A 62,881-nucleotide genomic window follows, 5' to 3' on the forward strand; every position below is an offset into this window, starting at 1 on the left:
GCAGTTTGGTGTCAATTGCAAGCTTATGGAATCATGAGAACACTTGGCCAAGTACCATTTCATATGAAACTAAAGGGGAGTGTTGTCCCTAAGAGCAATAATACTTAGCCAGACACAAGAATATAGAGAAAATCCAGAGAGTGACAGAGGTAAAGAGGATCAGATGTGCTATAAACCATAGAGCACATCAGGTATTGCTCAAGTCTCTATGAACTGCAGTAACATAGATCTGAAATAGCTGAAGCTAACTGTTTATACAACCAAATATTTAGGAAAAAAATATTTTCATCTATAAGAATCCCGAAAATCACTCCATTTCCTAAAAGGCCAAAGATAATTGGCAGGTGTATAAAGAAAGGGATAATTAGGAGAGAGGACCTGACATTTAGTCTATTTAGATAGGTGACATCAATACGTATTGTCAAGCTGGCCAATGGATATGACACAGTAAATCACTGTTACAACACAATTTCAGAAGTACTATCTAAAAATAATGTCCCAGAAGAGAGAAAAATTCTTAGCTCCAACACTTGTTGATTCTGTTTTCTTGGGCAAGTTACTTCCTGAGCTTCAGTGTTCCCATTAGTAAAATACGGATAATAATAGCACCTACCTCATAGGGTGTTTGAGATGATTAATGATAAAATGCAGCTGAAACATTTAGCACCATGCTTAGAACAGAGTAAGTGCCCAATAGATGTTAAAATATAGTATAGGTAGAGATGTATGCACATGCATATATATGAGGGTGTCAAAAATTATCCACTCTCTGGCTGTAGAATTTACAGAAGTTTTAATATAACCGGACTGCGGATAATTTTTCACTCACCCTCATATATAATTATAAATATCTGGCAAAAGAAGAGACAGATCTGACAGATATACCTCGAATTTTTACTTGCTATTCATGCTAGGAACTGAATTCCTACCACTGGAATGAATACAAGGGATGTGCACTGCCACTTCCAGGCCTGGCATGTGAAATCCTTCCATGAATATCTCTATGTGTTCTCCTTTCCTTCTGCCAGCTGAATGTTAGGATTCACTTGCTAAAGGATGTGAGAGCCTGGATTTCTGACTGCAGGGACTGAGTCTCACCACCACCACCATCTCTACTCCCCTGTCACCACCACCACTATCTCCACTCCACTGTGTCCAAAAGTTTTAAGTGCATGAAAAATATTCTGATGCGTTAAGGTCACTGAAAATTGGGATTCCACCTATTGTAGTAACTAGCATTTCTTTGACTAGTTTACCACACTAATACATCAGAACCTCAGTTTCAGATTTTTGTTATATGTGTGAATAGCAGGAACAGCTGTCAGTCAGAATTTTGTTTGGTTCCAAGTAGTAAAAAGCCTATTTTCAGCAGCATTACCACCTAGGGGGTTATTTTTCTTACAAGAATAGAGATCCAGAAGTAGCAGTTACTGCCTTATTTTGGCAGCCAGTATATTTGGGAATCTCTTGCTTTTCCTCCTGATTGCAATATTACTGCTACAGCTCCCACCATCATGTCTTTGTTTAGGGCAGGAAGAACATAGAAAAGCTCACCGCATCTGTCTCCTTTTATCAAGAAAGTCAAAGCATATAAACTTCTCAGCAGACATCAGCTTAAACTGGCAGAATTGTGGCATCTAGTCACAATCAGCCACAGGAAGGATGGAAAGTCAGTATTTACTGGGTACCTTGTTGCCCCAGACATAACTATGGCTTTGTTATCAGGGAAGAATTGAGGAATGAATATTGGTTAGGTAAGTGACAGTGTCTGTAACTTTAAAGGGCTAATAGTGATCTTTGGCTCGAGGTATTTATCTATACAGGGGATACAAAAAACTCAGAAAAAGTCAGGAGTGACTCTATTTTTACCAAATGCTGAAAGTTAACCAAAATAATCAAACCTCTGAAAATATCATATATTGTCACCTATTTATAACTTCTGCTTCCACCTGGGAAACCACTTGCCACCTGAAAACCCAGCTATGTTCGTGTACTTGGTTCTGGTTCATCAGTGAGAAAGATTTTTTTAAAAACATATGATGGGGACTTCCCTGGTGGCTGCAGTGGTTAAGAATCCACCTGCCAATGCAGGGGACACAGGTTTAATCCCTGGTCTGCGAAGATCCCACATGCTGCCGCAGAGCAAGTAAGCCCATGAGCCACAACTACTGAGCCCGTGTGCCACAACTACTGAAGCCCACATGCCTAGAGCTGGTGCTCCGCAACTAGAGAAGCCACCACAGTGAGAAGCCCCAGCACCACAATGAAGAGTAGCTTCTGCTTGCCACAACTAGAGGAAGCCCATGCGCAGCAATGAACGCCCAATGCAGCCAAAAAATAAAATAAAATAAATAAATAAATAAATAAATAAATAAATAAATTTATTTAAAAAACCACATGATGTGTGTAAATACTTTTAAAATGATAGGGGAAAGAAAAGAGAAAGTACATATAAAAGTTTTCTGGATTAAAGCCTCAAAGTCTCCCATATACTGATTTATTTAATCAATTTTTACATTTCAATTTAACTTAATTTTAATTTTTAATCAATCAGCTAATAATCTCCTCTTGGAGTTTGAGTGTTAATGACAATGAAAAACACATTGGCTTCTTGTTTGATTTATTTTACTAGGAGCTTTTAATTAAGCAACTCTCTTGTAAGACTCAAAAATAAAACATATTTCCACCCAGTCAAAAAAAATCTAGAGGGACTTCCCTGGTGGTCCAGGGGTTAATACTCTGTGCTTCCACTGTGGTCTGGGAACTAAGATCTTGCATGCCGCAAGGAACGGCCAAAAAAAAAAAAACCTGGAAGCTACTTTTATATGATATATTTATGACAGATATCACTTGCTATCACGACTCATGAATGACAGTTATTATCATTTATCTGAAGGTTGACATTTTCTTTCTTCTTTTGGTGTGGGGGTAGTTTAAGCTGAGACATTCAGCAACTAATAAGAATTTTGTTGTACTATGTGTGAATGCCTAATATTTATATATTCTATTTATTTTCCTTAAAAATGTTTCTTTCAACATAAAAAGTAATTTTGTGAATATATTTATTTAATACATGTTAAATAATTCCATGTTAATATATAGTCAATTATAATTATTTAAATGAATTTCCAAATAAATGTGTTTGTTGCTTAGGGAATTTTATTGAAAGCCTTGAATTTTTTGTCTGTAAATAGTCCAAATAAACACTCATTATTGCCAATGTTTAGGTCTGGTTAATATAAAAAAAACAAGGAGAGAAATGTGTAACATTGATGTGAAAGAATCTTGATAGGCATCAGATCATCTGCATGATATACAGGCATTACTTTTTAATATTATTACTTAAGTTTTTTTCTTTATTAGATTGTGCTTGTTAAGGGGGAAAATTCAAACATTATTTGCAGAATGGCATAGATAATTTTCATCTAAATTAGTTGATTTCTGTAATGTGTCCTGCCTGTAAAATACATGAGGCATCATTCTTTTCCATTTTTGTTAAATAATTGTTGCAAATAAGCTATAAACTCTCTTTCCTAGAAACAAATAAACACAGTCTTGACCCTACATCTGCTTAATCTATGGCACCCCTCCCATTTCTCTGTTCCTAGCTATAGCAAAGCCTATCCAAAGAGTGGTTTATACTTATCCAAATTCCTTTATTCTCTCTTTTTCTTAGAAACATTCTAATCAGGTCTTCATCCCCATCACTCTGTTGAAATCTTATTTTTAGTCACACTGACTTCCATTTTACAAAATAGATCATTTGTTAGTCTCCCGATCACTTGATCTACGAGGGTGAATCAAAAATTATCCATACTTCGGTTATATTAAAACTTCTATTGGCCACACTTTCTTATCAGCGCTTTCTGTTCAAGGTTACTGTCTCCCCAGTGACTGCTGTGCAGGTGTGAACATGTTACATCCATTCATTTGTAACTGTGATGCAAGCAAAAATGGGTGCCCCACTTGTGATTTCCATGAAAGAAGAGCAGCGTGAAGTGGTTTGTTTTTTGTGGTCTGAGGGTGTGCATGTCTACGTACTTCTGCCCACACTGTTGACACTCTGCAAAACCTTCATTTTGAGGTGTTAAAGCATCCTCCCTATAGTCCTGATCTTGCTCCATCAGACTTTCACCTGTTTGGTCCCCTGAAAGCAGCCCTATGAGGATGAAGTTTCACTTCTGGTGAAGAAGTGAAGACAGCAAGCAGTGCATTCATGGCTCTCAGCTCAGCCTAAAACATTTTTCAGTGAGGGAATATGAAAGCTTGTTGACAGATGGACAAAGTGTATTGAAAAGCAAGGAGACTGTGTAGAAAAATGATGTATTTTCTTTTCCAAAAGTTAATTCAAATAAATTCTACAGCCAGAGTGCAGATAATTTTTAAAATCTTTTTAACATAACTTTATTAAAAACATTCTTTCCTTTAAATTTTTTCAGATGATGCTACATATCATTTTAAAGGATAATGAAGACTATATCAATGCAAATTATATAAATGTAAGTTTTTTAAAATTATACCTTTGTCATTTTGAATAAAAGAGACCACTCTAAACTTGGAGATATATTCCAGAGGAGCACAGATAATTTTTGACTCACCCTCATATGAGAAAGATTTGATGCTGTGCATCATTCCCCTTCTTGAAACACTTTATTCCATTGATTTCCAGGCAATCCACTGCTCCTGGATTTCCTCTCACACAGTGGCACATCTCTCCCACTCTCTTGTGCTGTGCTGTTTCTTCTTTCTGACCTCTAAATGTTGGGTTGCCCTAGAGTTTAGTCTGGGATCCCCTCTTTTTCTTCTTTTTTTAATTTAGGATAAATGAAGGAATTTTATATTTAATTAATTAATTAATTGGCTGCATTGGGTCTTTATTGCTGCACGTGGGCTTTCTCTAGTTGCAATGAGCAGGGGCTACTTTTTGTTGTGGTGTGGGGGCTTCTCATTGCAATGGCTTCTCTTGTTGCAGAGCACAGGCTCTAGGTTTCAGTAGTTGCAGCACCTGGGCTCAATAGTTGTGGCTCACTGGCTTAGTTGGAATCTTCCTGGACCAGGAATCATCCCCTCCATTGGTAAGCAGATTCTTAACCACTGCACCACCAGGAAAGTCTCTCCCTTTTCTTCTTTATTGCAATGTCTTTCTAGGTGGCCTTATCTAATCCTATGCTTCAATACCATATCACCTGTATCTTGGTGATGCCCACATTTGCATTACTGGAGCTTCTCTCTTTTGATCTGAATATCCAAATTACCTACAAAGATATCTTCTTGTGGAATTAACATTTACAGTGAAGAACTCTTCATTTCCCTTCCAAACTTGGTTTCCCAGTGTTCCTATTGTAATATATGGTACCACCATTCACTCAGTTGCTCTGCCCATCCTTGATTCTTCTATTCTTGGAACACCCACTTTAAACTCATTAGTAAATCCTGCAGCTTCTCTCTCAAAACACATCTGGAATTTGATGATGTGGCACCTCCTTCAACCACTATCATCTTTCCCCTAAAAAATTGCAATAGTTTCCAGATCCTTCACTCTTGCCTCCTAAAGTCTATTGTCCACCCAACTGTCTAAGGAAACTTTCTGTATCCTGAGATCTTGTGAGGTCATAGCTATTCATTCTCCAATTTTCTGCTATAATTCTTAGTATAAAACCAGTCTGTATCATGCTTATTGAGGTCCTGTAGGTCCAAATGTTGTTCCTCCAGATACTCACATGGTTTGTTATTCACTCCCTTCAGCTTTTTGCTCAGACCTCTTTAAATGTCTTCAGACAGACCTCTGATAACCATATGCACAACTTCTATTACTCTATGTCCTTACCCTGCTTAGAGGTTATTGTACTTAGAACTGATGGACATTACATTATATACATACTTGTTCACTTAGTGCTTCTCTTCTCTACTAGATTATACACTACATGAGGACAGACACTTCGCTTTATCTGTTCAGGCGTACTGAGTACCTAGACCAGCACTTGGCATACCCTGTCCACTTACTGTGCTTCCACATTATATAGAGTCATTAGTAGTGCCAAAAGCATTCCTGTAGCTCACAGTAATGCTATTATTTTTCTCTCTTTGGAATTTTTTATTATGTTTGTCTACTACCCAGGATAATTAATCATCTCTTTTTTCTTTTACAAAATAAGGCATTGTTGTAAATTTTGCCGTTCACCTGTATAACTAACATGGAGAAAATGAGTCAATCTGGACAGATATTTTTTGTCCTGGAAGAGTCACAACTTTGATTATGTATTTCTAAAACAAGAGATATCCAGGAATGAAGAAAGGCTGGAACTGTGCTTCCCAAAATGTTTCACATGGCATCAGAGAAAACTATATTATTCCTGATGACCTTGAATGATTGTGTGACTGCATCAGGCATAGTTAACAAAATTAATAGTATTTTCCTCATACAAAAGTAAAAAAATTATTAGAAAATAAAATAATAAACTTCTATAAAGTTGTCTAAAATATTTTAAAATTCACAATGACAAATTTGAATTTGCTTCTGCTGACATGACTTTTTCAAATTGGGTTTTATATTTATTTCCATATGTAATGCTGATCAAGCCATTTAGACAATCTCATCAAACTCTCAGTCATTCCTGTAAATAGGACATACTAAAAATAGCTAATAAAGTCTTTGGAAAGATATTTTGTACCTTACACATTGGTAATTGCTATTTTTACCAATTTGATTGGTATAAACCAAAACCTTACCATTGGAATTATATCTAAAGAACCAAACACCCTTCTTGTTTTTCATGAACAATTATAATGTTAAAATTTCTTGTGACAAAGCAAATGGACTTCAAATCATACTATTTTCATGTGAAATACAGTATATCAAAATAACCATGGAACTCTGTTTTGCCGAATAGCACCTGCATGATGAGAATGCTCACAGCTGTAACCCTGCAGTTAGCTTGGATGCTACTAAAAACTCACAAGCTATAAGAGGCAGTATATACTTGAGGACAGAACTGTGGCTCTGGGAGACTCTATTGGTCCTACCTGGGCTGCCCACCATAGTTGGAGACCCAAGAAAGAAACTCCTCCAGCAGCTCATGGACTTCTGTCCATAAGAAGCCGCTGACTATTCAGTTGGTTACTGAAATAGATTCCGTATGGTTGAGGATCTTTATAGAGTTGAGGCAGAGCAATGACTTTCACTGTTCTTCACTGTGTAGTAATCTGCAAATGCAAAGCAGTATACCAGCAAGCCCAAGTAATCTGTGGCACCCTCCTAGAAGCCTACATGAAACAGTTTGCAGCTGGAGGTGATTGACTCAACCGGGGCTCTGCGCCAGACTCCCCTGACCACCCTGACAAAGTGAGACATACCTGTGGCATTTGCACCACATCAGTGTGCACTGGTTTATGCATGTACCTTGACACAGGGGTTTGGAATTTAGAAAGAGAACAACCCGGAAGCTTCGAAGAGCTGTTTCATTTGGACCTCACAGTGTTAACTCTAAGAGTTTTGTCTGTTTGATGTAGTTGTTGATATTGAAAAGTAAATTCATCAAAAATATGGGAATATGAATCCTGTTGCTGAGAAAGAGCCAGGCTCTGTATCCATGATTCATTAATAGCCTCACCCCTCTTTTTGTCTCCCCAGTTCCAATGTCCTGTGGAAACTGTACTTATCAACATACTTGTGGTAGGGTTAGAAAGAAAGCCAAATGTTTCTTTTCATGTCTGTTAAAATGGGTAACCTGAAGATAGAAATGGCTCCATGTTTTAAGAAAATTAGGAGCAATTATGTTTCTTGGTAAAAGTCAAAATATTCTTATGTGTTCTAAGCCAAGTCAGTATGTATTGAAAGACTAGAAATTGAATGTGAGTTGGAGGTAAAGAGGAAAAAGTTGACAGCATATTGTGTAGGCAAGGGTGTGCTCCCTTTTCTACCCCGACGTGGAGGGTAGCATGGCAATAGCTCTCATAATTAAAATGCACATATCTTTCAATCCAGCAATCCAGTTGTCAGCATTGATGTTACCATTATGGTTTTTTACATGTAAAACCACTTGTACAAAATTCTTCCCTGCAATATTTTTGTGAGGAATTCCGATGAGGAAAATGGTGCAACCCTGGCCTGAATAAGACAAAGTGCTAACCAAAGACACAAACAATGATTTTCCTGGAACAGCCTTTTAGATACCAATATCAAGGTTTTTCAGACTCTGAAATAACTGAAATTGTGTTCTCTAATGGTCTATCCAGATGGTGCAAGGCAGAATACCCCAACAGGCCTCTGAGCACCGCCAGCTAATCAGCAGCTTACCCAAGGAGAGGAAAATATAGGTCACATATACACATTGTCAGCATGTTTTTCTTCTTCCTTTTGCCTCTTTTTTTTTTCCCCTCATATAATTCTTGTTGGGCTTTTTTTTTCTTTTGTTTTTAGATGAAATCAATCTATTGATGGGTTTCCCTTGTATACAAGTAAAATAATGTTACTATTAATATAACTATATGTCTGATATTTAGCTTGACACTGTAATGCCAAAGGACTGGAAAGAAATTGTCTTTCAAAAGGGAACTGTTTAAATAAGCTATCAAATAACCATGTAATGTAATAGCATGTAACTATAAATAAGAACAGGGTAGTTCTATACCCATTAATCTGGAAAGTTTTCCAAGACATAAGCAATGTGCAGAGTAGTACATGTAGTATACTATCATTCGAAGGGGTTAAAAGAACAAATAATTATATACTTTTAATATATACAACATCTTTGGAAGGATAAACAAACAAACTAGTTATGACATTTGCTTTCTGGAAAGGAATACCAGGGGCTGAGAACAGTAAAGAGAGATTAATTTTTTACTGTATACTCTCTTGTAACTTGTTAAGTGGGTTTGGGTTAAGGGTTCATTTTCTCAAGACTGTGTAGTGTTCACGCCCCAATCCCCCATCCCAGTTCAGACGCCAATCACAAGCCCAGTTTGTCACCTGTGCTTCTGACCAATGGGCTGGAGATTGAAGGTTCCCATGACCCCCTTCTCGGATTGGTCTAGTTTGCTAGAGCTGCTCAAAGAACTCAGAAAAACATTTTACATATTAGATTACTGGTTTATTATAAAAATATATAATTAAGGAAGAGCTAGATGGAAGAGATGCATAGGGGAAGATATTGGTAAGTTATAGAGCTTCCATGCCCTCTCCAGACATGTTGTTCTCCCCAAATTTACACATGTTCACCAGCTCTGAAGCTCTCTGAACCTGTCTGTCCTTTTGAGTTTTTATAGCGGCTTCATTACATAAGCACGATTAATTAAATTATGAGCCATAGGCAATTTTTTAAGCTCTTTATTGGAATATAATTGCTTTACACTCTTGTACCAGTTTTTGAGGTACACCAAAGTGAATCAGCTGTATTTATACATATATCCTCATATTCCCTCCCTCTGGCGACTCCCTCCCACCCTTCCTGTCCTGGCCCTCTAAGGCATCACCCATCATCGAGTTGATCTCCCTTTGTTATACAGCAACTTCCCACTAGCTATCTATTTTACAGTTGGTAGTATATATTTGTCTATGCAACTTGCTCACTTTGTCCCAGCTTCCCCTTTACCCCTGCCCCAACCCCGTGTCTTCAAGTCTATTCTCTGTATCTGCATCTTTATTCTTGCCCTGTCACTGGGTTCATCAGTACCATTTTTTTAGATTCCATATATATGAGTTAGAATATGCTATTTGTTTTTCTCTTTCTGGCTTACTTCACTCTGTATGACAGTCTCTAGGTCTATCCACCTCATTACATATAGCTCCATTTCATTCCTTCTTATGGCTGAGTAATATTCCATTGTGTGTGTATATATATGTATATATATATGCCACATCTTTATCCATTCATCTGTTGATGGGCATTTAGGTTGCTTCCATGTCCTGGCTATTGTAAATAGTGCTGCAACAAACATTATGGTACACATTTCTTTTGGATTATGGTTTTCTCTGGGTATATGCCCAGTAGTGGGATTACTGGATCATATGGCAGTTCCATTTTAGTTTTTTAAGGGACCTTCAAACTGTTTTCCATAGTGGCTACACCAGCTTACATTCCCATCAACAGTGCAGGAGGGTTCCCTTTTCTCCATATCCCCTCCAACATTTATTCATTCTAGATTTTTTGGTGATGGCCATTCTGACTATCATCAGGATGAGGTGATACCTCATTGTGGTTTTGACTTGCATTTCTCTAATGATTAGTGAGTTGAGCATCTTTTCATGTGTTTGTTGGCCATCTCATGTCTTTGAAGAAATGTCTATTTAGGTCTTCTGCCCATTTGTGGATTGGGTTATTTGCTTTTTTGGTATTAAGCTGCATGAGCTGCTTATATATTTTGGAGATTAATCATTTGTCCATTGCTTCATTGGCAAGTATTTTCTCCATTCTGAGGGTTGTCTTTTTGTCTTGTTTATGGTTTCTTTCACTGTGCAAAAGCTTTTAAGTTTCATGAGGTCCCATTTGTTTATTCTTGATTTTATTTCCATTATTCTAGGAGGTGGGTCAAAAAGGATCTTGCTTTGATGGATGTCATAGAGTGTTCTGCCTATGTTTTCCTCTAGGAGTTTTATAGTGTCTGGCCTTACATTGAGGTCTTTAATCCATTTTGAGTTTATTTTTGTGTATGGTGTTAGGAAGTGTTCTAATTTCATTCTTTAACATGTAGCTGTCCAATTTTCCCAGCACCACTTATTGAAGAGGCTCTCTTTTTTCCATTGTATATTCTTGCCTCCTTTGTCAAAGATAAGGTTCCCATATGTGCTTAGGATTACCTCTGGGTTCTCTATTCTGTTCCATTGATCGTCCTTTCTATTTTTGTGCCAGTACCATACTGTCTTGATCACTGTGGCTTTGTAGTATAGTTTGAAGTCAGTACACCTAATTCTACCAACTCCATCTTTCCTTCTCAAGACTGCTTTGGCTATTCAGGGTCTTTTGCATTTCCATACAAATCGTAAGATTTTTTTTCTAGTTCTGTGAAAAATGCCATTGGTAATTTGGTAGGGATTGCATTGAATTCGTAGATTGCTTTGGGTAGTAGAGTCATTTTCACAATGTTGATTCTTCCAGTCCAAGAACATGGTATGTCTCTCTATCTGTTTGTATCATCTTTGATTTCTTTCATCAGTGTCTTATAGTTTTCTGAGTACAGGTCTTTTACCTCCTTAGGCAGGTTTATTCCTAGGTATTTTATTCTTTTGGTTGCAATGGTAAATGGGAGTGTTTCCCTAATTTCTCTTTATGCTTTTCCATTGTTAATGTATAGGAATGCAAGAGATTTCTGTGCATTAATTTTGTATCCTGCTACTTTACTAAATTCATCAATTAGTGCTGGCAGTTTTCTGGTAGCATCTTTAGGGTTTTCTATGTATAATATCATGTCATCTGCAAAGAGTGACAATTTTACTTATTTTCCAATTTGGATTCCTTTTATTTCATCTTCTTCTCTGATTGCTGTGGCTAAAATGGCTAAAACTTCTTAAACTATGTTGAATAATAATGGTGAGAATGGGAACCCTTGTCTTGTTCCTGTTCTTAGAGGGAATGCTTTCAGTTTTTCACCATTGAGAACGATGTTTGCTGTGGGTTTGTCATATATGGCTTTTATTATGTTGAGGTAATTTCCTTCTATGCCCATTTTCTGGAGAGTTTTTATCATAAATGGATGTTGAATTTTGTCAAAAGCTTTTTCCACATCTATTATCACATGGTTTTTTCCTTCAATTTGTTGATATGATGTATCACATTGATTGATTTGTGTATTTTGAAGAATCCTTGCATTCCAGAGATAAACCCCACTTGATCATGGTGTAGGATCTTTTTGAATGTGCTATTGGATTCTGTTAGCTAGTATTTTCTTGAGGATTTTTGCATCTGTATTCAAGTGATATTGGCCTGTAATTTTCTTTTTTTGCACACCTTCACCTGGTTTTGGTATCAGGGTGATGGTGGCCTCATAGAATGAGTTTGGGAGTGTTCCTCCTTCTGCTATATTTTGGAAGAGTTTCAGGAGGACAGGTGTTAGCTCTTCTCTAAATGTTTGGTGGAATTTGCCTGTGAATCCATCTGGCTCTGGGCTTTTGTTTGTTGGGAGATTTTTAATCACAGTCTCATTTTCTATACTTGTGATTGGTCTGTTCATATTTTCTATTTCTTCCTGATTCAGTCTTGGAAGATTGTACTTTTCTAAGAATGTATCCATTTTTTCTAGGTTATCCAATTTATTGGCATATAGCTGCTTGTCTCTCATGATCTTTTTTTTGACACCGTATATCTGTGGTGTCAGCTGTTACTTCTCCTTTTTCATTTCTCATTCTGTTGATTTGCATCTTCTCCCCTTTTTTCCTGATGAGTCTAGCTAATGGTTTATCAATTGTTTTTATCTTCTCAAAGAATCAGCTTTTAGTTTTATTGATCTTTGCTATTGTTTCCTTCATTTCTTTTTCATTTATTTCTGATCTGATCTCTATGATTTCTTTCCTTCTGCTCACTTTGGGGTTTTTTTGTTCTTTATTCTCTAATTGTTTCAGGAGCAAGGTTAGGTTGTTTATTCGATATTTTTCTTGTTTCTTGAGGTAGGACTCTATTGCTATAAACTTGCCTCTTAGAACTGCTTTTGTTGCATCCCATAGGTTTTGGGTTGTTTTGTTTTCATTGTCATTTGTTTCTAGGTATTTTTTGATTTCCTCTTTGATTTCTTCAGTGATTTCTTGGTTGTTTAATAGCATATTGTTTAGCCTCCATGCGTTTGTATTTTTTACAGTTTTTTTCAGGTAATTGATATCTAGTCTCATGGTGTTGTGGTCAGAGAAGATGCTTGATACGGTTTCAATTTCCTTGAATTTATCGAGGCTTGATTTGTGACCCAAGATGTGATCTATCCTGGAGAATGTTCCGTGTGTACTTGAGAAGAAAGTGTATTCTGTAGTTTTTGGATGGAATGTCCTATAACTATGAATTAAGTCGAGATGGTCTAATGTGTCATTTAAAGCTGTGTTTCCTTATTTATTTTCTGTTTGGATGATCTGTCCATTGGTGTAAGTGGGGTGTTCAAGTCCCCTACTATTATTATTGTGTTACTGTTGATTTCCCCTTTTATGGCTGTTAGCATTTGCCTTAAGTACTGAGGTGCTCCTATGGTGGGTACATAGATATTTACAATTGCTATATGTTCTTGGATTGATCCCTTGATCATTATGTAGTGCCCTTCCTTATCTCTTGTAATAGTCTTTACTTTAAAGTCTCATTTGTCTGATATGAGTATTGCTACTCCAGCTATCTTTTGACTTCGTTTTGCATGGAATATCTTTTAATATCCTCTTACTTTCAGTCTATATGTGCCCCTTGGTTTGAAGTGGGTTTCTTGTAGACAGCATATATAAGGGTCTTGTTTTTATATTCATTCAGCCAGTCTGTGTCTTTTGGTTGGAGCATTTAATCCATTTACATTTAAGGTAATTATGGACATTATGTTCCTATTACCATTTTCTTAATTGTTTTGAGTTTGTTTTTGTAGGTCTTTTCCTTCTGTTTTGTCTCCTGCTTAGAAAAGTTCCTTTAGCAATTATTGTAAGGCTGGTCTGGTGGTGCCAAATTCTCTTAACTTTTGCTTGCCTGTAAAGCTTTTGATTTCTCTCGAATCTGAATGAGATTCTTGCTGGGTAGAGTATTGTTGGCTCTGGGTTTTTGTCTTTCAGGACTTTCAGTATATCCTGCCACTCCCTTCTGGCCTGCAGAGTTTATGCAGAAAGATTAGCTTTTATCCTTATGGGTTTTCCCATATATGTTATTTGTTGCTTTTCTCTTGCTGTTTTTAATATTTTTTCTTTATATTTAATTTTCATTAGTTTGACTAATGTGTGCCTCGGTGTGTTTCTCCTCAGGTTTATATTGTATGGGACTCTCTGTGCTTCTTGGAGTTGATTAATTATTTCCTTTTCCATGCTGGGGAAGTTTTCCACTATAACCTCTTCAAATATTTTCTCAGACCCTTTCTGTTTTTGTCCTTCTTCTGGGATGCCTGCCATAGGCAATTGATTCAACCTCCAACCCCTCTCTCCTCCCCAGAGGTCAGAGGGTGGGACTGAAAGTTCCAGTCCCCTAGTCATATGGTTGGGTCTCCTGGCAACAAGCCCCCATCCTTAAGTTACGTGAGCGCTTTTCAAAAGTGACCTTATGAACATAACACAAGACATATCTGTTGCTGTCATCACTTATTAGGAAATTCCAAGTGTTTTAGGAACTCTGGAAAGAAATAGGGGATGAAGACTAAAAAAAATAGGTATACATGTATTTTATACATATGTAAATATATATGCATTTATATACATAAACTTAGGTATGTATTTTTCTTATTATAAATCATAATACTTTTGAATGTAGTATTTTGTGGATCTATCAGCTGTTAGCTCTGGAATAGAATATTAAGTTTGTGTTTTGCTTGACAAACTGTGATTTGGTATTTTGTGAGTCTATTAGCTGATAAATATATTGATATTTTGGTAATTGATATATTGATATTATTGATATTGATATATTGATAATATAATAAATATAATATAATAAATGCAAAATTGGACAGTTGCTGGAAAAAGAGTGAAAAAAAGGGTCACATGGGGCAAGCAACTTCCTGAATGTAAATGCACAGAGAAATCTCTTGTCACCATTACTCCAGGTCATGACATACTGAAATAGTCCCTACTCAATACGGTGGGAGAAGGCAGAAATGACTCACGAAACTGCAAGGGAAGTGGTGATTGGACTTAATTGGGCTTCACACCAGGCATAGGTTGTCATAGGATACAATTGCTTCCTGGTACAGATCATGGCCCAGGCTTGAAGTGCCCCTTAAATGAAACTGTGTCAAGGGGTTTTGTATGGTGTGTGTTAATTAAGGAGCAAGCAGGGTCAGACATATACTTGTCAGTCTGCATCTCCTTTCCCTAATATCTTCATTAGGCTCTGAAATGTCTAGGACCAATTCCATCAAATCTATCATCCATCACCTCTCACACCCCAAAATCTTTCACCTTCATGCTTATCTGAATAAAAGGCAGCACCATCCGTTCTTTGGCTCAGGCTATGATGAAACCCTGAAGTCGTTGATTTTTCTCTATCTTTCATATCTCAGACTCAGTCCATTAGAAAAGTTTATTCTTCTACCCCCAAACTGTACTTAAATCCAACCACTTCTCCTTATTTCCACTGCTACAACCCCAGACCAAGCCTCCATCAATCCCTACTTGGACTAGTAAAGAAGTCTTCCAACAAGCTGGCTCATCGCCCACCCTCCCCCCCCCCCGCCCAGCCGCAACCACTGCCACCCCCAAGAGCCTGAGGGAACTTTTTAAAGTATATATCACAGACCACTTAGGTCCCAAACTAAAACCATCTCATTGCACTTGCAATTAAATTCAGACTCCTTAAAATTGCTTCTAATTCTCCGCATATGCTAGCGCCTACATACATTTCTAGCCTCACTTCCTTCCTCTCTGCTCCTTCTTCATCACCAGGCAATTCTGGCTTTTGCCCTCCTCAAAGCCTTTGCACTCAATGTAACTTCTGCTTGGATCATTCTTCCAACAGTCATCCTGGTATTGTCTTATCATTTCAGGTCACAACTCAAATATCCTTTCTTCTGAGAGGCCTTCTCTAATCTTATTGCTAAAAAAAAAATTGCTAAAAATCTTCTAGATCCCAATCATGCTTTATCACATTAAATTATTTTAACCTCTTCATAGAATTTATCAGAAACTAAAATTATTTTACTTATTTGTTCCATGATTTTTTTTCATCTCCTCCCAACTTGCATGTAAGTTCCTGTGTCTATCTATTATTGCCATATCCCAAAGCTTCACAGAAGAGCCTGGCACGTGGCAGCTTGTTCACCACTTGATGAACTAACAACAGTTTTGATATGCAACAATCAACATCTGGTAGCATTTGTGGAGATCACAATCATAAGCTTTAAAAGTGTAACTCTGAGCTCTAGATCTGCTAATGAGATAGAAGCAGCTACAGAGTGACCACGCCCTCCACTCACCAGGGTCCAGGAACAGCTGCAGGGTGTGGGTTCAGCATCCACACTTGGGCATATCTGAATTTCAGCCCTAGTCAAAAGATCACTCTACCTAGGATTTATTCTTTAGACAAATGAACGCCCTGGGCTGGCTCTCTTTCTTCTTTCCTTCCTTCCTTTTCTTTTTTCTTTCTTCTTTTCCATTGTTGTTGCTTAAAAGAAGGACACCAAGAAAAAAGAGTTCTCTTCATAGGACTCAATCTATTTAATTGTAAATATTAGAATATATGTGAACTTTTCCAACATAATGCAATCACATTTTAAGTGTACAGTTCCATAATTTTAAGCATATTCACATGGTTGTGCAAACAATCTCCAGAACTCCTTGTATCTTGCAAAACTGAAATTCTATACCCATTAAATAACTCCCCTTCCATGTCTTATAGTTCTGGAAGTATGAACCTGTTCCTAGCTTTACTTATGAAATTTGTCTGTAGCACTGATGTGATCTTACAAAGATGCATGACACTTTTCTCATCTTGAATGTGCACTGCAGCAAGAAGGCTAATCAGAGTGTGAAACCTCCTGAGTGACTGTTCCATAACCTGCTGGATGCTCTGACATTTTAATATTAGATACAGGAGTTTGACTAACAACTTACTTTTCCATTTCATAGATTTAATGAGGTCTACCATCTCTAATAACAAGGGCATTGACTACAAGAATGCTGACTGTATTATTACTTATTATAGTCAACATTCTTAAGGAAACTGCTCAAAAATAGGTTAAATAAATTATAGTGGCATCAACGATTATTTGAAAGGTGTAATAACATGGAAATATGTTCACTGTACACCACTGAGGGGAAAAAATCTGGTTATCAAATATGTAATTTGATCTCATTTTTAAAGAATAAAAATATCTATGTTTGAATATATGCATGTATCTGCAGGTGCTGTATTTTATATAATATACATAAACACCTACACACACATATATATACAGATATAGCAGCATAGTAGAGTGATAGAGAGACACAGAGAGAAAGAGGGAAAAAGAGAGGGAACTGTACCTCTACATTATTCACTCTCAGCTTAATTTCATGTACAGGGGAAAATGCACTAGAAAATAAAAGCTGGAAGAAAATACAATATGTTAACCATGATTGTTTTTGGGAGATGGGAGTGTGGGTAATTTTTGCTCTTTGCATTTTCTAGTTATTTAATAATTCTATACTTACATTACCTTTGTAATTTGTGCAGTGTTTTAAGTAAAAAAAAGGTTTACATCCAAATTTTCAGTGATTTTTAATAAAAGACATCAATGAAATATGATTATTTCATGTTTAGCTCACTAATAAAACTCATACCATATTTTCTAGCATTATAAAATGAAATTTGGGCACAATCAATAAATAATATCACCCAATAAAATAAATCTTCAATGGTTCACTTTAAGCATTGGATGAAAATATGCTACTAAAAAGCAGACATTAAACATATCTCCTAAAATAATTCTTACAGAATCCTAAATTCAATACCAAGAATTTAGTTCACCCAAGTTAACATTATACAACTACATATAACAAGTATATTTCAAAGTAACCAAATCACATGAAATTTTAAAGTAAAAAGAATTCAGAGAAGTCTTCAGTTAAATGTCACATAGCATTCATTATTTCCGTCAGCCACTGTACCCAGGAAGCAGGATGCTAATTGATAGTATCCTTGATTTGTGGAGAATGGAGGCATGTGGGTTTAAATACTTTTTAACAGAGCACTATTGAAAACAGAGTCAAAATTAAGTCAGGAAAATATGTTTTCTGTATTAGTTTATTCTTGGGAACTACTTTGACAAACATCAATTTCTCCTAGTTTTGTAAAAGTATTTTTCTCTACTGTATCTCAGCCCATGATTCAGGATTTAAAAAACATCAGTATTTCCCCACATTTTCAGTGTGAGTGTAGGTGCAAAAACAGCTCTGATCTGGTGGATAGTTATGGAGAAGGCCATGGAGAGCAAGGGCACATCTGAGAGGATAAAAATCAATGACATTAATAATGACAACAGTTACAAGAGTTACTGTGAAACTTTTATCAAAATTGTATGATGGCGGACAGTCTACAGCTGGGACACCTGATACCTGAGTTGTGACTCTAGATTTTCTATGGCCATTTGTGTGAGCTTGGGCAAGTCAGAGGTTTTGGAAATCAGTTTCTTCAACTTAGAAATAAGAGTCTGGGCCAGGTTTATTAAATTATTAAAATCCCCTTCAGATGCATAGTTATATCACTCTAAGGTACGTACACCTTTGGACACATAATTGCTATCAGGTCCTGCTTTGGCAACAGTGAAAACTATCAGTTTCAATACAACTTAAAACAATGAATGAACTACTAACATTTTCAAAATGTGGTACAATACAGACCACTGGAATGTTGTTATCCCTGAATGGTTCTTATTTACTTACTGTAAGAAAATTTTAACCTCCTCCTGATCTAAAATGCCATATTGTTTTTTTCTTTATGTAATGCTACTTTTCTTGGCTATTATGAAACTTCAGTTTTGAGTAAAATTTTATTTTTTAGTACTATTGTCTAAATTTCTAGGGAAATTGTTTTCAGTAATGTTTTAAAATATCCATTAAAATTCCTATTTACTGTGAAGGGCTGGCATTCTTCAGGTGCTCAATATGGTTTACAAAACTAGACGTTTAATCTGAAAATCTACAGGCTTTCAGTGTCTTTAATTTGAATTAACATTCCCTCATATTAAAACAAAAAGTTAATGAAAGTTAATGATATTGATATCTGATAATTTCTAAGGAAATACGGGGAACTCATACCCCTTACATAGATAAATACATTGAGGAGAAGATTATCCTTGATTCTCCCCTTTGGACCTCAGAAAGTAGAGTACTGTCTTTTTCACCCAGCTCCCAGAACTCAGCTTTATTTCTGCTATGGGAGGAGAGGCGATTTCATTTAACTAAACAATTCAATCAGCACAGCTTGCTGTAAACAGGAATAATATATTATTTAGCACAGTAAGATGAAATTTCCATTTGAGGGTGATGACTTGTTGGGTGCAATGTTAACTTATGCATCAGCCCCGTGCATGTGAACATTCTCACAAACATGAGGTGGGGAAACAAACGGCTCAAGGTAGGAAGTAAATGAAAACAATGAAGACGTATTAAGCCTTTTCTCATATACCATATTCTTTATGTTAACTAACATCAATTCTCACAACTAAGAGGTGATAACAGTTAATCCATTAAGAATGATAAATGAGAAGAAAATGATGACTCAAGTAAATATTTAATGTGAAATCTATGACACACACACTTACGATCTCACATGCATAAAAGTAGCTGTACATTTTTCTATTTTTTCTTGTACTTCCCTGGAATTTGCAAGTAGCTTTCAAGCTCTGAATAGCTAATTCAATACAATACATACTTAATCTATTTCGTTTGGTACTGTGGGGGACACCTGAATTAAGAGAGGCCCTAAGTTCCATGCTGATAATACACATTGCTGGTAATTATTTCCATTTCATGACATATCCTCCTAGTTCCAGCGGTATAAAAGGCTTCCAGTTTTATTTCGCAAACTTTAAAATTTATCTGTAGCACGGATGTGATCTTACAAAGTGATCCACGACATCTTTCTTATCTTGCACATCCATGCAGCAAGAAGGCTAATCCTCAGAGTGAAACCTCCTTGAGTAACTGTCTCAAAGCCTAAGTTCCACAACCCACTGGGTGTTCTGAGATTCTAATACCAGACGGGCATTTGACTAACTCCTTAAATACTGTGAATTCTTTTCTTCGTTTTAAAGATCTAATGAGGTTCACTGTCTCTAATAACAAACAGCTACTTCTTAAGGGAAAGATAATCTCTGGATAACAGTACATGATTTTAGGATCTGAGAAGTAAAATGTGTCTGTAAGGTTGATATCATACAGAGGTCCTGACAGCATTTACAGTTCTCTGAGGCCACAGGAAAGCATGAACGCGAGCATCTGAATTCTAGAGGCAGTGCGACTTCATCAGCTCTAACCCCAGCTCAGTCACATGCTAAATGTGTGGAGAGTTCTTTGATTTCTCTGAGTCTCAGAATTTTTATTTGCAAAATGATGCCAGTAACACCTACTCTGAATAGCTGTTGTAAAGATGAAAAATAATACTTGTAAAGATCTGGTAGAGAGGATACAATAGGTGCTTAATAAACAGTAACTTTATTCTTATCTATCATTGCATTGCATCATTGGCTAAAGCAGCATTTCAACTCTGAGAGCATACATTTGGTCTGTGAGAAACTAGTGGACCAGTTCAAGTATGAGTCCAATGAATGAGGATATGCAGAGATCAAATAAATAGATTCTTTGGAAATTTTCTACAAATTTCCTTCCCATTCAGCTGTCTTCTAAATATAAACTACATGACGGTGGATTAGCTAAGAGACAAAAATTGCCTTTGTCATCTTTATAGCTCTAGTCTGGAAAATCATAATAGCGCTAATGACCTTGGACTCTTGGGGAACCTCCATAACTAATGTATAAAACTACCATGAAATGGATATTTTTTTGATACCAATTAAATAATAAAGCGAGAGAGAATTTAGGAAGACACATTTCAAAGGTCTGCTCATTATAAAGTGCCTATGATTGTCACTTAAGCAGGAACAGATAAACTATGCTCATATTAAAACATATGACAACATTATTGAATAAAATGCCTTGAGGATTAGATGATTCTACTGAACTACTGCCTCAATTGGCCAAAATTCTAACTTGCACAGTGCAGATGAAACTACTTTGAGCTAAAGATTAGTTTTAGAAGAAATAACATATGCATACTCCCCAGTGACCATTCATTTTAAAACCTGAATCCACATTTGCAATCATTCACAGATTCAATTATTTCTATGATTATCGTACCTGGATGGTTTTCTTTTTATATTGAGGAATAAATATACTTAAATAACATGCACTGGTTAGGGAAAGTGATCATGGATTACCAGACTATAAGAATTATCAAGACATGATAAAGGGTTATGTACTTCAGTGGTAAAAGCAATCTGATTATTAGCTCTTCATTTGAGGCAGTTTACAGTTCAAAAAATGCTTTCAATGCTTTCACTGATTAAACGCGGAAGCATCTTTTTCATTGTCAGCAGAAGTGACCAGCATTTAATTAAAATAGACTCTTCTAACTATAAATAATTGAATGAATAGTTTTAAATTTAGTTTGGCTAAAGTTGGTGAATTGATAAGTAACTAAATAATGCAAGAATAAGAATTATCAAAACACTTTCGAGAACACAGTTCTGCTTGGAGGGCTCCATGGAGGAAGTGCCTCATTTTCAAGAAAGGGATGATATTTCTTTTGTTTTCGTTCAATTCTTTCCTTCCTTTCTTTTTTGTCCTAAAGAGAAAATAGAAAACTATTTGTAATATAAATTTATACATAAATATGACCATTATTTTCAAATCAAGTTGCTTGCTGAAGAACAAAGTAATGATTATAAGGTATTTAAATGTCATTTGCTAGTTTAATGGTTATAAAGCAATAGCAGCTAGGGAATATTGCTAATTGATAAGTATACTATCAATAGGCATTAATGCACCACTTAATTTTTTAAGTACTGAAAGTGATAATATTCAAAAAGAATTATGTAGGGCTTCCCTGCTGGAGCAGTGGTTAAGAATCCGCCTGCCAATGCAGAGGACACAGGTTTGAGCCCTGGTCAGGGAAGATTCCACATGCTGCGGAGCTACTAAGCCTGTGCACCACAACTATACAGCCCTCTAGAGCCCACGAGCCACAACTATTGAGCACATGTGCCACAACTACTGAAACCCACACACCTAGAGTCCATGCTCCGCAACAAGAGAAGCCACTGCAATGAGAAGCCCATGCACCACAACGAAGAGGAGGCCCCACTCTCTGCAACTAGAGAAAGCCCGTGTGCAGCAGCAAAGACCCAACACAGCCAATAAATAAATAAATAAATAAATATAAATAAATAAAAAGAATTATGTAAAATAGGAAAAAGACCTGTAATCCCATAATTCAAAGAGAATGATTAGAAGTTAGTGACGGCTTTCTGAGAACAGATCTCAGAAGTAAATTTACTGGGTGCAAAGGTTGAATATGTGATATCAGGCAGCAGAGGATACGTCACAGGGTTTACAAATGGTTGAATATTGAGGCTCATGTTTCTTTGCTTATTATTGAGCTTGAGCACATTTTCATTTCTTTAGTCCTTTTGTGAATTTTTTGCCCAATTATTTGGCTCTTCTAACTGTATGGGCATCAGTGCTTGTAATTTTTAGCACTTTTCATATTTTCATACAATAAACATTATCCTTGCAGCATTTTATCTACATTGTTCTTAGTTCTTAATTTTTTACCAAAAAATTAATATTTCAACCACAGACAACAAAACTGTTTAAAGAGTAATACAGTCAAAATCTGTGCACCCACTACCTGTCTTTTGAAATAAAACATGACCAATACTTGTGCAGCCCTTGTATCCACTCCCTGACCACACTTGCTTTCCCTCTACCCTCCAGAGCTAACCATTACTCTGAATTTAGTGCTTATAGTTGCAGTGCAACTCCTAATACCTTTATCACACATGTATTCATCCCCAAACAACGAATAATTTTGTTTTGCAGGTTTTTTGAATTTATGCTAAAAGGTACCATGCTATATATTCTTTTGCAACTGTCTTATTTATCATCATATTTCTAAGATCTATCTGCACGGAGCTATAGCTCTAATTCATTGATGCACAGAATTCCAGTATATCAACACATCACAATTTACTAATCTATTTTGGTGTTGAAGACATGATGTTCTAATGTTTTTTCCACACAAAGACAATGCTGCTATAAACATCCCTGTTTGATTCCTTGTGCTCATAAGCTAAGATTTTCTCTCCAAGTGTAAGCCTAGGAGTGAAATTGCCAGTCTGTAGGGTAAGAACATGTTTGACTTTGCTGGACAACGATTTATTCTCCAAAGTTGTAAGAAATTTCCCTTCAACCAGCAACTATACTAACTTTTTGTGTTATTAATATGATGTATTCTATTGTCTGGCATTTTATATTTAATGCTTAAATCTTCCGAAATTTGTATTGCAGTAAAGTAATTGTCTGAAGTGATTTTATGTCCAAATGTCACAAATAATCCCAATTGTTATTGCCTCGCATCCATTCATTTGTGCTACTTTATTACATAGCACATCCTTACAGGTAACAGGTTCTGAGGCGTCCATGGGTCCATTATCCTCCTTGTACTATACTATAATTTTCATTCATTCATTCAATGTTAAGCACTGAGACCTTACTCTGGGTCAAGCAGTATACAAGAAGCGATTATAAAATCCAAACACACATATTACTGTTCCTGTCCCTTAGGGAACTTTCCAAATAGATGGTTAATAAACAAGTACATAAACAAGAGATAATTCCAAATTCTATGAAACATATAAACAAGCTGTTGTGATTGATAAAAAATAAATGGAAGTACTTACTTTCAGAGAAAAGTGGATTCAGGGAAAGTCACTTTAAGTGACACATGATGGGTAAGAGGAGCCACTGGTGATGTGCACTGAGGGGAGGGCACCCCACGCAGAAGGAAGAGTGTGTGTGAGGACTCTGACAAGTGGGGAAAACTCTGGACGCGAGAGGAAGCCAGAGAGCCAGTGTGAATAAAGCCTGGCAGGAGATGGGAGCGGGGTCCCAAATGAGAATGACAAGGTAGATGCGTAAGATCAGACAGGGACTGGCAGCCCACAGTAACATTTATAACCCAGGTTTAGGAAAAAAAAAAAAGCTGTCAACAGGTGATTTGGAGAAGGAAGGCAGAGAGTTGAGAGGTAAACCCGGGAACATGGCAGCCGAAGAGGAGACAGCTACAAGTAGGAGGGGAGATCGACTGTGCAGAATGCCCAGAGGTCTAGGAAACAGGGCAGAAAAGAAGACATTCCACAGGCTAGATGGTCTGGCAAAATCGTAACTCTCAAAGTTTAGTTTTGGAAAAGGGATAAGACTGGAGTTTACTGAGGATGAAAAGGATATGAAGAACTAGGGAAGCATAAACAAACTTCCCAGAAGTTTAGCTATGAAAAAAACAGCAGCAAAATGTGGGATTGTAGCTGGAGGGAAATGAAGAATTAAGACAGTTTATTTTTATAAAGATGATTTATCCTGAGACTTGCTGGGAATACTCCAGGGAGGTAGAAGGATGCAGATTCACAGGAGAGTGAAATGGTAAGTTCATATTTCATTGCCTGATTGGTACAGTCCTGCTTCATAATATTTTGAAAACATTATCTTCCATAGTCTCACATTTTTATTATACTAGGTGAATTTTAGAACCATTTGGTTTCCCTGCTATACTCCCTTCCAAGAAATTACAGAGTATTTGGGGATTAATACGAAATCTAAACAATCATCTAGGAATTCTTGATATGTTAATAGCATGTGGCCTTTCCCTCCTGCAGCCTGAACCATCTCTCTGTTTCTTCAAGTCTCTGCTAAAACTATAAAGCTTACTGGTTTCCTTGTATTCCAAAGAGCAGTGGTGTCAGGGAACCCTTGGACAGCCCTGCCTCTGCAGGCTGAATGGCTTGGGTGGAGTGGTATTTTGGTAGATTATTAGGCGTCCATGCTTCTTTCATCAGCACATAAATGGAACTGATAGTGTCACAAGGAGAACATGGTGATGCAAGGCTGCATCAGCCTGCGATTATTCACACACAACAAAAGGAGCGGAAAGAGGCGTGATGTTGTCTTTTTGTCTTTGTCATGCTGACATTTGCATCCTTGCTGCTCCTCATAACAGAGAGCCTCCTTTCAGAACCCTAACTGAGAAAATAAAAGCTGTCATTGGCCCACTATCAATGATCTTACTATTTTAGAGAGAGGCAGGCCCTCTAGCTAGGTGAGGGGCACAGTGACCATGCTGTGTCCTCAGAAACTGAGGAACAAACCTCTTTGTTCATTCCATTTACCAGAGGGAGAGAGAGGAACTGGAAACAACCCTGAGTTTGCCAGCAGGTGCCAGAAAGTCAGGGCAGGAAACAGGCAATGAATTATCAACCTTAATACCAATTAACAGGAGTCAACGTTATCTTGAGTAAAAATTAAAAGAGGCTTGTTAAAAAGTCCTTCTGTCTATTGTTTGTTGGAGTCTGACTCTTGCTTATTTTCTTATTAAAGGTAACTATGAATTAACCTGGGAACCAGCATGAAGAAGCATCTTACCTGATCTTTGGCTACAATTTTCACCTAAAACAGTGACCTATCAAATGCTCACTCCCCAAGCTATAGGTTGTACATCAAAATTTTGAGATGTTATTTTACATGAGAATTGAAGTAATTAGTTCTTCTGTATGGGGGTATTTTTCAATTCTGTCTGCAAACAAATTTCAGTAAGAAATTGGTAAGATGGGGAATAGATCTGTAACATGTTCTACATGGATTTTTTTTTAGGTAGCACTATATTGCAGGGGTATAGTATACACCAAAACAAGTTATTTTGTCTTAGGTCTTTGATGAGTTTTTGTTCTCCAGAGGATTGATTAGCATGAGAAAATGCCTAAACACTATAATAAGACATAATGTACTTAACTATGACTTAGTCATTAAGGAAAACCTATCCCATTTTCAAGACAATGTGAAAATAAAATTGAAAACTGAAACATTTACATGCAATTACTACTCTAAGAGATACTAGCAGAATTAGCATTCATTTCCTTAATATAAGAAGATTTTTAATTTTTCTTAGAACAAAGCATTATTTAAGAGTTTAATCTAAGGAAATCATCATAGAACACTACTACTCTCATTCAAACCACTGAACCAGTTTTGATCACCTTATTTTATTACTGTTTCTCTGAGTGGATTTAGCATTATAGCAGTACTAAAGTCAACATATAAACAACAATAAATTCTGTTGGTATTTTTATTAGGGTTGCATTATATTTATAAATTACTTCAGAGGAAACTGTCATCTTTATAACATCATTATAAGACTGTTTCTATCTAAGTTCTTTTGTGTCCTTTAGGAGTGTTCTAAAGTTTTCCTCATATTGGTCTTGCACATTTCCTAAGTTTATTCCTAAGTGTTTCATCTTTTTGTCTTATCTTTAAATAGCCTGCTTTGGGTCCTGTGTGCCTCTCTAGCTACTAGTAATTCTAAAGTTTATGTGGAAAACAAACCCCAAGGATATTCAGAAATACTTTGAATGAAGACTTATGAAGGGAGATTAACCCAAACATATATGAAAACATAAAAGTTCTGATAATGAAACAGTGTGGTACTGGAATATGTACAATGAGATGGACTAATGGAACAGAAAGTCAGGAAACAAACAGACCCAAAAATATGGGAATGATCTAATGTATCAATAAAGGCAGTGCCTCAAATCAGCAGGTAAAAGATGTGCTGTTTTATGAAAGATGCGTCTGGAAAAAATAAAGATGGAATCATGTTTTTCATCATACACTAGGATAAATTCTAAGTAGAACAAATGTTAAAATATCAAGATATTAAAATCATAAAGTTATTAGAAGAAAAATGGGACCTTTGACCTCAAATTTTGGAGAAGGTCCTTTCAACTATGCCTGAAAATCAGAGGCCATAAAAAAAGACTGACAGATTTGACACCTGAAAATAAAATTAAATTCTTCATGGAATGAAATAATATAAGCAAAGTTGAGAGACCAGCAATACAACAGGAAAAAAACATTTGCACTTCATGTCAGAAATGATAGGCTAATTTCCCTAGTACATAAAAAACCTTCTAGAAATCAATAAGAAAAAGACCAATGGAAAAATGTTCGGTTTATGAATTGACACTTTAAAGAAAAGAAAAATACAAATAATCCTTATACAAATGAAAAGATGCTCAAGCTCAATCCTAACCAGAGAAATGCAAATAAAAAATGCTCTGGATGACATTTTTTTAACTTGCTGATAGGCACAAATTCAAAAGAAGTTTGATAACAAACCCTATTGGACCCAAAGCCCTGTGGAGAAATTTTATACTTTTTGATTGCTGAATCATGTGAATGTGTTAACTATTCATGTAAACTATTTATTTATCTGAAATGTATTACTTATTCAAAATCAATTAAAATATATATTTATATTGATATTTTAGAACAGAAAACGGTATTTTGCCTATCAATGAAAAGTAACTATAAACATAAGTACATTGAAAAAACAAAAAACATAAAGTCCTGCTAGATATCACTTTTCCCAATCTTCATACTTGTTTTCTTTCATTCAAAACCTCTTATTTAAGACCTTCTCCTTGAGGTCATCAGAAAGATCAAAAGAAAATAAAAAATGGAATCACTTTCCCATTAAATACCATTTTACTGTGTGTCAGGACCAAGTTCCACCTAAACTAACCTGGTATACCTTCAGTAATACACTTGTCAGCTTTTTATGGTTTTAGATATGAGAATCATTGCAAAGGATGAATGGGCATGACTGGTAAGTGACTAACTGTGGGGATGCAGGTAAGGAACAATACTATGATGAAAGTTTTAAGCCTGAGTGCTTTAGGGCACAGTAGAATCATTAATAGAAATGAGTAGATCAAAGAAATTATGATATAGTTAGGAGAGAATGAATTCAACAAGGCAGCTTCCAGGTAGAAACAGTCAGTAAGCATGGGATAAATATAACTAGAATTAGGGAGAGAAAAGTCACAAAAAAGTGCATTTAAAAGACACGCGTGCACTAACAAATAACACCTACCAGCCATTTCTCATATTCATCAAGAGCTTGTTTCTCTTTATCTTTTTTCTCAGCTTTTTTCAGCTCTTCTTTTCTTTTCTTATTTATTTTCTCTTTTTCCTTTTCCTTGAAAAAAGCTTCTTTTTTTTCATTCCTATGTAGGATAGTACAAAACACTGGCAAGTTAAAGGAGAATATATGATAAGGACTCCCTAATGTGTCTTTGCAATAATGAGACTGAGTGCATTAGTAACATTCAAGTAAATGAATTTTTAGAAAAGTCTAAAGTATTACTAAGTTAAGAGCTATCAAAACATTTCTCATTTTGGATTACCATTTTTCAATAGCAGTTAAGTTATCTTTCCTCTTCTCGGCAGCAGTTTCCTCCTCTTTCTGTTTCTTTGCTCTTTCATGTTCTTTCTCTTTTTTATTTTTGTCTTTAAGATATTCCATCTTTTTCTCTTTCCATTTTTCAAAAGCCTGAAAGAGTTCAGAGTTACTTTCTTATCTAATATGAATATAATAAAAGAGTGAAAACACAACCACTAATTTCCAAATATTTAGAAATAATTTAAAAAGCTATTCAAAGCCATTGCATACTTGTAGTGCTTCTCCTTTTCTCACAGCATTTTCTTCTTCAGTTTTCTTCTTGTTTTTTTCCTCAAGTCTTTTTTTTGCAGCTATCTTCTTTGCTTCCTTTTCTTTCATGGCTTTCCAGGCCTCAAATGATGCTAAGGCTTCTTCTCTCTTAGCAGCTCTTTTCTGTTTTGGAAAAATAATAGACAGCTATATGCATATATATAAATAGACAAATGCAGATAGATATACATATATGCATTTATCTTTAATTCCCTTCATATTCATCAAATTAGGTTCCAAAGCAATCTATTTTAAATGATTTAGAGAAGTTAACTGATAAAAAATGTTATCTGAATTATTTACTGTATTTTAAAATGTCCTCTCCTAAGCATTTATCAGATACTGATCTACTACCATGCATGGGAAGGAACTTTTTTTCGGAAATGTACCGAACAAATGTTATGAAAATAAACTGTAAGAGGCTAATTGGTACTGCAAAGTGCTCATAATGAAATACTGCATTAAAAGAGAAATATCAGGAAAGTTACAGGCCAGAAAGGTAAAGTTACAGTCAGAGCAAATTAGCCACGTCACACAGTAAACCACAGATCTCTGCTTTAAGCGTGAGCTTTGACTGACATCAGAGCATAAAATTCTTATTGCATAAACATATCCCAAATGTTGAAAACGTGCCAGACTGGAAAAAATGTAGGTGATCATATAGCAAGCGTGTTATTACTTTACTCACTTCAATCTACTCCCATAATATTCTATGTTTGCCTTATAATATTGCTTAGCATTAAACGATATGAAGCCTTACTGTGGAGATAACATAATTTAGAAACAAAGTATGACCACCCTCGCTGAGTTGTGAAGACCAAATGAGGTGTCTGGCCCTGAGTGGCAGACAAGGCTGCCAAGTGGTGCCAGTGTCCTGGCACAACCCCTGCAGGGCTGCCCCACACAGTGCTGTGTGCGGGGGAAATATGTTTCTATCCATGGTAGTATTAAAAAAGCACAGTGAAGGGTTTTTTTTTTCTTTTTCTTTTTTTTTTTTTTTTTTCAGGGATTTTACTTTAGAAGATGGGAAAGACCTGAGCATGTTGTAGGCTCCAGGACAGGAGTCAGAGGCAGAGGGTGAAGCACAGGAGAGACTGAAATGAGAGCCCAGCTCCAGTCAACAGGAAGGATAGGGGCAAACACTCAGGTAGAGGTTGGTCTTGAAGATACACACAAAATTCAGGATCGAAAAGAGGAAAACTGAAGGTTAATGTCTGATGACCCTTTATATTCTTGACTAAGTTGTAATATTGAAGTCAATTTTTGAGAATGAAATAGGTACATAGTCACAAGAAAAAATAAGCTCATAATCAGTAGTGCCAAAGCTAGTTCACACACATAAAGAATAAAAATCTCTGTGTATCCACGTTTTCATGTGAAACAGTTATACTTATATCAAACTAAAAATGTATAAAGTACCAGAGAAGTAAAACCAGAAATCAATTCTTTTATACACAATTTATTTTACCATTTAAAAAACAGTTGATTTAGAAATACTAAACATTCAGGGCTATTTTACTGACTTAAAAATCAAGAATACTATTCAATTCCAAATTCAGAATACCTGTTCATTTTGAATCCTTAAGTTTTCACTTTCAATTCTTTTAATTCTGTGCATTTCATGTAAATAAACATTCTTCTTTTCTAACCACTCCTGTGAGAACAAGAAAAAGGCTATATGATATTAAAAGTTTTGCAAATGAATCACAATTCTTATTCATTTCTGAAATATATGATTAAAAACTTAAAAAAGCAAAACATAAAACTTATAAATTTTCTACGTACTGGTATCATTCTTTTTTTTTCTGATAATATTCTAATATGTAAAAATGAGCAAGAACTAAGAAAGTCGTATGTATGTAACTTTCTCAGCATTAAGAACAGATTTCAAAGATTGAATATAATGACTACATATATTAACATTTTTCTCTGACATTCACATGGACAATTTTCCAAGTATACTATATTCTGTAACAAATAAGACCAAAAAAAAAGACTTCATTTTTGGAATTGTGAAAAAATTAGGAAAGCTTTTTTCTATGTAAATTTAACTCAAATACAAAAAGTCTAAGGAAAGAAAACATTTAAAACTTTTTTGTTCATAACAATATAAACTTTAAGGAGAAAAAGTATAAAAACATAGGTACACCTTAACTATATTTTGCTTTTGCTATATTTTTATCAATTGTCATGGCATATTCTCTTTCTTTAAAAACAGCTATGATCAATTAAGCAAAGCTTGGAAGGAAATGGTGTTAAAAAATAAAAAGCTTTGGGGACTTCCCTGGTGGCACAGTGGTTAACACTCCATGCTCCCAAAGCAGGGGGCCCGGATTTGATCCCTGGTCAGGGAACTAGATGCCACATGCACACCACAACTAAGAGTTCATGTGCCGCAACTAAGGAGCCGGCGAGCCACAACTAAGGAGACTGCCTGCTGCAACCAAATTAATCAATTAATTAATTAATTTTAAAAAAAGCTTTGGATTGCTCAGGTATTATAAAGGAAATAAATTAAGCATTAAAGCATTATTTCTGACAGGGTCGCTTTATTTCCTGATAAATAAACCTTATGTAAGTGATTAATTCTTCTAATTTTTTAAAAAATATTTTCCTTTTTACCTGATAAACAGCTGCCCTTATGTTATCTGCTCGGTCAGGTTCTGTGTTCTGTTTCTGTGAGGGCTTTTCGTCCAAGACTCTCAAAGTCCCTAAATAGTGAGAAGTGGGAACTGTCGATGGAGTTCTTAGAGACCCAGTTTTCTTTAAGAACTCAGAGGTCATTAATCTGAAAAGATCCACATGAATCAAGATAAACTATTACAACTGCATGTGGTAGAAGAAAGATTCATTAGATTTTGCAACTATATTTGAAAACTACATTATAATTTGATAAATTATAATTACCTTGAAAATGATGTGGTCTTTAATTGGTATACAAAGACCCTCATTCAACATAAGTTAAATTTTATTACTTTAAGTGATACAGCTTCAAAGCAATTTTTCTTTTTAGGTATTTGTAATTAAAACATTTTTAACAAACATGGACTCAAGTTACATGGGAAAAATAATATTAATAAGTAGGTTTTAATAGTTTCTTGTATTATTTTGCTACGTAAGCCATCTTAAGTATAAAGTTAGACTAGTAACCTCTATTTCTGGGCTGGTGGGAAAATCTGGCCCGCCATCTACTCTGGCATATAAAGCTTAGTGCACCATGGCTATTTTGTTTATTTTCATAATGCCAACAGTGGCCTCCCTGCTATAATAGCAGAACTGAGCACTTACAACAGAAACCATATGGCTTACAAGACCTGACATACATACTAACTGGTAAGGTTACAGAAAAGGTTTGCTGACCCCTGTTTTATTTGACTGATAATAATTTAAAACATTCAGAAGGGGGCTTCCCTGGTGGCACAGTGGTTAAGAATCCGCCTTCCAATGTAGGGAACACGGGTTCAATTCCTGGTCTGGGAAGATCCCACATGCTGCAGAGCAACTAAGCGCATGCACCAAAACTACTGAGCCTGTGCTCTTCTAGAGCCCATGAGCCACAACTATTGAGCCCAAGTGCCACAAATACTGAAGCCTGTGCACCCTAGAGACTGCGCTCCACAACAAGAGAAGCCACCGCAATGAGAAGCCCATGTACCACAACAAAGAGTAGCCTCTGCTTGCGGCAACTAGAGAAAACCCGCAAGCAGCAACAAAGACCCAACACACCCAATAAATAAGTTAATTTTTTTAAAAAAAGAGTTTCCTCCACTCTTAAAAAAAGGATTCAGAACATTCTGATTAGCATTTATGAGTTAGGCTTCCATTATCATCAGTGTAAATGAAGCTACATGAGTTCTTATCATTTTAATAAACCAAGCTTAGTCCATAAAACCTCAAAGTTTAAAGTATAATTTTTCACGTGTTGGACAAAGACACTTAATAGAGGAGGTGAGTGCTGGACTTCAGCTTTATTACCGCTTTATATCTACTGTCTCAGGAAAAGCAGGAGAAAGAAACTCTATCCCAGGAGCAGTGCAGAGCATGGGTGATCCTTAATCAATTCCTTTTTATAAACGAATATATTCAACTACAGGGATTTATCATGAAGTAACTACTTCATTCTTCTCATGAGAAGAAAATTAAGTAACACCAAATGAAATTTACTTTATAGAAGTTAAACTGAAACTAGCTTTGTTGGAAGGTAAACCCATAACTGAGGAAAAATGATAACTTTATTACCTGCCAGATGCACTGGATGCTCTATTATTTGTTGACTTTTTATTCTTCATATTTCTATCTTGAATTGTTTTCTATTAAATAGAAAAAGCCATAGATGGATTATCACTGTATCTATCACAGTTAGAGGCCAATCTACCAGTAAGTCCATGTTTCTCAAGCATCTACTATGTGTCAAGTATAGCCATCACCAGAAACAAATAAGGATATCACCTTTCAGGGAGGTTGACTGACAATGAACACATAAACTAATGTGACTCATGAAGGAAATAAACTAGGGTCCAGGGACAGTGAAGAGTGGAGCTGAGGAGCTACTTTAATGACAGTGATCAGGGAAGGCCTCCCTGAAGGCATGACATCAGAGCTAAGACAAATGATGAATAGAAAAGGGCCATTTGACATTCTACAGAGAGGTTGATAATTTTGAGAAACAGAAAAAGGTGAAAGACGCTGAGGCACCGTGACTGGCACGGAGAGCTAAGGAATATAACAGAAGAATCATATGAGATCTCCAGTGGTGAGGAGTCTGCCATTTATTCCATGATAAGAATCCAACACAGAGACCTTAGAGGGGAATGACTGATTCAGACTTAAGATCACTCAGTTAAGAGTAAGAATAAAGCCAAGGATTCGTTCAAATGAAATATGTTATAATCTTGTTATATATAAATCATCTGCTTTAATTTAAAACTACCTCTGTTAAACATTTCTAAGCCCTGTCTATAAATTCCAGAATCCCCTTCTTCCTTCTACTTTACACTGACAGATGGGTGCCAGCAACAAAGTGAGAGCACAGATGTAAACACATCCCTAACTTAGCATTTGTGCTTTTTCCTAAGGAAAGTGGTTAAGGACAATATACTTGAACCTGGCTTAGTGAACCTTCTCTGTAAAATTTAATAAAAACCTAATACTCTCTATCATAAAAGTCCTGTTCAACCACAAGTTTTCAGCTAACTGTTATCCTCCCCAATAATAAATATACATAGCCACCAGATAACTGCAGGAGAAACTGCATAAAGAAAATTCAGGAGAAATAAAGACTAAAAATGCTCCACTGTAAACTTTAAGAGCACAGTACTCTGGTGCAATACAGCATAGGGACAAGTAATCCCACATACTGCAAACCTGGTTCTCAAGGTAATAATAATACTATTCCTGATAATGACCCTGTCCATCCATTTAAACAGGTATGGATATTGCTAAACATCTCTTAAAGATTTTTATTAAAATTTGTAAAATATTTAAAAATGATATCCGAAGGAATATCTTTCATGAATTCAAAACCTCAGATATTATTCCAGACAGCTGCATTTTTATAACATGAAGACCTATAGATACCTACCTACTTCTGGGTATGTATTTCTGAAACATTTAAAATTATATTATGATTATATACCTCTAATAATTTTTAATGAAATATTGGGTTTTATTATATTCACTGCAAAACCTTCCCTGAAGTTAAAACTCTATTGAATAAGAATCACTTGACAGTATAATACCACTATCAAAAGGTGAGATTTTCACAGATAATTCAGAAGTACCTAACATGGGAGATAAAGTATTTAAAAGTTCTATTTTGAGTTTTAAGCTGTAGTATAGAGGGTACAATTTTATATAAATACCTTTACAGACTCAGTGCATAAGACAGTCTGAAGTTGCAATACTGGTGGATCATCAACTGGTAAATCATCATTCATAATCAGTTCAGCTTTCTCCTTTTCTTCTTCAAGGTCACCAGTAGACACTTGACTTTTCTTGGCTTCCTCAAGTGCAGCAGCAACAAAGTCTTTCAAAAATGAGTTCTCTTCATTTTCAATTGATTTCAAGGAAGTACGGTTTTCAGTGCATTCTTCATTCTGATCTATTTTGTGACAGAGTAACAGAACTAAATCTCCCTTCTGGATTTAATGAAGTGGATAACAAATTAATTTGCTCTCCACTAAATGAAAACTGTCTATAACCTCTTTCTTGCAAAAAAAAAAAAAAAACGGAGATAACTATCATACTCAACTTGAATAAACTTTTTCCCAAAGTGAGCTACAAAACAAAAAATGGCTATTAAATCTACTAAAGCATTTGACACACCTTAGAAAATTATCGTATAAGCAAACAGAACGGAATAACGACCCTAGGACATAGACACGCCACAAGCACTTGTTGATGTATAAACCAAGTAAGTGAGATGGTGATGTCTAGTCTATTCAAAAGCCTCTGCTTCTTAGCTGGATCAAGAGGCATAGATATCTAAGATACTACAGTTACTAGCAGGCAGTTGTAATACTGTACAGATGCAGAGAGAACCAAGAATCAACACAATTCTAGAAGAGTCCACCACACAGAGAATAAAGCCATCCTCTAGAGTTTTACTACCACTAAGATGCACTGTTGCCTCTGATACCAAAAGGGTAGGAAAGGAAGGCCTAGTGCTTACCCTCTCCGTGCTCAAGCGACAGCCGTGAGCTCTGTCAGGGAGCCTTCAGTTTTGCTTTTACAGAATTGTTTCTATTATTCTGATTCTACCACATTTTAGAATGTTCAACGGAAAAATCAGTGCTTTCTGTGTTGATCACCAACTTTCAGCTCTGCTAGGATCCACCTGCTGGCCAAACCTGTACCTTTACTGTCAAAGTCTTAATTCTGAGGCTTTCATTACAGCCACTTTTGGAGAACTTGTTTTGAGGTAAGCTGGATAAAATATCACTTTATAATTCCAGTTATATGTTCATATTTGGAGAGTACTCATCAATGAGGACTTTAGAGCTGTTAATCAATGTACTCAGTGAAAAGAACGAGGACTTTGGAGCCAAAGATTTAAATTGTGGCTCCATCACTGACCTTGGGTATGTTTCCTAATATCTTTGCCCTTCAATTTTTCTCATCTGTAAAATAACAAATATTATACTACATAGTAAGCACTTAATAAATGTTAGCTATACATCCCAGTCTTAGAAACAGCTATGCCTTTAACTCTTATTGTTATATGTCATAGGACTAAGGAAAGAAACAGTGTTAACTACTCATACCTCACACTCACCATGCGCTAACTATGGTTCTGTTCTAGCTGCTTTACATGTATCAACTAATTTAATTCTCACAACTACTCTACTCTTATTAAGCCCATTTTAAAGATCAACATATGAGGCCGGAAAGGTTAGTTACTTTCTCATGTGGTTGTGCCTGGATTCAAATCTAGCTTAGCCTCACTCTAAAAGTCCACCTAACCGTTATGTTGCCTATAGCAGAAACACCTGCAAAATAACAGCTCACATTTAGTGAATACTCTACTTGTGCTTGGAATTGAGTTAGTGGCTAAAATGCAGAGTATCACTTAATTTTCACAATAGCCTTATGAGATTGGTCTAATTATAACTTGGGGATTGAGGCACTGAGAGATTAAGTCCTGCATCTACAATCATGTGGTTAATAAATTGCATTGCTGGGATTAAAGCGCAGGCAAACACAAACATACATTGTTCCTACATTTCACTACTTAAAGTATTATTTCTTTTACAAACAGCATCCTAAGTGATACAAATTTCAGAAAAAAAATAAGGTAGAATAATTTGATATAATCACCTGTAATGGAGGCTTTTTCCCCAGATGCTGGTGAAAAGGAATCTCCAAGACTTTCTTTAAGGGGTGATGATGATAGACTTGTTAACCATGGATCCTGTTTAAAGAAAATATATGTACTATGTAAGTTTAGTTCTCAAGATTCATGGGACGGGGCGGGGGGGAGATACCAGTATTAAGACTACTTCATAACTCTGGAATCTGCATTATTAGTTTTCTGCTGAAACATCAAAAGTGTTAAGTCAAAAGAGGTTATAATATGCTTTACTTTCAAGTCTTGATGTCTTGATCATTAAAAGAGCTCACTAAGAGCTATTCCAGTTCTTTAAATGAAACCTCTATATTTTAAAAAATTCTGCTGCTCTAAAATCAAATCTCAGAAATATTTAAGGTAAATATATGACATCTCTTTCTCTATGTATATATATTCTTAGAAAGGATAAAGAAGATAGAAGGTAAAAACACTTAGCTTCAAACAAATATTACTAGTTGTTCAAATGAAAGCAATTTATAAAACCAAGTAGACAGTTACTTACAAATATTTTCGATAAAAAATTACATAGATTTCATGTACTTTAGTTTTCCTCAAAATTACTATATCTGAAATAAAATAATTATTATATCTGAAATGAAGTAATTATATTTGTGTATGTAAACTAAACATCTTTATAGAATAATACTCTTGTCTAAAGGTGATGATATTATAATGTAAGAAGTTTGATTTTGTTGCATAAATAATAAAGTTAAATTTTCTGTCCCATAATATTTACAAAGAAAGTTATAAGTCAAAAGCAATAGAGAGAAATCATCTGGGAAGATGGCAGAAGGGCTAAAACACTGGAGTCTACCCTGAGAAATGAAGCTTTACCCAGGGAGATTTGCAAGTTAGTAGCCTTTTTCCTGAGGAAATTCCCCCAACTGTGCAGCTCAAGTAGTAGAAAGCTGCAACATTACTAGACTGGCTTGAGGGGTCAGAGGATAGAGTTTAGGACTAGAAGATCAGCCAATAAATTTGGAGAAGAGCTGCAGAGGGCATGAACCCCAATATCTGCATCTATTGAGCCACCTTGAACCCTTGGCTCATTCTATGCATGGCATGGGAAAGACCTCAGAGGGTCCTGTAAAATCGTAGTAGCTAGAAAGTGAAAAAACTAAACAAAGATTTCAGTCAATGTCCATGGCAATGGAGACAGAGTTGGGAATATGAATCTAGCCATAATATCTGTGCTAGAACACATGTTCAGAGGAACATAACAGAATTCAGAATCTATACAACATATCATTCATAATGTTCAGTATTCAATCAAAAAGCTAATAACTAAAGTAACAAAAAATGGTGACACAAACCCATGGAAACAAAAACAGTCTATAGTAACCAACACAGAGATGACCCAGATGTTGAAATTAGGAAACAAGAACTTTAAAGTAGATTATTATAAATATCTACAAGCATTTAGGAGGAAATATATATATATAGTGGCTGAACAGATGGGGTATCTTATTATTAGACACAGAAAATATAAAAAATACCAATGGAAATCCTAGAGTTGAACACTACTGAAATTAAAAAAATCACTGGATAGACTTAACAGGAGATCCGGAAAGGGCAGTGGTAGAAAAGGTCAGTGACCTTGAAGACAAAGGAATAAAAATTATTCAATCTAAAAAAACAAAGGGACCCATTTGTTAATTTTTGTTTTTATTTCCTTTATTCTAGGAGGTGGGTCAAAAAGATCTTGCTGTCATTTCTGTCACAGAGTGTTCTGACTGTTTTCCTCTAAGAGTTTTATAGCGTCAGGCCTTACATTTAGGTCTTTGATGCATTTTGAGTTTATTTTTGTGTATGGTGTTAGGGAATGTTCTAAATTCATTCTTTTAAAAGTAGCTGTCCAGTTTTCCCAGCACCATTTACTGAAGAGACTATCTTTTCTCCATTGTATATTCTTTCCTCCTTTGTCGAAGATAAGGTAACCATATGTACATGGGTTTATCTCTGGACTTTCTATCCAGTTCCACTGAACTATATTTCTATTTTTGTGCCAGTACCATACTATCTTGATTACTGTAGCTTTAGAGTATAGTCTGAAGTCAGGGAGGCTGATTCCTCCAGCTCCATTTTTTCTTCTCAAGATTGCTTTGGCTATTCAGGGTCTTGTATGTTTCCATACAAATTGTACAATTTTTTGTTCTAGTTCTGTGAAAAATGCCATTGTAATTTGATAGGGATTGCATTGAATCTGTAGATTGTTTTGGGTAGTATAGTAAACAAATGGGACCTAATGAAACTTAAAGGTTTTCCTTTCCTTTCAGCAAAGGAAACCACAAATATGACAAAAAGACAACCCTTGGAATGGGAAAAAATATTTGCCAATGAAGCAACTATCAAAGAATTAATCCCCAAAATATATAAGCAGCTTCTGCAGCTCAATATCAAAAACAAACAAACAAAAAAAAACATCCAAAAATAGGCAGAAGACACCTAAATAGACATTTCTCCAAAGAAGATATACAGATGGCCAACAAACACATGAAAAGATGCTCAACATCACTAATCATTAGAGAAATGCAAATCAAAACCACAATGAGGTATCACCTCACACCACTCAGAATGGCCATTAACAAAAAATCTAGGAACAATAAATGCTGCAGAGGCTGTGGAGAAAAGGGAACCCTCCTGTACCGTTGGTGGGACTGTAAAGTGATACAGCCACTATGGAAAATAGTATGGAGGTTCCTTAAAAATCTAAAAATAGAACTACCTTATGACACAGCAATCCCACTACTGGGCACATAGCCAGAGAAAACCATAATTCAAAAAGATACATGTACCACAATATTCACTGCAGCATTATTTACAATAGCCAGGACGTGGAAGCAACCTAAATGTCCACTGACAGATGAACAGATAAAGAAGACATGGCATATATATACAATGGAATATTACTCAGCCATAAAAAAGAATGAAATTGAGTTACTAGTAGTGAGGTGGGTGGACCTACGGTCTGTCATACAGAGTGAAGTAAGTCAGAAAGAGAAAAACAAATACCATATGCTAACACATATATATGGAATCTAAAAAAATGATACTGATGAACCCAGTGGCAGAGGAAGAATAAAGATGCAGATGGAGGGCACAGACTTGAGGACATGAGGATGGGGGGAAGGAGAAGCTGGGACAAAGTGAAAGAGTAGCACTGACATTTAAACACTATCAAATGTAAAATAGCTAGTGGGAAGCAACTGCATAACACAGGAAGATCAACACAATAATTGGTGATGACCTAGAGGGGTGGGATTCGTAGGATGGGAGGGAGGCGCAAGAGGGAGGGGATATGGGGATATATGCATAAATACAGCTGATTCACTCTGTTGTACAGCAGAAACTGGCACAACAGTGTAAAGCTATTATACTCCAATAAAGATCGAAGGAAAAAAATTTTTTTTTAATTAAAAAACAAAGGGAAAAAAAGATTGATGAAACATGAAAGAACTCTAGAGATCAGTGAGACATATCAAAAATTTCAATGCATATGTAAATACAAACAAGAGGAAAGAAAATAAAACAGAAAAAATATGTTAACTTCCCATTTTTATGGAAAATATCAGTTTACAAATCCTGAAATCTCAACAAAACCCAAGCAGGAGAAATATAGGTACCTCACAGTCAAATTGTTGTAATTCAAAGAAAAAAGACCAAATCTTGAAAAAAATTCTGAAAGCTGCCAAAAACAAAACAAAACATTATATAATGAGGACAACAAAATAAATTTTTGCTGATTTCCTAACAGAAATAATAAAGGCCAGGAACAATGGAACCCTATACAGAGCTGGGGATAGGAGAAGGAAACTGTCAGTCAAGAAGTATATATTCAGCTAAGCCATCCTTCAAAAATGAAGATAAAGTGAACATATTTTGGATAAGTAAAGACTGAGAGAATCCATCACTGGCAAATTTACATTACAGGAAATGCAAAAATAAGTTATTAAGATTGAAGGGAAATACCACTAGAAGGTAATCTGGAGCTATAGGAAGGAATTAAGATCCCTAGAAATGGAAAATATATATATAAGAAAACTACAAATATTTATTCTTCTCTTCTTTTAGTTCTTTAAAAGTCTAAGATGAAAAGTTTAAAAGGCTCTTTAAAGAAAAGTTATAACTGTATTGTGGGAATTATAAGTAAGTGTAATATATATGACAACAATGCATAATGGATGAAGGAGTATATGGAACTCATTTATAGACACATCTTGTAATCTACAGAGCATCTACTAAAAACAACGCAAATAGGTATAGCCAAAAAGGCAATAGAGAAATCCAATGAAAAACCAAAGCATATGTATTAACTCTGAAAGAAAAAAGGCAAGAAAGAAGTTACAGAAGAACAACAACAACATCAATTTTAAAAAGATAGATAAAATAAATAGAAAACGAACAGTAACAAACTGGTCCTAAGCGTACTTACATTTAAAGTATACGGACTAAACACTCATAAATGGAATAATGGATCCATAGATGGACCACTATTATAAAGCAGATTGTGAGACTTGATAAAAAAGTAATACCAAACTGCTACTACAAGAGTCATTTAAAGGAAAAGAAAAAAATTGTTTGAAAGGAAAATGATAGAAAAAGTTATGCCATGCAAATACTGAAATGCTGAGATGTCAGACAAAACAAACTGCAAGATACAGAGCATTACCAGAGATACAAACATTTCATAATGCTAAAGAGGGTTAAGACATAATAATGATAAAGGTGTATGTATCTAATAAACAGTCATGGAATGCTGACAGAACAAAAAGGAAGTACAGAGAAATTCACAAACATAGCTGGAGATTTTAACACACTGTGGTTGGTACTTGGTAAATCAATTAGACAAAATTTCAGTAAGAATGGAGAAGATCTGAATGACGCTACCAACCATCTTGACCAAACTGAAATTACAGAATATTATATCTAACACCTGCAGAACACACATTCTTTTTTTTTTTAATACAAATGAAACTTTCACAAGATACACGTAGGCTGGACCTTAAAAAAAAATCTCAACAACTTTTAAAAATGTGAATTCTCTGATCATAATAGGATTATATTATAAATCTATGCAGGAATATATCTAGAGAAAATTTAAATATGTGGAAATAAAATCATTCACCATAAAATAACCATCTGGTCAAAAAAACGATGACAAGGGAAATTAGAAAATGTATTTAAAGGAATGATAATGAAAATAAATGGCATCAAAAAAATTGGGTGCTGCTCATCAGTGCATTCGAGGCAGATTTATAGTTTTCAAAGGTTTTGATAGAAAGGACGAAAAGCTTAAAATGAATTGACACTTTTTCTAACTTAAAGGTAAGCAAATTAAACCCAAAGGAAATAAAAGAAAGAAACAATAAAAAGTGAAAATAAGTGAAATTGCAAACAGAGAGAAAATTAACAAAGCCAACATTGGTTCTTAGAAGTTTTAACAAAACTGAGCAATGCCTACCAAAATTTAACAAGAAAGACAGAAAACACAAATTATATATTAGAAACGAAAGATGGAATGTCATGATAATTTTACTGTCATCAAAAGGATAAGGGTATATCACAAACAACTTTATGCTTATAAATTCAACTTCTCAGATAAAGTGGACAAATTTCTAAATAGACATAAATTACCAAATTGATGAAGCAGAAAACCTGAATCCCAAAATATTGAAAAATACTCAGAATACCAAAAAAACAAAAAATCAAATTTAGTCTCAAACACCTCTCCACAAAGAAAATTCTAGGCCCAGAAAATTTTGCTGATGAACTCTCTCAATTACGGGGAAAATGATACTAAACTTTTGGTTTCATACCAAACTATTACAAAATAAAGGAGAAAGAGACACTCTCCAATTCATATGATAGCCATACCTGATAATAACATTATAAGGAAAAAATTATAGACAGCATCCATAAATGTAGATGTAGAAGTCTTAACAAAATATTAAGAAATCAAATTCCACACTAAAATAGTCTACAATGAATCAGCCATATTTTATCCCAGGAATACTGTGTTATTTCAACATACAGATTTGTATCATCACACACACACATAGGAAAGGTGGGAAGTGAGGCTGTAGCAAGAAAAAAAATGTCAGCCTTTCGATACCTAGCTGTGACACTTGCAGGAAGATAAGGCAGTAGGGAGAGAGGTGCAGCGTCATGTGAGAACTTATATAAAGTTAAAGATGCTTGAGCATAGATGAATGTGGATGAAAACAGATCCTTTCAGAGCCAAAGAGTATAGATACAGGAGAGAGAAGGGTTGAACAAAAAATAAATGGGAAATCCCTGAAAAGGTGGACTTAAATAAAATTCAGAGCATGGTCAGGAAAATTTTTACAATGAGGAATAAGGAAAATTTAGATTATTAAACACAGAAGTATCTAAGATGCCAAACGAAGATAAAAGCTCTACATTATGGGCTATGTTATAGTCATTAAGATGAACATAGTCTCAAGATCACCCAGCAACATGGAAACAAGAGATTTAAGAAAAAAAGCATGACACAAAACATTATGAATGTTAAGATGCCAAATATGATAAAACAAGTGTAGGAAAACAGCCCAAAAGGGAGTAAGAATAATGAACACAGTTGTTAGTAGGTGGTGGGATTGCAGGTACATACTTTTCAATTACATTTTCTGTCATAATATGTTACTTTAAAAACTTTAGGAATACTTTGTTCTTTAATCAAGGGACACAAAATGCATCGCAAAGAGCAATTAAAGTTAGGTATGACTCCCAGTTTGAATCTTGGTCCCTCAAAATTCATGTCTATCCTGAATTTCAGAAGGTGATCTTATTTGAAAATAAGGTGTCTGTAGATGGAATTAGTTAAGATATTGGATTGGAGTGGACCCTACATCAAATGCCTGGTGTCTTCTTTTTAGATACAGAGACTCAGGGAAGGCCATGGGATGATGGAAGCAGGGACTGGAGTGAAGTAGCTACAAGCCAAGGACCACTGAAGAGTTCTGACCACCACCAGAAGCTGGAAGAAGCAAGGAAGGATTCGTCCCTAGAGCCTTCAGAGGGAACCTGGCCCTGTTCGTGCATTGATTTTAGACTTCTGACCTCCAGAACTGAGAGAACTTCTGTTGTCTTAAGTTATCTAGTTTGTGGCAATTTGTTACAGCAGCTACAGTGAACGAACACAATATCCACTTGGCTAGATGATTTTATTATGTATGAAATAATTGGTTTCGATAACACCCTCTCTTCTAATTTTCAGAACAAATTAGGACATAGCACATTGAAGTCATACAGATTTATATCAAATTGCCAGCTTCACTGCTAAAGCTAAAGTACAGGACAAGAGTGGACTCAGAAGCCAACTGTGCTCATACTCCTGATCTGCATTGGAGAGATTCATCCATTTAGTTGTGATAAAAGGGACTTCCTCTGTCTCCCTTTGTACCACCTCCCAAGGAGCAGATCCTTACTCACATCAGTAACACAGAGGAGTCAGGAGAAGAAAGAAGCTTAGCCAGGCACTGTTTAGTTCCTTTTCTCTGATCTGCTCAAGCAGATTGTGGAGGAGGAATGTTCTTCCCATACTTATCCCTTCTGAAATGTGAGGTGGAATTTCCCTAACTGTAGTGAAACGTAAAGATGGGGGCCAGGAGGAATCAAGATGGCAGAGTAGGAGGTGCGCTCACTCCCTCTTGCAAGAGCACTGGAATTACAACTAACTGCTGAACAATCATCAACAGAAAGACACGGGAACTCACCAAAAAAGACACCCCACATCCAGAGACAAAGGAGAAGCCACAATGAGACAGTAGGAGGGGTGCAATCGCATTAAAATCAAATCCAATAAATGCTGGGTGGGTGACTCACAAACTGGAGAACAGTTATACCACAGAAGTCCACCCACTAAAGTGAGGGCTCTCAGCCCCACGTCAGGCTTCCCAACCTGGGGTTCCAGCAACGGGAGGAGGAATCCCCAGAGAATCAGACTTTGAAAGCCAGCGGGATTTGATTGCAGGACCTCCACAGGACTGGGGAAACAGAGACTCCACTCTTGGAGGACACACAAAAAAGTGTGCTCACCAGGACCCAGGGGGAAGGAGCAGTGACCCCATAGGAGACTGAATCAGACCTACCTGCTGGTGCTGGAGGGGGGCCTGCAGAGGTGGGGGGCAGTTGTGGCTCACCGAGGAGACAGGGGCACTGGCGGCAGGCATTCTCGGAAGCGCTTATTGGTGTGAGCCCTACCAGACCCTGCCATTAGACCCACAAAAGACCCTGTAAGCTCCAGTGCTGGGTAGCCTCGGGCCAAACAACCAACAAGGTGGGAACACAGCTTCACCCATTGGCAGACAAGCAGCTAAAGTTTTACTAAGCTCTGCCCGCCAAATCAGATTAAAGTTTTACTGAGCTCCGCCCACCGAGCCCAACCCACCATCAGTCCCTCCCATCATGAAGCACCTATGAGCCTCCTAGACTGCTTCCTCCACAAGAGGGCAAACAGCAGTATCAAGCAGTATCAGCAGTATTTCGTCTTGTGGAACTGAAAACCACAGCCACAGAAAGAGAGAGAAGATGAAAAGGTAGAAGACTTTGTACCAGATGAAGGGACAAGATAAAAACCCAGAAAAACAACTAAATGAAGAGGAGATAGGCACCTTTCCAGAAAAAGAATTCAGAATAATGATGGTGAAGATGATCCAGGACTGTGAAAAAAGACTAGATGCGAAGATCAAAAAGTTGCAAGAAAAGTTTACCAAAGACCTAGAAGAATTAAAAAGCAAACAGAGATATGCAACACAATAACTGAAATGAAGAATACACTAGAAGGAATCAATAGCAGATTAACTGAGGCAGAAGGGTGAATAAGTGACCTGGAAGACAGAATGGTGACAATCACTGATGTGGAAAAGAATAAGGAAAAAAGAATGAAAAGAACTGAAGACAGCCTAAGAGACCTCTGGGACAATGTTAAACGCACCAACATTCGAATTATAGGGATCCCAGAAGAAGAAGAGAGAGAGAAAGGACCTGAGAAAATATTGGAAGAGATTCTAGTTGAAAACTTCCCTAACATGGGAAAGGAAATAGCTACCCAAGTCCAGGAAGTGCAGAGAGTCCCAGGCAGGATAAACCCAAGGAGAAACATACCAAGACACATAGTAATCAAATTGACAAAAATTAAAGACAGAGAAAATTTACTAAAAGCAACAAGGGAAAAATTACAAATTACATTCAAGGGAACTCCCATCAGGTTAACAGCTGATTTCTCAGCAGAAACTCTGCAAGCCAGAAGGGAGTGGCATGATATATTTCAAGTGATGACAGGGAAGAATGTACAACCAAGAATACTCTACCCAGCAAGGATCTCATTCAGATTTGACAGAGAAATCAAAAGCTTTACAGACAAGCAACAGCTAAGAGAACTCAGCACCACCAAACCAGCCCTACAACAAATGCTAAAGGAACTTCTCTAAGTGGGAAACATAAGAGAAGAAAAGGACCTACAGAAATAAAAACAAAACAATTAAGAAAATGGTAATAGGAACATACATATCAATAATTACCTTGAATGTAAATGGACTAAATGCATCAACCAAAAGACACAGACTGGCTGAATGGATACAAAAACAAGACCCATATATATGCTGTTTGGAAGAGACCCACTTCAGACCTAGGGACACATACAGATCGAAAGTGAGGGAATGGAAAAAGATATTCCATGAAAATGGAAATCAAAAGAAAGCTGGAGTAATGATACTTACATCAGATAAAATAGAGTTTAAAATAAAAAATGTTACAAGAGACAGAAAGGACACTACATAATGATCAAGGGATCAATCCAAGAAGAAGAGATAACAATTATAAATATATATGCACCCAATATAGGAGCACCTCAATACATAAGGCAAATGCTAACAACTATGAAACAGGAAATCAACAGTAACACAATAATAGTGGGGGACTTTAACACCCCACTTATACCAATGGACAGATCATCCACACAGAAAATTAATAAGGAAACACGAGCTTTAAATGACACAATAAATCAGCTTGATTTAATAGATATCTATAGGACATTACATCCCAAACCGGCAGGTTACACATTCTCCTCAAGTGCACATGGAACATTCTTGAGGAGAGATCACATTTTGTGTCATAAATCAAGCCTTGGTAAATTTAAAAAAAATCAAAATCGTATCAAGCATATTTTCTGACCACAACACTATGAGATTAGAAATCAATTACAGGAAAAAAGCTGTAAAAAACATAAACACATGGAGGCTAAACAATACACTACTAAATAACCAAGAGATCACCGAAGAAATCAAAGAGGAAATCAAAAAATACCTACAGACAAATGACAATGAAAACACAATGATCCAAAACCTATGGGATGCATCAAAGGCAGTTCTAAGAGGGAAGTTTATAGGAATACAATCCTACCTCAAGAAACAAGGAAAATCCCAAATAAACAATCTCACCTTACACCTAAAGAAACTAGAGAAAGAAGAGCAAACAAAACCCAAAGCTGGTAGATGGAGAGAAATCATAAAGATCAGAGCAGAAATAAATGAAATAGAAACAAAGAAAACAATAGCAAAAATCAACAAAACTAAAAGCTGGTTCTTTGAGAAGATAAATAAAATTGATAAACCTCTAGCAAGACTCATCAAGAAAAAGAGGGCGAGGACTCAAATCAATAACATTAGAAATGAAACAGGAGAAGTTACAATGGATATCACAGAAATAAAAAGCACCATAAGAGACTACTACAAGCAAGTATATGCCAATAGTATGGACAATCTGGATGAAATGGATAGATTCTTAGAAAGCTATAACCTTCCAAGACTGAATCAGGAAGAAATAGAAAATATAAACAGACCAATCACATGTAAGGAAATTGAAACTGTGATTAAAAATCTCCCAACAAACAAAAGTCCAGGACCAAATGGATTCACAGGGGAATTGTAACAAACATTTAGAGAAGAGCTAACACTCACCCTTCTCAAGTTCTTCTAAAACATTGCAGAGGAGGGAACACTCCCAAACTCATTTTACGAGGCCACCATCACCCTGATACCAACACCAGACAAAGATACTACAAAAAACCAAAATTACAGACTAATATCACTGATGAATTTACATGCAAAAATCCTCAACAAAATACTAGCCAAATGAATCCAACAACACATTAAAAGGATCATACACCATGATCAAGTGGGGTTTATCCCTGGAATGCAAGGATTCTTCAGTATATGCAATTCAGTCAATGTGATACAGCATATTAACAAACTGAAGGATAAAAAACACATGATCATCTCAATAGATGCAGAAAAAGCTTTTGACAAAATTCAACACCCATTTATGATAAAAACTCTCCAGAAGGTGGGCATAGAGGGAACCTAACTCAACATAATAAAGGCCATATACAACAAACCCACAGCAAACATCCTTCTCAATGGTGAAAAACTGGAAGCATTCCCTCTAAGATCAGGAACAAGACAAGGATGTCCACTTTCACCACTATTATTCAACATAGTTTTGGAAGTCCTTGCCACAGCAATTGGAGAAGAAAAAGAAATAAAAGGAATCCAAACTGGAAAAGAGGAAGTAAAACTGTCACTGTTCGCAGATGACATGATACTACACATAGAAAATCCTAAAGATGCCACCAGAAGACTACTTGAGCTGATCAATGACTCTGGTAAAGTTGCAGGATACAAAATTAACACACAGAAATCTCTTGCATTTCTTTACACTAAGAATGAAAGATCAGAAAGTGAAATTAAAGAAACAATCCCATTCACCATTGCAACAAAAAGAATAAAATACATAGAAATAAACCTAACCAAGGAGGTAAAAGACCTGTACTCAGAAAACTATAAGACATTCATGAAAGAAATCAAAGAAGACACAAACAGATGGAGGGACATACCATGTTCTTGGAATGGAAGAATCAACATTGTGAAAATGAGTACACTACCCAAAGCAATTTACAGATTCAGTGCAATCCCTATCAAATTACCAATGGTATTTTTCACAGAACTAGAACAGGAAATTTTACAATGTGTATGGAAATGCAAAAGACCCCGAACAGGCAAAGCAATCTTGAGAAGGAAAGACGGAGTTGGTGGAATCAGGCTTCCTGACTTCAGGCTATACTACAAGGCTACAGTGATCAAGACAGTATGGTACTGGCACAAAAAGAGAAATATAGATCAATGGAACAGGATAGAAAGCCCAGAGATAAACTATGGTCAACTCATCTATGACAAAGGAGCCAAGGATATACAATGGATAAAAGGCAGCCTCTTCTATTTAAGTAGTGATGGAAAAACTGGACAGCTACAGGTAAAAGAATGAAATTAGAACACTCCCTAACACCATACACAAAAATAAACTCAAAATGGATTAAAGACCTAAATGTAAGGCCAGACACTATAAAACTGCTAGAGGAAAACATAGGAAGAACACTCTTGGATGTAAATCACAGCAAGATCTTCTTTGATCCACCCCCCCCCCCCCAGAGTAATGGAAATAAAAACAAAAATAAAAATGTGGGACCTAATGAAACTTCAAAGCTTCTACACAGCAAAGGAAACTATAAGCAAGAGGAAAAAACCCTCAGAATGGAAGAAAATATTTGCAAACGAATCAACAGACAAAGGACTAATCTCCAAAATATAGAAACAGTACATCCAGCTCAATATCAAAAAAACAAACAACCCAATCAAAAAATGGGCAGAAGACCTAAATAGGCATTTCTCCAAAGAAGACATATGGATGGCCAAGAGGCACATGAGAAGCTGCTCAACATCACTAATTATTAGAGAAATGCAAATCAAAACTACAATGAGGTGTCACCTCACACTGGTTAGAATGGGCATCATCAGAAAATCTACAAACAGTAAATGCTGGAGAGGGTGTGGAGAAAAGGGAATGCTTTTGCACTGTTGGTGGGAATGTAAATTGATACAGTCACTATGGAGAACAGTATGGAGGTTCCTTGCAAAAGTAAAAATAGAGTTACCATATGACCCAATGATCCCACTGCTGGGCATAATCCCAGAGAACACCATAATTCAAAAAGACACATGCACGCCAATGTTCATTGCAGCACTACTGACAATAGCCAGGACATGGAAGCAACCTAAATGTCCATCAACTGATGAATGGATAAAAAAAATGTGGTACATATATACAATGGAATATTACTCAGTTGTAAAAAGCAATGAAACTGGGACATTTGTAGAGATGTGGATGGACCTAGAGACTGTCATACAGAGTGAAGTGAGTCAGAAAGAGAAAAACAAATGTCGTATATTAACACATACATGCGGAATATAGAAAAATGGTACAAACAAACGGTTTGCAAGGCAGAAATAGAGACACAGATGTAGAGAACAAACATATGGACACCAAGTGGGGAAAGCAGGGAGGGTTGGGGGGGAATGAATTGGGAGATTGGGATACCAAATTGTACACTCTACATATATGCAGTTTATTGTATTTTAACTGTATATCAATAAAAGTTCTTAAAAAAAAAAAAAAAAAAGATAGGGGGCCAAGTGTTCCTCCCTGATAACAATACACAGTACACTCCTAAGGAAATCCTGAAGGATCACATCTACTCCCATTTTGGTATATCCCCAAAAATATAGGATAGTGCCATGAACATTCAATATACATTTGTTTAGTGATTACAACCAAATGAATAAGATGACACTGGCCATAAATTATACAATTCAAAGATATGTAAATAAACACTCTTGCAATTAAAGTGTTGCATAGACTCAAAAAGGCAACACCTTTTTTCACATTTTACTTTCCCTGCAGTTGGATGCATCGTATAATTTCTGGTGCGTTATAGCTTAATTAGCAGTTTTCTCCTTTCTTAGCAATACATAAAATAATCTGTATTTTTGCTATATCTTGCAATTGAGTTTTAGACCCAATAAAATATATTAAGAAAACTTAAAAACTGTTTCCTTATCAATTGCCAAAGAAAACATGTAAAACACACATACACATATATTCTTTCTATCATGATCAGATGCAAAAATCTGAATTCAAAATACAATTTAGCAGTAGTGCTAACCTTAGGAGCAAGGTTTTCAGAGAACGCATTCTCAGCATCTGGTTGTCTGCCATTCAGCCTTGGGAGGACTGAAGGTACAGAATGTGCCTCTAATTCTTCATGGAGGGCAGTTTCTTTATCTCCTCCTAGCCCATCTTTCTCCTCCCTGTGGCTGTGCTTTTTCAACATGCTCCTTGGCCGAGGTGAAGGCTTAAAGTGGTTGTCTGCTTCAAGGGTGCTGTTATTTTCTGCAGAAAAATACAATGTTTTAATACATTAAATACAATTTAATACATTATAAAAATACATTTGTTAGATGACTACAGCTTCTCCTGCATCCCAGGTGCCACCACACTTCCCTCCTGTGCCCAAGCACTTTGACTCTCTGTCCTGGAGAGTCCAGAAGAAGCCCACACCCTTCTCTGCACAGAAATCCAGGAAGTACAAATAGGCGACAGTTGATAATAAAAAACAGTTTTTTAAATGGCTGCCATCCTGGAAGTAACTAGCATACTTCACTTTTGTGAGTAGCTAACTCTTCAACTTTATCCTCTCATTGTATTAAAAGTTTTTTTTTTTTAACAAAACAAAACCATGCCTCAGTTTCAGCCTTTATAAAATGAGGCAGTTGGTCCATCAAACCTTTAGTAATTGAGTATCTACTGCCAGGCCCCGTACACATTGCTCACATTAGTGGACCTCAGGATCAAGACACTGGCAATGGCCTTGCCCAAGGACTTTAGAGGTTGGGAAGGGAGACGATTCTAAACACACAAAATTATAAGACAAAGGTAAGTGCTGTCAGAAGTGTGAAGATGATGTCAGTACTGGGAGTAGAGGGTCCATATGTCACTTGAAGGAGGAACAGGGACCTGGATAACTTGTGAGTTGCTGTTGTGAGTCCATAAAACCTCTCCAGCAGTTATTAAAATTTCTCAGTTACTATTTCCATTACTTCTAAGTTTAAAATCTAATGATGGTATATCTCCAGCCCTCAAAACATAAAGTTTTTTACATGAACTTTTTCCTAAATTTTACCTGTTATACCTATGCATTTCTCCACTGTTCTGCCAATGCATAATTCTGACGAAACTTCAAAACTGAATTAATTAATACCTTTCTCCTTTTTATCTATAAGTGCAGTTATAAATCCTGCTAGAAGATTCTACAACCATATACCTAATTGGAACCACTGTAAACGTTTCATTGCCAATTTTAGGTATGGCCTAAACACTAGTCAAATGTCCAATCCAAAATCTGAGTCATCTTAGACGTCTCTCTCCAAATCCAAAGCATCACTATACCCTAATGATTCTACTTGCTAAATTTCGCTCTCATTTATCCCACTTTCTACATCCCCACCCTCAGTTCCTCATCCAGTCCTGCCTAGATTGCTGCCTCAGCGACATTTATACAACAGATCACATCACTCCTCTCCACAAGAGTCTTCAATGCCTCCCCATCAGCCAGTCCTACAGAACAAAAAGTTCGTTGCGTCTGAACAACATAAAAGCTTTTATGGTTTTGTCCCCGGCTCCCTGGGCTGCCTGGGCACTGACACGTCCACTTAGTAATCTGTGCTGAAAGGCTGGGCTCGCCGTCCTTCTGCAGCCGTGCCACATCCCTCCTGCCACCAGACCTTTACCCAAGCTCTCCCTCTGCCTAGGACGTCCACTTCCTGCTTCTCCTCCTGACAAACGCTTGCCTGTCTTTGGAACCTCAGTTTAAGTGGAATATTGCATAATGCCAGAAAAAAAGGTTTTGAGTCATTTTTTTTTAATTGCTGTAAGAAGACTTAACAGGAGATCCACCCCCTTAACAAATTTTTCAGTATAAAATATAGAATTATTAACTAAAGGCACAATGCCATACAGCAGAGCTCTAGAACTTATTCACCTTGCATAACTGAAACTTTACATCTGTTGACTAGCAACTCGCATTTCCCTCTCCCTACAGCCCCTCGTAACCACCATTCTACCCACTCTCTGTGTGGGTTTGTCTATTTCAGATATTTCATAGTTGAATCTTGCTCTGACACTTACTAGCGTTGTAAACCTACACGAATCAAATAACTGCCACCACCCCCCAGTCCGCCCATTGGTAGAATCAGCTAAGACTTGCTGAAGTGCTCATGGGACTTGAGTGAGATCACACACGCAAAGCGCACGCAAGTGCCTGACACATGGGAGCGCTCAGTGAATACTAACAGTTGTACAGACATTTCCTGTTTTGGTTTGTCCATCTCTCCTGTTTTCTTTTTGGGCATCTTCTCCTTTCTATCCACGTGATTCTGGTGAGTTAACAAATATCTCCTCCATACCTCAGTTAGAAGGAAGGGCCCATGATGCATTCCACCCCTCAATCCCATCCCCACCCCCGCCAATTCCTGCGCAGCTTATCACGGAAACTTCATTTCCCCTGACCACAACAGCAGTCAGGAGGTCAGGATTTTTGTACTTGGAGTTGGTGGAGATGCCTTTAAGGCCATGGAGCTGGAAGGACGTGGATTTAGAGACTGCTAGTGGCATTCTCCACTGCCAAGTGAAGGGGTGTCTGAGACAGAGACCAGATGACAGAAAAATAGGAACAAGGGATGGAGTAACTGGGGCAGTGACCATGCGGGAGGAGGGAATGAGAGGGTCAGGGAGGGAGGGCAAAAGTAAAAAGAGAGAATCCTGATAATAAAGAAGTACTGATTCTCTATTAATCACACCTAAAGCAAGGCCTTCTGACATCCATGCTCAATGTGGTGATCAACTCTTTCCACTGATGTTTGAGTTGGGTCATTTGCAACTGAGAGTCCTGACTACAGGTGCCATCCCTTGTCCGTTACTGCTGTTAACACCATCTCCTCTAGGAAGCCTTTCCTGATGCCTTCAGGTAAATCTAGGTGCTCACTTTCCGTGTTCTTACTGTACCCGTAATACACCTCCCCACCAAATTGTAAAGTCTTTGCTATGGTCTGAATGTCTGTGTCCCCAGCCAATTCTTATGTTGAAATCTTAACCCCAAAAGTGATGTATTAGGAGGTAGGGCCTTTGGCAGGTGATTAGGTCATGAGGGTAGAACCTTCATGAATGGAATTAGTGCCCTTAAAACAATGCTCTATAAGGTTCCCTTACCCTTTCTACCATGTAAAGATACAATGAGAAGCCTGCAACCCGGAAAAGGGCCCTATCCAACCATGTGAGCCCTGTGATCTCAGACTTGCAGCCTTCAGAACTGTGAGAAACAGGTTTCTGTTGGTTATAATCTACCCAGTCTGTGGTATTTGGTTACAGCAGCCTGAACAGACTAAGACAGTATTGGAGGATGGGTACCAGGTCTTTGTAATACTGAAGTCATAGTTCCCGGCACAGTGCTTGTAACAGTGAAATATATCATACCCACAATAAATATGTGGGGTAAATAAAATGATCTGCTTACAAACAAATGCTGTATAATAAAATGAAGAGTAAATGCATTTATAGAGTACTTAATTTATGCCAAGATTGCTGTAAGCACTTCAAATACATGCAGTCATTTAATTGCCTCAAACCCCTAGTGGTGTTTCAACTACTGTCCCCATTTTACAGATAAATAAAATGAGGAACAAAGAGGCCATGTGCCCATGGTCATAAACTCTAGTTTGTGAGATTAAAGCATTAGCACCCAGACTCCAATGCTAATGAAGTCAAGGTTCTCCTCCTTTAAGGTTAAAATAAAAACAGCATAACCTGTACCAATCACTTTCTACAACCACTACCAATGTGACCATTACCTGATAAAGTGAAAGAGTTTGATTACTGTACTTTTTACAGCAGACAAGCAAGAACAAAGGAAACTTTCAGGTTCTAATATTTTTATAAAGCATTAAACAATACTCAGTAATATCTCACCACATTAAAAATATTAAGTTCTAAACTCTATAAGGAAAAAAAGTCTAAAAATTTAGAGAAGGATAAAGCTAAGCTCATTAACCACACTCCTTTGTTAATAAATGAATTATTCACTTATTCATGTATACATTCAAATACTTAATGAATTCTACATGTCAGGCACTAACCAGCAGCCTCAACTTTTTTTCTTCAACTTGAATAACCTAGGAATAATGATGTTAATATATTTTATACCAAAATTCCACTTCTGGAAGCATCAAGTTTTCACAAAGAAAAAATATATATATCTATACATTATAAAAATGTTTTGTTTTATAATCAAATGTAAATAATTACCTATTTGGGTAACTATTTTTATACTACATATTCTGAATTGCAAATGGTTAATGACTTTAAAAATACAGTATTGAACATTTAGAATCCTGGGGCCATCTTGTGGTCAAAATACAGCATTTCTCTATCCATTTTAACTTATCACAGGTTTTAAAAAAGGTATTAAATAGGTGGATTATTGCTGATTATTTACCATAAAGTTCTAATTATATACCTTTATCTATATCAGACTAATCTTACTAATTTTTAGTTGCTATAATAGGCTCACAGTTTCTTATTAACCTAATGAAATGCTTTTCAGGATCAGGACAAATAGGGTAAACGTAAGCCATAAAAATAGGTTTTTAAACTCAAGTAGGACTAGGAAATACTGCCAACTCTTTCTTGGAGATTCACTGTGCATATGTCTTTATTAATGGTCCCGAGCAAGAAGTTCTCTCGTAAAGAAATTGGTTTCAAATTTCTATAACTCTGTGTTTTCCCCTTAATACCAGTGAACAAACTGTGGAACACACTTTGGAAAATGGTAATGTACTGGATTATTCACTGTTTGATTATGTTTCCCTTCTCTCTATATTTGATTTTACCCAGTACACTGGAAGGGTACATTTTAGGAAGCCGATTCTTTTTCACTAGGTCTTGTGCTTACACTTTTGTAGAGGTTTATAGTTTGAGACATACTGCAGTAGATTCTTAAAACAATCTGTAGGAAAGGAGAGCAGGTTTCCTTCCCACGCCCATCCCCCCAACCCCCATGAAGACAGTGAGGCTTACCCTACCGCTGAGGTCACATATAATTAACTCACAGTGGGGACTTCCCTGGTGGCACAGTGGTTAAGAATCTGCCTGCCAATGCAGGGGACACAGGTTCAATCCCTGGTTTAGGAAGATCCCACATGTGGCGGAGCAACTAAGCTCATGCACCACAGCTACTGAGCCTGTGCTCTAGGGCCTTCATGCCACAACTACGGAGCCCATGTGCCACAACTACTGAAGCCCGCATGCCTAGAGCCAGTGCCCAGCAACAAGATAAGCCACCGATCTGAGAAGCCCACGCTTCGCAACGAAGAGTAGGCCCCACTTGCCACAACTAGAGAAAATGCATGTGCAGCAACGAAGACCCAACACAGCCAAAAAAAAAATTAACTGATTAAAAAAAAAAAAAACAAAAAACCTCACAGTGGCTTTCCCCTGGTATCCCTGCTTGCTCATATCATCTCCTCATTTGAAAGTGGATGGATTGTGGGGGTGGAAAAAGGCATGGGTCCCTAATACGTCTGAAATAAAGCTTTGCCGGTCTAATATGTAAAGTATGAAATACTTACCAGTATCATATTTAGTGATGACACAAAGGAAAGAGGTTTTTGTGAAGATTAGCATTAACTACTATTTTCTCTATAAAACAGAAAAAGACTGGAAGACCCCAAACCCTTAACCTTCTATGCCCTTGTTTCTGCATGGCAGCCCAGGGGCTGTCACAGCAGTTGGTGCCTGCTTCACTCCATCTCTGCTCCACTAGGCCCAGAGCTCAGGAGAACTGTGGAGAAACTGCTGTAACAATCACACCCAGGAACTTCTGCACAGAAAATCGAGTTTTAGTGGATTTTCCTGGGGAACAGAGAAATCAGGTGGAGATTTTCTTTTCTTAAGAAAGTCTGGAGGCTTAAACAATGACAGCAATAACACCTCCCCCCACCATCTCCTTTCGAATATACAATGTCAAACAAATATCCTGGCAAGTGGCTGCATGGAAATGATGGTCTTAAAGATAGCCCCAGTGCTGCTGTAACCCTAATGTCTGGAGTGTCAGGTGGATTAGAAAGGTTTCCATTGTAGTTCCACTGCTAAAAACAGAACTGGAGCTCACAGGCCTAAGCCAGGCTGGACCCAGGAGCTCTGGAGCCATATAGTTGTGGATGACTGAAGATACTTTGGCCTCCTATCAGGCACCAGCAGAGATACAGACTGAACGTACAACCAGACATCAGAATTATGGCTTTTCTTTACGGTTCTATTTTTTTTATTTATATCTGTAAAATCGAAAAGTTAAATCTGAATTTTTGGTTAAATATTTACTAGCTACCATATAAAAGTATTTTGATTATCTTAAAATACATTTTCAAGAAATGCAATTACAGTCACCTAACAAATTACCTGAAGATGAGCTTTTGATGGAGAGAATTCTGGGTTTCGTCTCCATTTTAATTTTCTCTTTTTCAGCGTCCTGTTGTTTATTTTGAGATTCAGATAAGGGATTTACAACCATGTCTTCAGCACCACCGGGTGCCACCTCATCGTTTTTGATAGAGGCTACCAGCTCATTTTTCCTCACATCACTGTTTGATTTCTTGGTTTTCAAAAAAGATAGTTTTGGAGAATTCTTTTCTTCATCATCTGATATATGAAAATCATTCATTTTTTTCTTAACTGAATTTTCATCTACTGAGGTATCAGAAAAATCACCTAAGGAAACTGAAAAATAGAAGAGAAAAAGTGTTTTCAATAGCGTATTTTAAAGTTTTGAAGGTTATATCAATCAAAAAGAGTAAAGACTAAAAATGAATTTACAACTGTGAACAGATTTGCAGCCCTAAAAACAGTGAACTTTGGCAGTTTTTATTGGCATTTATAAAATAAAAATCATAATTCATTAATTTATCTAAAACATACTTATCAAGTATGAATAGTGTGTCAAGCCAAGCACTGTGCTCACTCTGAGAAGTCCTTCAAAGGTTCTTCAAAATTACAATCAGCTATGGACATGTAAATTAGATTTGGGACTGTAAAGCTTTTTTTTTGCAAAGATTTCATAGAATCAAGAATATTTGTAAATGGAAGAAATTGCTAATAATGTTTTTTCATGAAAATTTTGAAACTGCAATTCCATCCATACCAGAGTATTAGATTTTACTATGAAACGAAGAATAAAAAATGCTAACCTAACTATGCAGCAATGATTTAACTACTGTTCTGATTACTTTTACAGAGAACACTGAGAGTTATTCACAGAATATCAAAGTACAAAACAATGAATTTCAAGTTTAGAATTTTGTATGTTTATCCTGAAATGTAAAAGGTTAATATTTACATAATTAGAAGAAACCAAATTAACCATACTGTACTGATATACTGGGTATTTTTAAATTGATTCCCTTTCACAACCAAAATATCTTGATTTATAAAAAGCATTATAAAAGTAATTCTGATGTGTACAAAGTTTAGTTCTATGGGCCTTGGTTATTACCTCACTGCAGGTCTCAGAGGATTGACCTTAAAGATGAACTTGTCATCTCCAGTGCGATTTACCTTTGACAAGCAAATCTGCTGTCAGTTAATTTTTATTTTCATATACACATTCAGTAAAAAACAAGGACAATCATACAAATTCTTGAAAATTGAGTGGTTTTTTACTCATTAAAAAGTTGGAGATCTAAAACCAGTGAATTCATAGGTATTATTTTAACATAGTGATTTTGTTTTTTGCAGGCTTGGGCTTAACATAACTAAAGAAGCAAAAAGAAGAAAAGTGGTTTACTTTCCCATGTTCTCACATACCAATTTCATCACTGTCAAAGTCGTCTGAGTATTCAGAACTTCTTTGTCTGGCTGAGCGAGCTGTAATTGCTTTTATTAGCTCATCCTGAAATGAGATCATGAAAATCAATTTCCACCCAAATGTGGAGGTCTCATATTTAAAATTAATTCTTTAAACAAATGCGTGATTATTAACTGCTTTAAAACTTAGGTTTCATTCATTTAACAAATATTCACTGAAAGCCTACCTTATGTCATGCACCCAACCCCTAAGACTCAATGCAGAACATCACAGACAATCCCTTTCCTCACGGAGCTTAGGGTTAAATTAAAGAAGACAAGCAACACCAAGCAAATTAATTGAGGGACTCAATTTAGACAGGGTTCATTATAAACTGGCATTTTGGAAGAAACTGGTATTCTTTCTGATCTTTTGTTTCAGCATACTGCTGTTTACAGTTGTAATCAATATTGCAGATTTAGAGGCTGAGTTCAAAACTGTAGTGACTGGACAGAGAAAGCTTAAATGTTATAATATTATACCAGAAAAAAAATGTATAGGAAAATGGTAATTAGACGTTGCTGTTCAACTTTTAAAAGCTATTTTAACTTTTAATATAGTAAGAACCTAGTATTAAGTTTAGTTTGGTAGTCTTAAAGCCACACAGGAGAGCTGGTAATACTGGAGCCCAAATACAATCATGTGCAAAATTTCAAAAGAAATGTAAGATTTACTCCAGCTTTACACAGGACTGTTGTATTGAATAGAATCACTTTCAACTCCAATATTCCTAATACAGTGTTTACCTTGTAAAATCATTCAAGACAAAAATACTTTACCTGGAAAGTGGTTCTTTTGGTGATTTTTGGACTCTTTGTATATGCCAAAGTTGTGCTAAAAACTTCATCACACATAGTGTTTGTTTTAATTATCTAACTTTATAAAACAGCTAACAAATGATAGGGACAATTCAACCTCTGATGGTGGCTGAAATATATAAAAAACAAATCAGACGTTTTTGCATGCTTGAGAATTTCTATTACTATACTTAGTGTTCCCTCCCTGCCCCAAAAGCCAAACAAAAACAAGAAAACCCTCATGAACATTGAGCTACATCTTCATTTACAGCCTACCTTAAACAGAGTTCTTGTAAAGAAATAGCAAATTCTACTAAAACTCGCTTTCAAAGAAATAAAATTCAAACTGAAGTTATCCAAAAATAGCTTTACAATTATTTTATTATCCTAAATAAGTTTTACAATTATTGCACTCATTTAAATAATAGGTCGTTGCCAATTAAAACAGAAACTTTTTCACCTCTCTTCCACTCAAAAAGTATAACACAGCTTACAAAACAGCTATACTTACTTAAAACGCTACCAAGAAAACTATTGTCAGCATAAAGTACAGTAAGTCCCCTACATACCAACAAGTTCCATTCCGAGGGCACGTTCCAAAGTCCAATTTGTTCGTAAGTGCAACAAAGTTAGCCTAGGTACCCAACTAACACAATCGGCTACACAGTACTGTACCGTAATGGGTTTATAATACTTTTCACACAAGTAGCACATTAAAAAAAACACAAAAGAGAAAGAAAACATATTTAACCTTACAGTACAGCACCTTGAAAAGTACAGCGTACAGTACAACAGCTGGCATACAGGGGCTGGCATTGAGTGAACAGGAAAGAAGAGGTACTGGCTGGAAGAGGGAGAGGGGGTGGGGGATGGTAGAGCTGAAGGATGGTCAGCAATAGGAGATGGAGGGCAATTTCACTCATGCCTAACACTGATAGCAAAGGTTCTGGTTCCTTGCTGGATTCAATTCTATCCACCCTCTTGCTTTTAGACATCCTAGGCTTGAAATAAAGATACTGTACTGCTGTCCTCTATACAGTAAAGTGCTCAAAAGCAGGACCACTTTTAGACAGTGCACATACCTGACAAGGTACATCAGACACGTGAACTAACTCACATGATTGGACACGTGAACGCACTTTTGCATCTTTGAAAGTTTGCAAGTCGAACGTATTAGGAGACTTACCGTATATATATAAGAGCAGCACCATTAAAAAAAAAGTTGACCATAGTGCTGGGAAAGAAAAAGATCATAAATAGGATATTTTTCCAGCCACTCTTCCCTCTCACAAAAGTGTTAATACTATTAGCTAAAACAAAACGAAGCTTCTGCGATGGACTGCATTAAAATCACAGTAAAATAGCCCCCCGGTGCTCCAGAGCTCCAGGCCGAGGCCCAGGTGAAGGCCGCCCGCCGCCCTCCGCAGCGCGGGGGACCGCTCCGGCCCGGCCAGGTAGCTCCCCGTCCCCGCCCGTTCTGCCCCGCGAGGCTGGCCAAGCACCCGCCACTAGCCAGGCCGCTGCAGCCCAGCGCTGCCTCCGCCTCGGTTCTCCGCGACCCCCAAGTCCCGCGTTCTGCACTCACCCAGCATTCCTGCCGAGGGCTCCCCGCGACCCGAGGACCCAGCGGCTGGCCCCGCTCCCGGGCCTGCGCCTGCGCCTGGCTGTTCTCAGAGCCTGGGCGCCGCAGGGAGCGAGGAGGCGGGACTAAGAACGGAGGCGGGAGGCGGTTGCTAGGAAACAGCGTCTCCGGGAGGAAGTGACTTCCCCCTCCGCAGGTCTCTCTGGTACCTAACACCGCCCTACAGCCCGACGTGTCACTGGAGCAACCGCCCAGACGAAGGAAATGACATCAGCTCTCTGGGTGTGGAGAGAAGGGTGCTTTATCGGTCTCCTGTGCTTCAGACGTTACCTAGGAAATAGGACTCCGTCCAGCTCCCACCTGCGCGCTGAGGGCTAGCGCTTGCCAGTGACGTGACGGTCTTCATTCGCACGAAGCACATCCATCGTTTGGCCACAGTTGTCACAGACATGAAGTTCTGTGAATTGGAGTAGCCTACTGACGAACCAGTGCACTGACAGATGGGACAGAATAGCAAGATGGTGATGTTTGCAGGCTCAGGAGTCAAACTGCGCGTTTGAATCCTGGCGTACCTCCCTCTGTCCGTGTGATGTCCAAGTTAACGTGTATACCCCAGTTTCCTCTTTTGTTAAAAACAAAAAAAGATAATAATATTAACAGCCACCTTAATAGCGTCGCCGTGAGTACTGAATGAAATCATGCAGATGCAATACTTGGAAGAGTGCCCGGTATTGCATTCCGTCAATGTTAGATATGTTCTTTATGCAACTCAGCAACAAAGGGTCTAGACAGAAGTAATCCCTTGTCGACATAGCTGAAAACCCATTCCGAGTGTTTCTTTAATGTAAAGTTTCCCGCTTTGTACATGTACTCAGTGGAGAATCTGGCTAAAATCAAACCAGTCGACAAGATGATCTAATAGGCAAAAGAGTGTGTGCTGATAAAGTAACCAAAATCAACAGCACTTAATTAGCACTGGTGGTTCTTAAACAAGTAAACAAAAGACAGAAACACTTCTTTAGAGACTTTAAAATAACAAGGATTTCTACTTATTTTTTAATTTAAAAGAAGCTTAATCCTAGTTAAATTGTCTGAATGAATGTATTATTGATTGACTAGTAATTAAACTTGTTCCCCATATTTTTCCCCATCTCTGAAATTTATTTTCACTTGTTTAACAATTATTTATAAATGAATCACAGTGAGATAATAATTTAATAAATCAATGTGTCGAAAAAATGAATGTGCATAACAACAAATATGAAATTTAGTTTAAGAAAAACTATGCTTTTTTTAGGAATTTTTATTGAGATACAGTCGGTACAATAAACTGCATATATTTAAATTATACAATTTGATATGAAAAAAACAAACTATGCTTTTAACAATATGTGCAATGCAACTTTTTAAATACTGTGTTCACTTTATGCTCAATTTTCCCTAGTTTGAAAAACTCAGTTTGATCAACATTTGCTTAACTTTGATGTTTTCAAAAATTTTTGAATGAGTGTCTGCATTAGAGAAAGATTTTTCATTCACCACTTACTGTTAACTTTCTGACCCATATAAGTTATTAATCAACAAATATGATTCCATCATAGTACCAGTGTCCACAGTGAGAGGACAATGTCCACATTTTCCTTATATGTGGAGTACTAATTTGCTTATGTTGAAATATATTCATTCAGAAATGCTCTATTCATTTTTTTCATCCATTTGGCTAATATAGTTTTCACTTGGACATGGTGTAAGAAAATAAAATTCAAAAAAATATTAATAAAAAGAGCTTTTAAGGAAAGAGTCTATTTTTTAACGGAACCAACTAGATTTATGTTTTCAACTTAATTCAAAATAATTAATACAAGATATCAAAGCTATACCATGCATAGCTACAGTAAACAAGACCGTTAACCGAAACTAGTTAATTTCTTCACAAGCCCTAAGGCATAATGTCTTTCCATTATTATCTTAAGGAGCAGAATGTCATGCACTTTATTAATATTTTCAGGTAGCTTCAGCATAATAATATGCTAATAATAACATGATATAAACCTGAATTAATAGTATGTTTTCTAATATACATTTTGCAATAAATAACTTGAATGAATGAATGAAATCAAGAATAAACACAGGGAGGGTGGGGGGGAAGTTGCAGGAGGAAGGGAATATGGGGATATTTGTATAAGTACAGCTGATTGACTTTGGTGTACTTCAAAAACTCGTACAAGAGTGTAAAGCAATTATATTCCAATAAAGAGCTAAAAAGAAGAATAAACAAATAGCATTTTAAGCTGAAAAATAATTTTCAAAACATTCCTTAAAAAGCTCACACATACGCAAAGAAAA

At 36.6% G+C, this 62,881-nt stretch overlaps 1 protein-coding gene across 2 annotated transcripts; it reads right to left on the minus strand.

Moving 5' to 3' along the window:
• Positions 1–16,360: 16,360 nt before the first annotated feature.
• MAP9 (microtubule associated protein 9) lies at positions 16,361–60,649 on the minus strand. Of its 2 annotated transcripts, XM_057729193.1 has the most exons (15): positions 60,539–60,640; positions 60,140–60,187; positions 58,936–59,083; positions 58,117–58,201; positions 56,716–57,033; positions 50,372–50,598; positions 36,264–36,357; positions 34,310–34,548; positions 32,688–32,758; positions 31,071–31,236; positions 30,013–30,102; positions 28,410–28,571; positions 28,144–28,289; positions 27,831–27,963; positions 16,361–21,473 (listed from the first exon to the last, which is right to left on the minus strand). In XM_057729193.1, exons 3-15 carry the CDS (start codon positions 59,008–59,010, stop codon positions 21,351–21,353), a joined length of 1,929 nt encoding a protein of 642 aa, XP_057585176.1. In that variant the 5' UTR covers positions 59,011–59,083; positions 60,140–60,187; positions 60,539–60,640; the 3' UTR covers positions 16,361–21,350. The 2 variants fall into 2 exon arrangements, with proteins under 2 accessions (XP_057585176.1, XP_057585177.1); XM_057729194.1 differs by lacking the exon at positions 60,140–60,187 and having other exon boundaries at positions 60,539–60,649.
• Positions 60,650–62,881: the final 2,232 nt, after the last annotated feature.

Source organism: Hippopotamus amphibius, chromosome 3 (assembly GCF_030028045.1).
Source record: "Hippopotamus amphibius kiboko isolate mHipAmp2 chromosome 3, mHipAmp2.hap2, whole genome shotgun sequence".
In the NCBI taxonomy this organism is placed as follows: domain Eukaryota; kingdom Metazoa; phylum Chordata; class Mammalia; order Artiodactyla; family Hippopotamidae; genus Hippopotamus; species Hippopotamus amphibius.

Bases quoted from the DNA above. Each gene is read 5' to 3' on its own strand.
- MAP9 (XM_057729194.1), bottom strand. From the start codon at position 59,010: ATGTGTGATGAAGTTTTTAGCACAACTTTGGCATATACAAAGAGTCCA. The intron at 32,759-34,309 runs GTATTTATATAA...TCTATTTAATAG, and splicing joins TATGCACTGAGTCTGTAAAG to AAAACAATTCAAGATAGAAA. The intron at 21,474-27,830 runs GTAGGTGTTATT...TTTTCTCTTTAG, and splicing joins ATGAATATGAGAAATGGCTG to GACAAAAAAGAAAGGAAGGA.